The sequence below is a fragment of the Eschscholzia californica genome, unplaced genomic scaffold (genome assembly GCF_041429995.1).
Source record: "Eschscholzia californica isolate CP2 unplaced genomic scaffold, dmEscCali1.0.p SCAF_1, whole genome shotgun sequence".
In the NCBI taxonomy this organism is placed as follows: Eukaryota; Viridiplantae; Streptophyta; class Magnoliopsida; order Ranunculales; family Papaveraceae; genus Eschscholzia; species Eschscholzia californica.
This window is the reverse complement of record NW_028238198.1, coordinates 36043335-36114823: the sequence shown is the minus strand read 5'-3', so window position 1 is coordinate 36114823 and position 71489 is coordinate 36043335. Positions and strand designations below refer to the sequence as shown.

General features: G+C 37.2%; 6 protein-coding genes across 12 annotated transcripts in view; 1 reads left to right on the top strand and 5 right to left on the bottom strand.

The window, feature by feature from the left end:
- LOC147566447 (S-adenosyl-L-methionine-dependent methyltransferases superfamily protein) overlaps positions 1-1211 on the bottom strand; it is a 6035-nt gene extending 4824 nt beyond the window's left edge. The window contains exons 1-3 of one of the 3 annotated variants that reach the window (XM_086652952.1): positions 1102-1211; positions 363-492; positions 158-272 (exon numbers count right to left, since the gene is read on the bottom strand). In XM_086652952.1, the coding sequence (XP_086509078.1) occupies positions 158-272; positions 363-470 (223 nt within the window). In that variant the 5' untranslated portion in view covers positions 471-492; positions 1102-1211. Of the gene's footprint in view, positions 1-157; positions 273-362; positions 523-1085 lie in introns of all 3 variants that reach the window. The other 2 variants (XM_086652951.1, XM_086652953.1) reach the window with 2 other exon arrangements.
- A 1473-nt stretch (positions 1212-2684) lies between these two features.
- LOC147566446 (pre-mRNA-splicing factor ATP-dependent RNA helicase DEAH1-like) lies at positions 2685-7136 on the bottom strand. Of its 5 annotated transcripts, none has more exons than XM_086652947.1 (4): positions 4302-7130; positions 4047-4227; positions 3780-3852; positions 2685-3397 (listed from the first exon to the last, which is right to left on the bottom strand). In XM_086652947.1, exons 1-2 carry the CDS (start codon positions 7021-7023, stop codon positions 4166-4168), a joined length of 2784 nt encoding a protein of 927 aa, XP_086509073.1. In that variant the 5' UTR covers positions 7024-7130; the 3' UTR covers positions 2685-3397; positions 3780-3852; positions 4047-4165. The 5 variants fall into 5 exon arrangements, with proteins under 5 accessions (XP_086509073.1, XP_086509074.1, XP_086509072.1 ...); XM_086652948.1 differs by having other exon boundaries at positions 4047-4814; positions 5037-7130; XM_086652946.1 differs by having other exon boundaries at positions 4047-7130.
- Positions 7137-13470: 6334 nt separating this feature from the next.
- LOC147566445 (uncharacterized) lies at positions 13471-17237 on the top strand. Its single transcript, XM_086652944.1, has 3 exons — positions 13471-14067; positions 14181-14311; positions 16104-17237. Exons 1-3 carry the CDS (start codon positions 13855-13857, stop codon positions 16858-16860), a joined length of 1101 nt encoding a protein of 366 aa, XP_086509070.1. The 5' UTR covers positions 13471-13854; the 3' UTR covers positions 16861-17237.
- Positions 17238-18770: 1533 nt separating this feature from the next.
- LOC147566444 (succinate--CoA ligase [ADP-forming] subunit alpha-2, mitochondrial) lies at positions 18771-25003 on the bottom strand. Its single transcript, XM_086652943.1, has 7 exons — positions 24602-25003; positions 23124-23333; positions 21401-21571; positions 21051-21174; positions 20181-20242; positions 19666-19747; positions 18771-19175 (listed from the first exon to the last, which is right to left on the bottom strand). The coding sequence occupies exons 1-7, from the start codon at positions 24824-24826 to the stop codon at positions 19036-19038; spliced, it is 1014 nt and encodes a 337-aa protein (XP_086509069.1). The 5' UTR covers positions 24827-25003; the 3' UTR covers positions 18771-19035.
- A 1906-nt stretch (positions 25004-26909) lies between these two features.
- LOC147566443 (lysine-specific demethylase JMJ27-like) lies at positions 26910-41940 on the bottom strand. Its single transcript, XM_086652942.1, has 13 exons — positions 40764-41940; positions 40545-40651; positions 39124-39223; positions 38882-39020; positions 38164-38227; positions 37321-38080; positions 36291-36620; positions 31017-32375; positions 29964-30036; positions 29769-29854; positions 29144-29263; positions 28495-28556; positions 26910-27213 (listed from the first exon to the last, which is right to left on the bottom strand). Exons 1-13 carry the CDS (start codon positions 41517-41519, stop codon positions 27141-27143), a joined length of 4029 nt encoding a protein of 1342 aa, XP_086509068.1. The 5' UTR covers positions 41520-41940; the 3' UTR covers positions 26910-27140.
- A 28298-nt stretch (positions 41941-70238) lies between these two features.
- LOC147566442 (uncharacterized) overlaps positions 70239-71489 on the bottom strand; it is a 1909-nt gene continuing 658 nt past the window's right edge. The window contains exons 2-3 of the mRNA XM_086654585.1: positions 70813-70963; positions 70239-70738 (exon numbers count right to left, since the gene is read on the bottom strand). Coding sequence (XP_086510711.1) covers positions 70239-70738; positions 70813-70963 — 651 coding nt within the window. The remainder of the gene's footprint in view (positions 70739-70812; positions 70964-71489) is intronic.

The following is a 71489-nucleotide window of genomic DNA, read 5'->3' as shown; positions in this document are numbered from 1 at the left end:
TCTGAACTTTATTGTGTTCTAGTTCTATTAGTGAAATTCTCGCAGTTTAGCTTGCGCAAATTAACCGATAATCAAAGATAAGAGTATCCATTCTAAATTCTGTACGTAAACATCACAAAGTCAAAGAGAAAGAAAAAAAAACAAAGACTAAAGTTACCTATTTCGATTGTAATGTGACCTTGATTGCAACCAATATCAAGACAATCCTTGCCTTCAAACCATTCTTTCTTGAAAAATAGTAATCGAGGATCAACCTCAATATGTCGACCAATCTGGGACATCATTTAAATAATAGCACCAATTATATTTCTAACATCTCCCCAAACAAGAGAACGGGAAAAAAGTGAGGAAAGATAACTTACACGATAACCATAGTATTTGTGGTAGTTGCCGTAGATAGCAACCTTTTTATCTTCATATTTTCTCTTCTTTGTTTGGTTCACGACTTCTCCCGTTTCTTTCTCCGTCATCTCTCAAGTTCCCCACTGTCACCTATGGATTTTAAGGATAAAAAGGTGGGGGCTATTATGAATGCCACAGTAAGAAAGCAAAACATAATTCGACAATATTTCCAAGTACAATTTGACCTAAATATCATGTGCTTGACAAAAGATTCAACCTTAGCAGATCTAGGATACACCTATATTGTATTAGACGTAAAGCAAGAATACAAGATTGACTCCTCGCCTAGGCAAACGAAAAGGCGACAAGAAGCTGCCTATTCCTTTGTACCACAACTCATATATACTACATTCTCAACAAAAATCATCATATATACTACAATAAATGGAATGTAACCCTAATTTCACAAGTATCAATTAACTTATTGAAGTAAACAAAAGATAAGGAGGAAACAAATCAAAGAAGAAGAAGAAAACACAAAGACTAGAGCTGGCAGAGTGAGCCGGGAGGTGTAGTTTAAGTGTTCAGTTCGACTGAACAGTGAGGTTGCTCACTGTTCAGTCAAACATGAACAGTGAAGAAGAAAAAAACAGAGGGCAAAAGGGAAACTGAGTTCTATCTTTATAAGGGAAGAGAGGAAGCAGTCAGTAATCATAAAAGAAGAAGTAGATGATGAAGAAAACGAAAAACTAGAATTACCTCCGAATTTGGAGAACTGATTTGGGAGCTTGGAGAAGAAGTAGAAGATGACCGTTAAGAGAAAGAAAGAATCTCTCTCTATATATATTCTGATTAGGGCAGAATGGAATAGAGGGAGGAGACTGAGTCTACTTTTAGTCAAGCGGGCTTGGACCCTAACTTTTCAATTTTTACAAAAGGCACCCCCTCGTAGCTTAACAACTCCTCCATTGCTGGTGTCATGGACTTAAAAATCTTTAGCCTCCACATATGATATGAAATGAAAAAAAAAGCGAGACAGCCAGCCCAATTGGTCAGGCCGTGAGGAGAGAGAAACGACCTGACCAATTGAGGCCGGCCATATCACTTTTCGGGAGCGCTCTACCTCAAAATTCGGGTGTTTAGCACTTCTCTATGAAATGAAAGCCTTTTTTGTTTTCGAGTAAAAACACTGTGAAGATGTTGTGTATTATGTCATGTGATTACTGAATTTAGTAAGCTTTTGTCTTGGTTTAACTTGGACTTGCTCTACCTAACTCCAAGCATCCCTCGTGTAGGATAGTCCGATAAAAATACGTAAGAATTGCTTAGATTCAGAATTTGTTCTTTACATTTAGATACTAATATTAGTTTAAAATTGGACCAAATAAGATTTAAGTTACTATAATCACACCAATATGAAGTTTGATCTTAAAGGGTGCATATCAGTGAGCATGTAGCTTAGCCTGCTAGTAAATTACCTTACTCATATCACTAGATTCTTATACAAGTGTCTAATTGTATGTCGTTGATCTGCTAGTTTTAGACTCGGTTTGTAAAATAGATATCCCCGCATGGGTCCTGGAATGCAATATTGATTGCAGTGTATCTTACTTGTCTAGGGAGCTCAATGCACACCTTAAGGCAGTTTGGTTACTTTCCGCTCTTGCAATATGTTTCGAGGTTTATTCAGAAACAGCTAACCAGAAGAAATCAACCCAAATAAACACTAACTCTGGCTTCCTGCCTTACCTCGAGGCTTAAGCCTTGCAGGTCGCGAAACTAGATTTCTGAAAGTCGACATCAACATTAGATTACAGAGTTAAGTAATCAATCTAGACTATATTACCTTGTTGTGATAATGCTGAGCTGGCCTTTTTTTGGTCAAGTTCCCTGCTCCAGCTTTCTAGCTCTCTTAGGATATATGTTTTAAAGCTCTTGGTCTACTCGAACGTATAGGATAAATCAAGTTAGGTTAGTAAGAGGTAAGTGGCTATTTTAGTTTTTTACTCTAGTTTGTTAAGCCACTATTGCTATCTGCGGAGTGCGGTTGATCAAGGTTTTCCTTCATCTTTCTGCCAAGGAATCAGCTGTGGATTCAGTATGATTGCTTCTTGATGTTAAGCTCCCTTATGTATAAGGTATATATTAGAATTTAGACGTAAACTATCACATTACTGGACGACAAATGATCATTTATAATTATGGTTATTGCCTGAACATATTGTACTGAATACATTTTTTTTTTCTTCTTTCCTTTCCTCCCATCTGTTCTATTCAGTTTTAGATTTCAGTGGTAAGTAGTATATCTATTTATCGCATATTTGCTTAGATGCATTTTGATCTTTCATGGGAATGAGTAACTTCCATTGAGGACTGAATTTCTCCTTTTGTCCCTTAGATGCATGTCGTATACTCCTATGTCAGGCTCGGGAGAGAGTGCCTTAACGATGCTCTGTTATTTAAATGTAATTCAGGCAACACAAATGAGACTGCCAAGAAGGAAAATGATGTACCACAAACTTAAGCTGGAGGAGCAGGTCAGTAGTCCTAATGTGCATCTAAGAGCTCCCTCTCTTCAGTTTGTCATTGCGTTTCTTCTACTTATGTTGCAGATCGAAGTGGGCATCGACCGTGATAATTTTATGAATCCATGGGACGCTATGAAATATGGGCTGGTGGATGCAGTTATAGTTGATGGCAAGCCTAGGTTGGTTGCACCAACTGAAGATGCAGTACCTCCGGGTTTGGGACCAATGGAAAGTCGAATGGAATAGAAAAGTGAGCAGAGTACAAGATGAAACCGCTGTAGGCATCACAGTTGCGCAATGTGGGATTTCAAGCTGCACAAACACAACTAACCCATCCCATAGCTGCCCGTTGTTCAGAGAAAATGTTCTCTTCTCTATGAATATTCAAATGGAAACAATTTGCTCTGGCGTTGCTGTCTTTCTTGCTTGCAGGGTCCTTTCTTGATTCTAAGATTCTACTCCAAAAACCAGAGGTCCAAAAACCAGAGGAAATGAAGTCCTTTTTTCCTGCATTCTTTTTCCTGATTCTGCACATCTCAGTTTTAAGATCAAATCTACTTCATGTAAGTTTAATATAATTATAAACGAACAAAAGGAAAAAAGAAAAGGAAAAGAAAAAGCAAGAGTAGACACTATCCTGATCACAGAAAGACCAAATATGATGTTCAACGAAGCGTATTAGTATATTCACAATTGCTATCTACATCTTCAAATATCCAACAACAAGAAAGTAGAAAGTTCACCAATTGTTGCATGTTTCAAACATATTTGGAGAAAACATAAGTTAGTGGTGTCATTCAAATGTACTTATCAAAGCGTGAGACTAAATATGAATACAATCAAGATTTCAGATCATGGAAGTTAGGAAATCCGAGCAAAAAAATCGAACACAAATGACAATATATATACCTCTGGACAATCAACAACCAGATGTAACCTTTTCTCCTTCCTTTCCCTTTGGGCATCTCAATTAGATGAAACACTGTAATAGTAAGAAAACTACCAAATAAAACGCTTTTACAAAAAGGTAAACAGTACAAAGAGCTAAGGTATAAAAAGAGACCATAAAAGAATCAATCGAAGTTCGGAATAAGAAAATGTCACATGAAGAATCAATTATACAATGGTAAAGAAAATATAACTCCATTGAAGCTAGTAATTATAGTTTTAACTCACTAAGTAGCGTATTCCCATGATCGAGTTATGACTACGCCTCGCAACTTTGGCCTAGTTCGGGTTCCTTGTTGCACGACCCCTTCCCTCGAAGCTTCTTCCTTGTTCCACCGTTTTTAACATCATTCAGCTGGTAATAATGCGGGGCAATTTCCTCCAACCACTCGGGTTTCACCTCCGTAACCTGTCTCATGTATTCCATCGTCGTCAGCACCAATTCATGGTAGATAATCCATTCTGGAAACTCACGTGCCATACCAGAACTTGGATGTATATAGACTGTTTGGGGATTTTTCACTTTCCGATAAGACCTATCTTTTTGTAGCCTTGCTGAATTGTAGAAAAATCCTGATGTTATAGCCTTCTTTACTGCGTCCATATCATTCAGGTTTGACGTTCGTTCAATTTCAACCCTCTCCAGTAACCCCTCCAATTGATCTCTTATATCTCTTGCACGTTTCATACTTCTAACCTGAATATAATTTTCATAACACCATTGAGATGAAAAGTTGTTCTCCTTCCATGAATTATAAACGTTCAGCAATGCAACATGATCACCAACATTTCCAACATGAAAATTCATCCTTGCTTCATCGGCATGAACTTGTTTGTCCTTGGGACGATAAAAGATTGAATTCCCAACAGAGAGCATTGCAGCAATAGAAATAATCTCTTCAGAACATTTATACCTATCTGATGCAACTATCATTTTAGCTAGCATAGGATCAACAGGAAACTCCGCCATTCTTCTCCCCACCTTAGTCAGCTCTCCTACACTATTGACAGCATTAAGGGCAAAAAGCAATTCTAAAGCTTTAAGTAATGCTTCTACTGGTGGTGGGTCCATGAAATCAAAATTCAACATATCATCAATGCCGAGGCTCTTAAGAGTAAGCACAACATGGGCAAGATTTGTCCTTTGCATCTCGGGTATTGTATTATCTTCTAAATCATTAAGATAATTAAAAGCTGTATATAAGCGAAAACACTTACCAGGGCCTGTTCGTCCCGCTCTACCCATCCTTTGATTTGCAGATGCTTTAGATATGGGAGTGACAAGTAAAGACTCCATACCGGTCCTTGGATTATCAGACTTCAGCTTAACGAATCCGGGATCAATCACGTACTTTATCCCATCGATTGTCAATGACGTTTCGGCTATATTTGTCGCTAAAACTACTTTTCTTGCACCTTTAGGAGTTGGCTCAAAGATTTTAGTTTGTAGCTCAGTTGGAAGGTTTGCATATATGGGACATATTATTAGTTCAGCAAGCTTAGACCCAAATACTCGCGTTCTGTGTCTCAAAATCTCTTCCATGGTTTCAATCTCCTCCTGTCCTGTGAGAAACACGAGAACGTCGCCTGGTGGTTCAGTTACATGGATTTGAAGTGTAGTGATAACTGCAGCATCTAAATAATCAGGTTCGGGTGCTTTAGTATAATGTATCTCTACAGGATATCGCCTTCCTGGAAATCGATAAATTGGAGCACCATCAAAGAAATCACTAAACTTAACAGCATCAAGAGTGGCACTTGAAATAATCAACTTTAAATCACTTCGATAACGAGAAATGTCCTTAACAAGACCAAATAAAATATCAGTTGAGATAGTTCTTTCATGAGCTTCATCCACCATTATCACACTATAGCTACCTAAATCAGGTTCATTAAGAAATTCTCTTAGTAACATACCATCTGTCATATATTTTAAAACAGTTTTTTCAGAGGTACAATCTTCAAACCTGATCGAATATCCAACTTCGTGACCAAGCTTTACTCCCATTTCTTCGGAAACTCGCGCAGCAACACTCATGGCAGCAACACGCCGTGGCTGAGTACATCCAATCTTTCCGCGTTTCGTGTATCCAGCCTCATGAAGGTATTGAGGTATCTGGGTAGTTTTCCCAGAACCAGTTTCCCCAACAATTATAAGAACATTGTATTCATCAATGGCTTTGAGAAGCCCTTCTCTATGACTATAAATAGGTAAACATTTTCTGTCATCTTCATGTCTCTGTAACATTGTTGTTGAACTTAAGGGTAATTCATCTTCTTCATACTTATCATCATTAGAAACTAAAGCTTTAACAAACTCAATTTGATCCTCAAACACATACTGATAATCATCTGATATTTGTTCTTTATTTTTTGATCCGAATTTCAAGGTTGCTTTCTCAATTTGAAGATCTTCCCATGCCTCTTGTTCTGCAAAAGGTTTCATCTTTCCACTAGAATCATAACCCTTAACCTGATTAAGAAACTTTTGATTAGGATCATAAGCTTCAGGAATCTTGTACTCATCAAGATTATCCATTTTTTCTGATCGATTCTGCACTAACTCGTAAATGTCTTGTTTATATCTTCGGTCACTATACTCTTTTTCTGTCAGTTTAATATCCTCAAATAGATATTTATCATCTTCTATATCATCCCTAACTTCCTCCAATTTCTTTTTCACCCTTTTCTTTAAATACTCTTGCCTGGAAACTTCTCTTAGGGCTGAAGTACGTCGGCAAACTCGTCGTCTCCCCTTTTCTGGTTCAGCAATTCTTTCATCATCATCATCTTCTTGATTCACAATCTTCTTTCTAAACCTTTTTTTGCAGGAATTCACTTTCACAGTAGGAGAAGAAATCTGATCATTACAACAAACCCCATTACCCCCATCGTCATCACATTGATCATCATCTAAAAGAGCATAATTTTTGTGCTTTTTAACCAACATTGCTGCTTCTTTTTGATAATTACTCAAACCAGATGGTTTATGTGAAACCCTAGAAAAAATCTCTTTAGCGAAAGTAAGCGTTTGATTTGACGAAGACCATCCGAATTCAACAAGATTGGCAACAATATTAACAGGAGATGATGATTGTTTAGCTAATCCAATTACAAATTGAACAAGAGTTGGTTGAGAGTATCCTAATATTGAAATTAAATTGTCTGAAACCCATGTTTTTAGATTACTATCATCACCTGACATTTTTCCAAGATAGATAGAGAGAGAAATATGGAGCGAGGGAGAAAGATGGATTCTTCTTATACAAGTAACAGAGAGATACCGGCTGCTCTAAATATGGAAACCCGAGTTTATTACTCCTAAGAATTAGAATTGGGTTAATTCCATTTTAGCCCCCTAAAGATGACCAGTTCACCAAAATGGCCCCCTAAAGATGACCAGCTTCCAAATTGGCCCCCTAAACTCTATTACCGTTAACTTTTCCATCCACATTAATGACTTTACAATGTAAATCCCAGCTTTTCCCTTTTCCTTTTCCTAGTTTCCCCCACCTATTAATTTCTCTTCTCTATCTTATTAATTTATTCTCTCTCTTCATCATCTTCATCATTTTGTACAACTACTTTCATTTTCATCACCATCTTATTATCTCTTCTGGGTTTTATTTGAATGTTTTGGTTGTTTGCTTATCTAGGTTTTCATTAATTTGGACCAAATTGAAACATCGAGTTTAGAAATAATGAAGACTTTAGTTTCAACTCAGATCCGTATTTTACTCATTGAAGGGTCTTCGATATGTTTACTAAGCAACTCTTTGTCAAGCAGAAATTGTTCCTTTATGTGAGAGAGAAAAAGCTTTAACCTTTCTCATCATAAAACGGGGCTTCGCTTGGTTTTAATGAGAAATCCCAAAGATTTGATCTTGCTAGCTCAAAGTTATTGACTATTCATGGTTTGAAGTTAGGGTTCTTTCCATCTTCTTGATCTTTGTTTATTGGACAGTTTGAGATCTCATGAGTTCTTAAACTCTAAATACCTGAATTATTGACGAATCACATAGTATTACCTAAAAATTGATTCTTGGATGACAACAAAGAGGTTTATAATTTCGATCTTGGATATTTCCTTTCTCTGATCTTTATTGATGTCTCCTTGAATTCTTCGATTAGGCTGTAAATTTGCAACATTGTCTGGCCTTGGAGTTTCATTTGGTAGTAGTCGTAGTGGAGATCGATTTTACAATACGACTACCATCAGCAAAAATTGATGGAGCAATAATTCAGGTTTAAGCAAGTATACACACTGAACATGTTAATGAAATAATTGAAAAAATTGAAAGTGATAGGTGTACCAATAAATAAGTTACTGAACTAGTTGGTAAGAGTTGAGAAACTCAAAAAATCTTCATTAATTGAGATTGAGAATTTTCCTTCAAGAGGTGGAAAAGAAGATAATCTTGATTTTGCGGAAATTGACATCTGAAACTCAAGAAAATGGCTCCACCTAATGGTTTTGATTTTTAGGGCTAAATATGGGTGCCACAATCAATTGAGGATTCATCCAAAGCAAGAAACCTCTCCCGGATCCAGATGAGGTTTCCATTGATTAAATTTATCGATTGAATCTCTAGTCGAAGTAAAAAAACGCTCCCGTCGATCGAGTGAGGATCTCAATTAATTGAAAAGAAGAAAAGAGAATATGAATGAGTTTAATTTATTTATTGTTTTTTTGTTGAATTAGGGTTTTATAGGACCTTCTGTAGATGGGGATATGAAGAACTTGATTGAGGAACTTAGGACTGTTAGTAGATTAATTATGAGAATTATATAATATTAGTTTAATGGAGGTTTTGGAGTTAAAATGGATGTTTTGGGGTTTTAATGGAGAGTGGTTGGAAGTGAAGGGAAAGAAAATAATAATGAGCCTTTGGGACTAAAAGCATTAGCTGACAAGACATGATTTAGGGGCAATTTTGGTAGAAAAAGACAACCCAGTAACGTCTAACAGAATAGATGACGGAAAGATGAAAAAGGGGGCCAAATTAGAAGCTGGTCATCTTTAGGGGGCCATTTTGGTGAGTTGGTCATCTTTAGGGGGCCAAAATGGAATTAACCCATTAGAATTTCATTGGACCGGGAGTCAGTAAAAACGGCTCTTCTAAGCTCTTTATCAATATTTTCAACTTTCAAGGGCGCTCCCGTCCCGTGGGAATAAAGAAACAGGACATGAGATTGCTATTTGCACCCAAGAAAAGGGATTGGCTCTAGTTGTGATTGACCTCCGACATTGTCTTTGTCAGACTGACCAGTCTGAGAGCTAAAGCAAGGCCTGGGGGGGCAGCGAGAGTGTGTGTGTGAGACGGTGGTTGAAAACGGTAATGATCGAAAGTTGTGGTGGTGGAAGAAAGATGGAGATTAGAGGGTTAAAAACAATCAACTGAATTTTGGGACTATACCCCCTAAATCAATCTTGAATGATAAAACTCTATTCTCAAAATCATTTTAGGATGCCCCGAGGAATCCCTTGTTTTCAGTAGGATTTTACCGATTTGAGTAAAAAATAATATATAAAATAGTCTTAAAATTTGGCAATGAGGGTGTGTGTGTGTGTGTGAGACGGTGGTTGAAAACGGTGATGATCGAAAGTTGTGGTGGTGGAAGAGAGATGTAGATTAGAGGGTTAAAAACAATCAACTGAATTTTGGGATTACACCCCCTAAATCAATCTTGAAAATTTATCAAGGTGCACTGGGCCTTACCGTTGGCCGTTGGTACTCCGCATCTTCATGAAAAGTTCAATTTACCGGGTCCATGTTGGAGACAATGGGGCAGTCGTTACACCATTCATGCACGTTACTACTTATGCGATAAGGAATTTCGCCATCTTAGGACAGTCAGAGTATCTGTCGTCGTTTAGCGGGGCTCCCATTCAAAGCTTGTAACACTTATCCTTCTGACCTTCAAGCATCGGGCATGTGTCGAACTCTACACATCGCGTCACCACTTAGCAGAGTTATGTGTTCTTAGCAGTTAATACCTCCTGGTATATGTCGTTTCCTAAACACGCGACACTTCTCCTGACGTTACGAGGTTATTTTGTTGAATTCCTTTAACATGGTTCTCTCAAGCGCCTTATATACTTTACTTGTTCACTTGGGTCGGTTTGGCGTAAGGTCAGTTCACCGGGAGGATTGCTCTCCCATTTCAAAGTTTTTTTTTTTTAGAAGTTTCAACCTTGTTGACTATGACAACAATCGTGACTAAAACAGATCCACAGAGTTAAAAGCCTTTGCACAATTTGCTTATGATTTGGATAAACTACTCAAAATCAATTAGCAAAAGGTCAACGATTACGTGATTTGCTCAGACAATCCCAATCAACCCCTTCTGGCAGTGAAAAGCAGATAGTGTCAATTTATACCAGAATGAATGGATATCTCAATTCGTTAGAAATTTGGCAGGTAAAGAAATTCCTCGCTTAATTAAAGTTACTTATAAACGCTATGCCTTTTTGACACGATGTACTAGAAAAACGACGTATGAGAAAATGACGTATTACGAACAACTATTTAGGTAGTATAACAGTCCATAGTGTGTGTTATGAAAAATACAAGATTGATAGAGAAATAAAACTCGAAAAACGAAGATGATCGTTTTGGTCAGGAGAAAAACAATTTCTTTGTAAAACTATATACTATAAAAAAAAGCCTTCAAAAGATGGTATATGTAATACTATAACTAGTTTTGATACATATATGGAGAAAACTTAGATCCAATGAATTATCATCTACTCGTCACCATGCTCATGTAGTATTAGTTGTGTTAGTCGACTGCAACAAATATGTTGGCGCTCCTCATATTCATAATTCTAAGGAGTTACGCAAAAGGTCTACTGCACACGTAGGACGTTGTAGGAATCTATATAATAAAACAGAAGGGAAAACGATGACTAGGACATACATCATTTTTTAATAAAGGATTTGTCTAGAAAACCTTCTCAAAATTTAAAACATAGTTCTTCTTAGAAATAAAATAACTTATTTGAAGAAGAAAAATAACCATGTCCTTAAAAAAAGTTATTAATTTAAAAAAATATATATATATATTTCAAACGTTACAAAAAAAAGAACAAAATCTCTCTCAATAAAATACTAATTAATTTGAGAAAAAGAAATAAAAGTAAATAATACAAAAAAAGTAGGGTATTCAAAATATAGTAATATTAAATATGAGAAATCGGGTGACATGTTTGGAGAGAGCGCCTAAAACAATATTATAAGGTGACTCTAGAAGCACTGGGTTAGAATTTCGTCACATTTGATTAATACAACTGTTTGTGTCATAGGACACGAAATATACCCTAATACATATATAAAAGGAGACATTTTTTATGTGCATCCGAGTTTTTACGGGAAAATTAGAAGTATTGATTGAGGGGATAAAAGTAGCATGACTTTGGCAGTTTAATCAAACATCTAAATAATCTAGAATAAAATGAATCCTAGGAAAAAAAAAATGAAATTTGCAACTTATATCTAGAAATTCTGGTTCAAACTCAAAATCTGAAAAGATTATTTAAATACTATTGTGCCTCTTTCAAAAAATGTGTCGTATAAAACAGTATGAAATTTAATTAATACCAATTCTATATGTAATAAGAAGCTCGCGACTCCGGAACATAATGACCTAGTCAACCATGATTGATTTAGGGGACATATTTATTTTTTGATCCAAAAATTTATTAACTTGTTTCTTACCCTCTGATCTTCATCTTCTTCACACCTCATTCCACCACAAATTCTGGCCAGCATCTTCATCTTTTCGCCTCCTTTCTCTTTGAGTTGAAGAAGATAGTCTTTGCAGAGAGAAAACAAAAGGAGGAAGAGAGGAGGAGGAGGAGGAGGAGGAGGAGGGAGAGAGAGAGAAAAAAAAGGCGGTGAAAGATGAAGATTAGGGGGGCAAGAGACATATTAGTAATTTTTGGGGCAAAAAAAAAAAAGTTAACTCCTAAGTCAATCAAGGTTGGCTAGGTCTTTATTTCCTAGAGATTTTTCTTTATGCCCTAAAGTCCCCACCATAAAGAATCCAAGTTTTTTAAGTACATGACCACGACAAAGGAAAATAATTTAATTTCTTTTCTGTAGCGATAGAACAAGGTAGACGTAGATCTCATAAAGATTTGGAAAAGAATTCTAAATCAACGGTTGTGATTTTTTATTGATATAGAACAAATCAAAAACTTGACAATCAATCCACCTATTGATTTGTGATTTCCTCCCAAGTCTGTGTAAGATCTCGCTTGCTAGATCATTTTTAAATTTTTTGCTACCCATTCGATATATTGACATTTTGGATTAGAATAGATGAATGACAACTCACATTGGAGTCAATACAGTAAAGTGCAAACTAGATATGACTCGATATTATAGTTTTGTAAGGTAACTTTGCTGTTTGTTGTAATTTATAAGGTCATGAATTTGATTTTGTTCATACCACTAACAGTTACATTCAAGCTTCAATCGACATGTTAATAGTATTTGTATGCAAACCACCCAAAATTACGCCAACTTAGAATAAAATATTATGTCGTTATGGACTTTACTATCTAGGGTCCTGGTGGTATTTTGAAAGAAATTATATCACTAGAGCCCTTAGTAGAAACTTTTAAATACTCGAAAAAAGATTAAAAATTCAATGCTTCCTATATTGCTAACTATACACAATCTATATATTTATTTATTTCTCTATGAAGCCCAAAATGAGATCAAACTAAACAGGAACTTTAGTATGAAAGAGGAATTACTAGAACTGTGTTATCAAGGAAGTTCAAATTATAGATTTCAATATATCAATGTTTAAATATTTAGATGTCTATATTATTATTCTGTCGTAAAAAAAGAAAACAGATTTGTTCTTATGAAAAATTCAATTTCTAATTTTGGTAGGGTTGTGGAAATTTTAACTTTCTTCTAGTCTTTTCAAAAACTTTAACTTAGGATTTTGATTTTTTTTTTTTTTTTAAAACGTTCTTCGTTAGTCGTTACAAAGCATTGATACATCACGAAGATGTGATAAGCACGATAATCGCATGAGAAACTATAAAAGAGGCCTAAAGCTCAACAAGATAAAAGAGGTCTAAAACCCGACAAATTTGTTACATTATTTATACTAATAATAATCCAAGTTCAATTTTTCTTGGATTTGCACTTCTAGTGGATTGAACTTGAGACCTCTACCTTGTAGAGTAATGCACTAACCAACTGTGCTACCAGTTGTTGGCGGATTTTGAATACTTGAGATACTTCGAATGGGGTTTGGGACATCCCATTATGGGGGGTTTGACACCCTTCAATTTACACCATGAGAAAATGGTTTTTCCGCTTTTTGATTCAATCAAATAGTGTCAAATTGATTTCCCCACCAAATTTCCGTGCAGACCAAACGCGCCCTTAAAAAAAATCTAAATTATCTTAATCTGACGGTCCGACACTTCCACCGAAATCGACCAACCTAATTGCCAACTGGCTCGTGCCTATGTGATTGTTCCATAGTTTATAACCATTGGATTTCCATGACAAATCTAGCCTTGGACGGCTCAGATTCTACCAAAAGTCAAAACTGACAAAATTAACTCACACACGTGCCATGCATGGAGAAAACCGCGTACTAATTCACACATAAAAAAATTACAAAACCCCCGTACACAGACAGTCTCTCTCTCTCTAAAAATAGTTTTTTTTTTTTTTTCTTGAGAGAGGTTTTGGGATAGAGAGGAAAAATGAACCTTCAATCCTTCTATTACGTAAAACTCGATCAAAGTTAGAGGTCTTGTAAAATCGAAGCGTCTAGGGTTTCTGGCGTACAAAATTTTGTTCGTTTTTTTATGAGATTTTCAGTCGTTAGAAGATTTTTTCGTGAAGTGTGATTGAATTTTTTTTGGTGCAGAATTGACGGATCTATTGAATAAATTGAGATTCTTTTTTGTTTATTTCTGATTTAGAGTCAACGAGTGAGAGAAATGAGAATAGGTTTCTTTTTTGGGAAATTTTTTTAGGGAAAGTTTGATAATAACAATATGCAGATTGATAGAATTAGGCGAAATGTAAGTTATGATTTCTCGACGGATCATCATCTAGTAGATCGAATGCGTAGAGATAGAGAGAATAATTCGATAATGTCATCTGATTTGTTGTTAATGCCATCATCGCCGCCGGCGGTTAATTTCATTGAACATCAGGTTTCTAAACTGGATACTCTTGCCGGTGTCGCCATTAAGTACGGTGTTGAGGTATTTGATTTCTCTCTCTCTCTCTCTCTCTCTCTCTCTCTCTCTCTCTCTCTATCTCTAGCTCTTTCTCTCTCTCTATGTGAAATTGATGAATTTGTTTTGTATATTTGCAGGTGGCTGACATAAAAAGGATGAATAATTTGGTAACAGATCTTCAAATGTTTGCTCTCAAATCACTTCAAATTCCATTACCTGGAAGACACCCCCCATCTGCTACTCTATCAAATGGTTCTCCTACTTCAGGGTATATCTTTTTTTTTTTTCCTATTGCTGGAATTGTTTCTTTAAGGTTAGATTTTGTTGTTATATTGGGTGTATGGGTTAGAGTAGTTAGGTACTTAGGTACAGAAGAAAAGACAGAGAATAATCACCTTATATACACCCTTTGCTCCTTTCTGGAACCCACATTGAGATGGTTAGTAGTTTGGCAATGGTGGCATGGTCTATAAAAAAACACCCTTTTGATCTTGAAAGTGTAAATAGAAAGAAATATGATAGACGAGGCTACGAAAGTAGACCTACCCCAGACCTAACTAGGAATCAACCGTTCATCAAGAGTGAAAAGTCCATCAAGAGAGAGAGACAGTTGAGTCGAAAATGGAAACCATTGATTTCGTGCAGGTCTAGAGTAGGCTTTGACTTGTAGCCTCTTTTAGCATTGCTCAAAATGGAGACCATTGATATCGTGTAGGTGTTGAGTAGGCTTTGACTTGGGCCTCTTCTATCATTTTCCGATTCCTATTTAGGTCTGGGGTAAGTCTACTTTTTTATCTCAATGCTAGAAGAGGCTACAAGTCAGGCCTACTCCATACCTACACGGTATCAATAATCTCCGTTTTCGAGTCAACTGTTTCTCTCTTGGACTTTTTCACTCTTGATGGAGGGTTGATTCCTATTTAGGTCTGTGTTGATTCCTATTTAGGTCTGGGGTAAGTCTACTTTTTTAGTCTCTTCTAACATTGTATCTCAATGCTAGAAGAGGCTACAAGTCAAGCCTACTCCATACCTATACGGTATCAATAATCTCCGTTTTCGAGTCAACTGTCTCTCTCTTGGACTTTTTCACTCTTGATGGAGGGTTGATTCCTATTTTGGTTTGGGGTAGGTTTACTTTTGTAGCCTCTTATATCATTTTTCTAAAAAAAATAACTAGGCTAAATGGCTAAATATGGAGCGGATAATATACCTCATTGAAAAGAGTTGAGATTGTGCTTGTATAGTTGTATCTCAAACCATCATTCTCGCTTCTCTTCTAAGTCTTCATGAATTTGGGAAATTCATTGTCATCGTTTATTGGTAACCAATTGAAGTTTGTGGAGATTTCTGTTCACTAATCATGCTGAAATTTAGGTACTAGATTATACCACTTTTCAAAGCTTGATATTTTTCTGTGTCATCTTGCTTATTTCTTTTGTATACCTTTAATTGTAGATAGTCATTTAAAAACTGTAACATGAATTGGTTGACACTGTAACTGACGGGTATAGATATGTCTATATTTTAATCTTTGTCTGCAAATGAAATAATTTTTGTGTTTAGCCGACTTATAACTATTGTGATAGTTGAAAACGATCGAAACAGTTATCCTGCTATATGAGATGCTTGGACGTTAGATAGGTTTTAAAATTCAGCCAGTCTTGTAACTCCTACCGACATCCCATGCCTTTAGCCGATGCTTTATGCTTTTTTGAAGGACGTCAGAGTGTTGGACCTTTCCCCAAGGGAATAAATTTAGATATCTTCTAATAAATGCCTTAAGAATGCAGTGTGGAACAATAAGTTTCTTAACCATCAAGAGTTCCCATACCATATAGACCCTGTTTACCCATCTATTAATGGGACGAAGAAGTACAGATAGGAAAAATTTCAGAACATGGAGGACCTTGATTTCTGTTCTTACTTATCTCTTTTTATTTTGTTTCAGCAATTGCTACTTCATCATCAGAAAGTTATTTGAATATGATATTAGAAGTAAGTTCTTTAGTTAACTCTTGATGGTTAAACAAGATCTTATATGTTATTTGAACTTATTACAGAGACAGAAGTAGTCAGGAAACTCCATCTCGTCCTGCTCATGTGGACATATTTGAATCTTTTCAGTCCCTCAGACTGAAACCAGATCCACCAAGAATTTCTTCAGCTATGAGCAGTTTACAGGGCTTCTACGGCTTAAAACCACTGAATCTCAAGGAGGACAGCAATGGGACAGAGATGTCTCTATACAGAACAGGCAAATCTCACTACTTGGAAGATCAACCGCCCGGCAGATCTTCTTCAAGTCAGCACCGGAAAACTAGAAGCTTAGTTAGTAGTATATTAAACGAGAACACTAACTTGGCGGAGGATGTTCCAACTTCAGAAACAAGAAACGGCGATTCTCAGAAATCAAACGAGAAATTTATCCGATGGCGTCAAAAAAGTGATGCTGATAATAGTCCTCATACCCCAGAGACATTGTTGAAGGTAGATAATGGTGGCAGTGGGTTTTCAGCAACAGCAGGAAAAGGACTAGCTTTGAGACCGAAATCGTATAATCGATTGGCTCAAGCAATGGATTCTGATTCAAGTTGGTTAAACCCTGTATCGGCAGGAGATTCCGTACTGGCAAATGGGTTTAGTGGGGTTCGAAAATCATCAAGCACGTCATGTTTGCAGGAACAAGACAGTAATGGTTCCTCCTTTATGTGGACAACTTCTAAGAGAACCTCCCAAACAACAACAAGCAATAGACTGATCTTCGATGGCTTGCCGAAACCAGTAACTGGTAGACGAAACAAAGCAGCTCTTGATTAATTATGCCCCTTTTCAGTCTCGAAGATTAAACTATTTTTTATTCTTATTCTCCATTATAGAACATCAAAATCAAGCTGATAGAGTACATAGTTCCTGAAAGTAAGAGATAAAGAAACAGCAGAAATTTAGCTAATAAGAGAAGAATTCTTCCTTGTGAACTTCCTCTTTCTCTGGTATCACATTGTGTATGTTTAGCAAAAAGTTGGTTTTTTTTCTTCAACTCTGAGTATTTTCACTGGAAATCTTGGTTATAAAGATACAAAGAAATACAAAATTGGTTCTTATTTCCCGTTGTTTTCTATTAGAATTGAGGAGAGAATAGAATATTATGAGCAGATATTGACACAATTTCTACATCTATTACTTCATTATGTTTCTTACTTTTTTCTTCCTTCTTTTTTTGTTAATATTTCTTTTTTGGTGTTTGGTGAATCTGAGTTATTACAGTTTCTTGATCTCACTGGACTAGTGTATAGCTTGAAACCTCACACTTTTGTATGACTAGTGTATAGTTTGAAACCTCACACTTTTGTATTTTAAGTTTATGCTGTAAATGTACAAAACTATAAATAAAGTGAAGTTGGCCATTTTATACAACTCAGTTGAGGAGCCTTTTTAAAGGATGAGGAGCAGCAGCAGCAGTTATACGTGATGGGGGAGCCTTTTTTGAAAGAGGGGGAGCGGCAGTAGTACCGCGTGATGGGAGAGGCAATAAGGTGGCAGCAATGGTGGAAATGTTTAGCTCGTCTAATGGAATCAACCGTTGTATAGGGTCTTAAGATGGATAAATGAAGGCTCAACCGTTGTATAGGGTCTTAAGATGGATGAATGAAGGCACGAAAGTATCATTACTATCGAGGGAGATGTGAACAAGATAATAAAGGAAGCATGTGGGTCCGAATTAGCAAGCACAACATGAAAGATAAGAAATGTAATGGCAAGAATTCATGAAGAAGAATTAGCAAGCACAACATGAAAGATAAGAAATGTAATGGCAAGAATTCATGAAGAAACGAGATCGTTCGAGAACATCTATCTTAAACTCATTGTTCGTAAAAGCAACTTGTGGCTCATCAAATAGCCAAATTTCATTTTTCGAATAATGTAACTCAAGGGTGCTCATGGGCACTTCTAGTATTGGGTCCTGGCGCTTCGAATATCATATATCAAAGACTTCGAATATCATATGTCATGGGTACCAACCTACGATGGGCATATCGCCGGGCGTGTATTGGGTACATCCATGTTTTTTTTTTTTGCTGAAACGAATTTTGCTAAAAAATAGGGACTACTGGTGAAGTGGTGAACCCTAATCCTAAAATGATTGTTAATTATATTCACAAATTGTAAAAATGGATGACTTGCAAGTTTTTTTCTTCTGTTGATCTACATTAATTAGAATTTAACAAGTCTACATGCAGTATAAAAGTCAAATCGAGCTTAACGTGACTAATAACCTTTTTAAAAGGTTTAAAATTGAGCTGGGAAAGGAAAAAGAGTTGCAACAGAGCATAATGCGTTTTCAAACCTATCATAAACGACTCCGCGGGTAATGTACAAAAACCCTAGTTTGGCCTAAGAGAAGAAAAGTTTTCGAATGTTGCCAGACAGCCAGGTGAACCATTCCGAAAACCCTTCAATCGTGTGGCCATTGGATTCCCTAATTGGACGGATTGGCCATTGGATTCCCTAATTGGACGGATTCAGGCTGCCATGGGATTCTTTTAATATTTTTCTCTTTCTTTAAGCTTTTACATCACTACGTTGTCACTTCTGTCTGAACCTCTATCTCCTTCCTCTCCTCTTCTTACCCGATCTACTTCTTTCTCTTCTTGTGGGTTGATCTACAAGGCCTTACAGAGGGATACTTTTAAGAGCTTTCGAAGAAAAATATATTCTGCCACAAAACAAAGAACAAATTTATGTTGCATTGATTTTAAAGATATTATCCTCGATGCTCCACAATCTCTCAAAGAAATGAAGATTTCATATTAACTCTGAATCTTTTGCATCAATTGAAGCAAAAACCTTGTTACTGCTTGTTGCTACAAACAACCCGCAATTATTAACAATCAAAACCAGTATAATCAGATTCGCTCTCAGATTCCGTATTTTCATTGTAATTCCGTATGTCCCCCCACAAACACGGGTCTAATATGAAGGTTGCTGCATAAATTAATTTACAAGGCCTCGTTGTTTGAAGATCTCGAGCATGGCAGTACCAATCTTTGCTGGAGATTCGACCACTGTCACTCCTGCTTCTCTCAGTGTCTTAATTTTGTCTTGGGCTGTACCCTTGCCTCCCGAAACAATAGCTGCACAAAGTACAAAGTAGTTCTAATCATCGATATGGCGTTTTGGAATTGAATTAATAAGCCATCATCATAACACTCGGATAGGACTCTGTTCAACTGGTATCGACAATGCTCGGATGATAAATTTCAAACACCAGCAAATTCTTTTTCTTACTATAATTGTGTATTCCACTGGGATTTGTACATAGGATGCTCTTTTGCATCCGAGAATAAATTATGATGACACAAAGATAGTTTAACCCATAAATATGGCTACTATGATCAAAGCCTAGAATCAAGTATGCTAAGATTGTACTTGGATGATGCGCAGGGACGGGCACTATTGGGTCACCTGGATTCCCTAGCTGACTTTGATAATATCTACAGTTTCTAAATGTTTATCTTTGTTCAAAAAATTAAACAAACCTCAGTGAGGCTTATGCCACGAAGTTACATGATCTTTTTTGAAACTTCATATATGGCAATGCAGTTTATTGTACTATAAGCATACCTCCAGCGTGACCCATACGGCGACCAGGTGGAGCTGTAAGACCGGCAATGAATGCAACAATAGGCTTCTCAGTTCCGCTTTCCTGTTTCACATAAGATTGCAAAAATCAGTTCCGCCCAAGAGAGGTCATGTCGTAGCAACAAAAGTAAATTGATAATCCTCATTACAAATTATTAGAAGAGGCAATCCATTTTAAGCCTCTTTTTAGATTTCTAAACTAACAAGGTTTACTTCGTTCAACAAAAAAAAAAAAACAAGGTTTACTTCACTAGAGAAGTACTCAATCCACCTACTTTAGATATACCCTGCATTAGCAGAAGGACTTGACACAAGATCATTTATCATAAAAAAACCTGGAAAGATCAGATATCTAGAGAGATAAATGGGCTAGCAAATATGCTAGATTTGGTGATCCTCATAAATAAAAGAGCCGATTAAAGATCGGACTCTCAGAGTTTCATCTTTTCCCCATTTCTAAATTAAAAATATAATCGATCTCAACCATCAATCAATACCTTGATCAAGGCTGCGGCATCCTCTTCTGCAGTCCCTCCTATCTCTCCTATAAGAACAATACCTGGAACACAGATGTCGTGAAAGTGAGATATCTTTTCATTCATTCACTGCAAGACAAGAAAGCTGTTCTAAAAGACAAAAATAGAGTTAGCATACAAATAGAGTGAGAACAAAAATAGAGCTGAACGTGAGAGAGCTCTGAGAACTATTCATTGAAGTAAAATATTTGGCGAAGGAAGAGACAAACTTAAGATAGAAGACTGGATTGGACAAACATTGCACGAGAAGAACTTCTCTCCCAACCATGAACTAAAGAGAAAATGGTGATTCTAAGACACTTCCAGAACATTGGCCAAGTAAGGAACAAACAGAAATTCTAGAAGATATAAAAGAATGTGTTTCAGGACTTGAAAAAGATAATAGTATAATGGCAATAGGGTGACGATGAGAACATAGAGATCGTTTAATAAACATCTTTGACAAAGTTCAACTGCTTGAATTATATCATCACAAAGGGAAATGCTAAATGTACTTTAGATCTCGACTTAATTTATGACTTAACGACTCACCCGGGTAAAACAACGGTCTAGATTGTAGTCAAACTTTGATTTTTTTTTTGTCTTTTAGTGAAGGTGAGTCATAAATTAAGTCAATTTTTTTTTGTCATTCTATCACAAAACTCCATTCTTTTAAAAAAGAATAAAACCCTCACAGGAGCAGCTCATGCACTCTTTTGAGTTTCAAGATATGTAAACACGAGAAAAACGCACAATTCACACCCTCTCAGATTTGTATATAAACCAACAAACACATGTAAGATGAAAACGTAATATATAAATTGTATACAAGACTCATCTTTAATGGTTTACCTTCTGTCTGAGGATCAGTGATAAACTTCCTCATACAATCAACGAAATTTGTCCCATTAAAAGGATCCCCACCTATACCTACACAAGTTGATTGTCCCAAGCCAACTGCAGTTGTTTGGAAAACCTATCGAACATACAACAAAAGCAATTATTATTTATACACAACAAATTCTAAAACTGAAATAGATGTGATCAACACAAACATCCGCCATGCATTATTTGAATGGTCGAGATTGGATGATTTAGTATCATGAAATAAATACTGAGATTTCTCTTGTTGGTTCCATTGGTGAATCAAAACATTAACATGGAGGCAGTCAAGTGCACTCCGAATCTGAATGCAATCTCACCGCTTCATAAGTCAAGGTACCAGATCGAGAAACAATTCCAATGCGCCCCGGCTTGTGGATGTACCCAGGCATAATTCCAATTTTACATTCTCCTGGCTTGATTATACCAGGGCAGTTTGGTCCAATCAGCCTTGTTTTGGATTGCCTGTTGAGGGCAGCCTTCACCTTAACCTAAATTTATAAATATTGCTTCAAGGTCATTAGAAGTGCAAAAAAGTTCAAAACTAATCCAAGAAGCTGCGGTAAAAGGAAAATAAGAATAACATCTGGTGACTGATGTTACCCGACATAGCTCTTAAAAAAAATATGCAGATGAAGACTTAATGAAATAATGGTTGTACATATAAATTAAATGAATAAACCTCTGACAATATACATATGAATAATCATCCAGAGTATGTCCCAGTAAAAAGGAAACACAAAATGATAAAACTTGTTCGCTGCTAAATACACTGAAACATCATATACTATGAAAGGAGGATTCATAAATCAATTGTTTTGTATTAGGGACCGTTCCAAGTGGCAAAAAATTAATTTGCAACAATTCCAAATCTTAATTAAAATTTTGATTAAAGCCATGGATCATATAGACAACCCTTTCTCTTTTCAGCACTTGACCACTTCACCAACCAGGCACAAGTGCCAACCCAACTCAGCAAACCCAATTTAAGCAATCATGAATATGAGAATCTTCATTTTATTTGTAGAAGTTATACAGAAGTATAAAATGTACTATCATGATATGAAAGCCTTGAGAGTCAATATCCCATGAAGCTTACGAGTCACTATATTACCCAACATCTCTAACCTATTAATGGCTACATACATGCTTAAAACGGAAATTTCCAAGTTTTTTTATCTAGAAAGATGGTCAAATAGGACTATAGGTGTGCCATGTGCATGTCCAAACGAATGGTATAGTCGCCAACTTATATGCTACAACTTAAAATAAATGATATGTATTAGGAATAAAGCCCCACTGCATGATAACTGTCATTAGCCCAGGTTAGTGCTCAGTCATTACAGGAGAAAAATATTCAAATAAGCAAATGATCAATTTGATTCTATCTTTCCAACTTACACAGGAAACTACTCTCCTCAATCATCAATGTAAAACAAAAAAACCCACACTCATAGGAGAAGGTAAGCTCTAAAATTCCAGATTCCATTTAAAAAATTACCAAGATCTACGAATAAAAACAAAGTGGCAATATTCCATGTGGACAAAACCCTAAACACATGTGGTTCAAACATTTATGGCAGAAATTGGTATGCACCTCTGGCAAACTGATTTGAAACATATAGACATTATCTCGCCCAAAGGTTAAATGAAACACAAAGCTGGGCACTCGTAGTATATTAGTATTCTCTCCTTTGTAAGAACCTCCATGTGATGTGTCCATGGATTTATTCAGATATCAATTTATAACAAGCATAAACAATATATCATATATGAAATTTGTTTATGATCCAAGTTATAATTAACAAGTTGTAAGTAATCATCTTATTTGGGACTAACCATAAACATCCATTCCGTTCATAAGTTTTAATGTATCATCGTGAACTAACTATATTTTCAACATATCCAACCTCGCAAAAATGCAATAAATAGAGAAGAGCCAATGGGCCAACTATGTGAAAATAACTCAACATAAAATTATTGTGCATTTCATAAAATGAACAAAAACAAGGAAAGCAGAACAAGTAAGTTCATATACTTCACCATATCATGTTGAGGAATTCCCTCAGTGATGCACACCACAAGATCCAACTCAGCTTCCATGGCCTCCATTATAGCTGCTGCTGCAAATGGTGGGGGTACATAAATGACTGAAGCATTTGCCTTTGTTTCTGCCTTTGCTTCTGCAACTGTGTTAAAAACAGGAAGACCCAAGTGCTCGGTTCCACCCTTTTTTGGTGTCACCCCACCTACCTATTTAAATGAATACGAAAGGTAAATTTTAGGTGGATTAACTTACAGAAATTCCAGAAAACCTTACATTGTAGTATCAGGACAATATCATACAACGTCAAACCACGACATTGTAATAAATAATCCATCCAAACAATTTATAAATGGGGTAGATACATTAAAGGTCGTACTTGTATTGAAGAACATCAGCTTATTGCAAGCTGACATCCTGCAAACAGGATAAAGCATTTATACATGCAATCAAAATACTCTACTGATAGGACACGGGAAACAGCAGCAGACAGCGGAGGCGTCGATGTATCGTAATGTTAGTCACCTTACTCCAAAATTAACGCAGTCCTGTGCAACCTGAATAGCTAAAAGTTTTACTCTACTTCTTTTCTAGTAACTGCAGATATTCATCAAAAGAAGATGTAGGAATAAATGGGCTCTCGTGCCTCATAAGATTCCCTTAAGGGTCTTTATATGGCCCTTAGGGCCCAAAATGTCTTTGAGATGGTGGTTATTGAGCTTACTTAATTCTTGATGTATCAATGTCATGTAATGATGTAATGACTCTTGAGTTTATATAGAAAATGTCATTGCTTTGGGCATCCATCAATGTCTCATGTAGTTATGTTGATTCCACCGGAATTTATACTAACTACAAAATACAAATGTGATGCACTTACTATGTCGTTGTATATTTATTTATTTGAAAAAAAGAACTTTATTTCATCCATACAACATCGTTTTGGATACAAGTTACAGTACAATTCGGAACATTAACCCTATCCCAAACACCAAAGACATTGTTATTTACTGCTAATGCTGCTAACTCATTTGATGCCTTATTGTAAACCCTTGGGCAATAGTAAAAAAGCACGAAATTTCAAAAAAGATAGCAGAAAAGAACTGATTCGAAAGTAGTTTCCAGATGTCAGATATCACTGAATATTGTATACATGAAGATTATAGAAGAACACTCAGATCAACCAAAGCAGGAAGATCGAGAGTGAAACAACAGACCTAATTCACCCCAAATTAAACAGACACTGATTCATGGAGAGGTATGTGGAAACAAGATAGATACAGAAAATGATGACATATCAATCAGACAAAGTATTCTCGATTACAAGTTAAAACTAAATAATAAATTGACCTAAAACAATTGAAATATAGATAGTTCTATTAAAAGAAGAGAAGACCCATTTTCAGATCTTCAAAAGAGATCAACAGAGAAAATGAATAGAAATGAACAAAATAACATAAGTATTTTTTTTTTTTACCATTTTGGTGCCGTATTCAATGGCTTGTTCGGTGTGGAAGGTACCATTCTTTCCGGTGATACCTTGACAGATAACCCTAGTGTTCTTGTCGACGAAGACGGCAGGAGGTGGAGGAGCAGTACCAAAATGGCGAGATTGAGATGATGAAGTAGAAGACAGGGAAGATTTGCTAGGGTTTAATCTTGAAGCTAGAGATCCAAGAAGTTTTGAAGCTTGTCGAGACATTTTTGCAGCGTTTTTTCGCTTCTGCGCCCTCGCTCTCTCCCCTTTTTCTTTCAAAAAAGAAGACCGTATCAAGTGGGAAAACACTCAAACACAGTCAGAGAAGGGACACGGGAAGTTCTATAAGCACCGTTGCAACTTTTTCTTTTTTTTTTTAAACTCAGTTCCACCTTCGCTCTTTTAACAAAAAAAAAAAAAAAAAGTTCCACCTTCGCTCTTGGCATTTCTCGTGGGCTTCAGACCTGAGGGCCATTCGGACTGGCCTCAGTCCTTGGTGTTCAAGCCTAGCATAGATTAGACCGAGTATGTGTACCCTCGGAATTGCCTAGTAAATGTAAAGACTACCATTGAAGCAAACCAAACAAGACTTGCTATATCCATGTGAATTGTGTCTCGTATCTCTACAAAGGGCGTGGCATGCGAAGAGAGGAAGCAGACCTAAGTAAAAAAACATAGACGCTCTAACCCCCAGCTAAAAGTAAAGGCTCCACCCCAGTTAGGGGTGAATTTAACCTGAAAACACGCTACTACTCACCTTCTCACATGGGAAGTACAAAAAGGTAATGACAACTTTATATTATCTTTTTTTTTGTTAAAACAATATTATCTTTTTTTGTTGAAGCAATAAACACAGTTTCATGGATCATAATTTTTTGCTATCAAATATAACTTTTACTATATGTTGAATCATTGTAAAAATAAAGAAATTCGTGTGTACATGGTTTAAAGGATGAGACTGTCTCTCTCCCTCCTTCCCTCTTTTATCCAGGGATAGGTAAAATATAAATTACCAACACAATCGATAATACTTTGCAATAAAAAAAAACACAGTCGATTATATCAACAAAAGAGAAGACCAACCAGGTTTTATCTTAAATTTCTCAGCACCAACAAAAAGAAAAACACTAAGGTGGTGTTTGTTTTTTTATATGCTTCTGAATCTGAATTGGCTGAATCTGAATTGGCTGAACTGAATTGGCTGAATCTGAATTAGCTTAACCATTTTGTGGATTAGATGTTTGTTTTTTATGTCTGAATAGTTGGGGCTGAATTAAGAATTTGTCAATTATACCCCTCATTACATATATGGCCAAACAAACCCTAAGGTTGGTTGGGAATAAAAATATTAGAAACCCTAGGTAGGGTTTCATTATTCTCCTCTTCCACAAGTCTGCCTCTCCTCTCTCTCTCCCCCCGACGGAAACCTCTCGCCGGAACTCCAACCTCTCGCCTACTCTCTCACTTTCTGGATGCCTCTCGCCGACTCTCCTTCTCTCTCTCTTGAAACATGTCGCCATCTCTCTCTCTAACCGATTGTAAGTCGTCGGATCTCTTTCACCTTCTCTGGTTCTCTCTCTATCTTTCTCTCAACAATAAGCCAGATCCGGCGAGGGCTTGGAAAGCAATGGGTAGGTTACCCTCGACAGATTGTGATGGTGGTTGTAGTGTACCACGGTGATGTTGTTTGTGGTGGTTGTGGCGTCCGACTGTTTGTGATGGTGGTGGTGGTCCGACTGTTTGTGATGGTGGTGAGATGGTGTGCTGGTTTGTGTTGATGGTGTGCCGGTGGTGCTTTGTTGTTGTTTGGTTTGGTGGTGTTGCCGGTGGTGGTTTTGGTGGTGTTGACGGTGGTGGTTTTGGTGGTGTTTTTGGTGGTGGTTTTGGTGGTGGTTTTGGTGGTATTTTTGGTGGTGTTGCCGGTGGTGGTTTTGGTGGTGTTGACGGCGGTGGTTTTGGTGGTGTTGCCGGTGGTGGTTTTGGTGGTGTTGCCAGTGGTGGTTTTGGTGGTGTTGCCGGTGGGAGAAAAAAATCTAAAATACAGGGACAGAAACGTCATTTGTCGAATTTCAGATGTTGGACTTATTTTTCAGACTTGTTTTAAAGTCTGAAACATATGGACTCTTTTTCAGCCCATTCAGACCATCACCCAATTCTGCAAAAATTTCAGATTTCTTTAAATCCAAAAACAAACATCTGAAATCTGAATGGTGTCCAATTCAGATTTCAGATCTGAACAAAACAAAAAACAAACACAACCTAACAATTATAAAAACTATAATAGAAGAAAATTCAGTGGAGAATGCTATAAAATAAAGGAGTTATCTGATATAAATATTTCCAATATCTCAAGAAAAAGTCGTTTTTACAACATCCAGAATGAAAATGGAGGAAATAAATCCGTGGCAGAAAGCTAATAGTCAACTGCCTAATATCCAAAACAAAATAACCCACCAATATCTCGCTATCTAGACGATATTATAACAATGTCAAAAGTACACAAGAAATTGTTCACCAGTCAACCAAAATACTCTTTAGGTCACTCTTCGGAATCAGTTCCCGCAGCAGCTCCAGCTGCAGGTGAATTTTCGTTGTCTTCAACATCTTCAGACCTGACCCAACCCAATAAAAATAGACTTAGTAGTTGAACCTTAACTGTAATTTCATTCCCTGTCAATCAACCATGTTTTTGCATTTCAACAAAAAAAAACCATGTTTTTGCAGAAACTTAATCTAGATAAAAATAAGACTCATGCCAAATTAACTTGCCTCAACTATTATGGTGACTTATAGTTTAGAGTCAAAAAACAACATTTTACATTGTATATCTGTTTATTTACATTTTACCTGTTAATCTTCATTTTCAACAGCACCGCCAACTACCACCACCACCACTACCATCTCTCTCTGTGCTCGCTCTCTGTATTCTCTCTCGCTCACTCTAAGCAGCAAGAAACCCTAATGGGGGTTCCTTCCTGAACCGCCATTAGGGTTTCTTTCTGCTTAAGAGAGAGGGAGAGAGAAATAGTGGTGGTGGTGGTAAAGAATATGAAGATCAGGAGGTAACATAACAAAAATTAAGTTGTCCCCTAAGCCAATTGGGGTCAATTCTGATAGACCAAGGTCTACACACCTCGGAACCATAGTGGAGGCTCAAAGCACGTAACTACAAAATCTACCGGTCTTAACTATTTTTAGGTGAGTCGAACTTAATTAGAATAATACAATTAGAATACAGTCAACATTACGAGACATTATGTCATCCAAATTAAAAACTGGATCACCTGTACAACTATACAAGTAGTTGAAATTCTTATCGACTTTTTTCTGTTCTATTTTACTTCGTATTTTTCTAGATTATATTTTTGACCCCGCAAAAATCTGCGTAAACCTCTTATCATTATTATTTAGCTTTGCCCTATAATCTATGTAACATGAAGTCATGATCAACTGAACAAGTACAAAACACTTCAGTGGACTTTTGTTTTATCGACACTAAAGCTTTAGTGAGTAGTGCAAGGCATAACATAAGGTGTTAATCTTATGTACTCTATATGCAATTTCAGATCTTGATATACAAATTATTAACAAGAATAAGAATACAAGTTAACATTATGAGCTTAGAAAGGAGCATTGGGATGTGTAGCATACCGATTAAGTTTTTTCAGTTCAGCGTATCTAACACCACCTACCTGTTTCAGACACTAACACATGAAGGTGTATGGACTTGACAGTTACTCATATAATTGTTATATAAAATTTTATTAACCTCAGATCTTCTCTTTTCAACTTTAGAGTTTAGACATTATGATTAGGAAAGAGAATGGGATTAAGAATACAAGTAAAACAAGCGATGCGTCACCTTATCAGATAGTTGGTATAATTTAACTTACTTGGTATGCTTTTCCAGCTCCTGCAAAATATCCTTGATGGCGTAAAGAGTGATTTTCTTCACCTGTTTAAACGTCAAGATTGACAAAGAAACCGTACATTAAACAGAAAGCACCATGAGAAAAAAGTTTCTCAGAATAGAAAATCTTACAAAACACATGTCATAGCTTCATAATTTATAACTTATACACTTGAACTTGATTAAAGAACCTCAAGCGTGAATGAGCGATCTAAACCATCATTATGAGAGGTTAATAACTCTAACACAAACATCTTTATCCTCCACAGACATGTCGTCGCCTCACAGTCTACGATTAATAGTGTAGCCAACTTCTAAAGACTAAAAGGATTCAAGAAATGCAATATGATATTACATAAGTAATTGCATTACGTAATTAATAATATGTTTAAGTAGTAGGGCAGGTGTAGTTATTACTAAAAAGCTAGAGTTCGGAACTACACATCAGCATGAGAACCACTAAATCACAACTAAATAAAAGGGCTGGTTTTGAACGAGAAACTGAATATCCCCAGATGTTAAAATATGATTCAGTAAATCGCTAAATGTATTTATAAGTTATACAGTTGTAACAGTAGAATATAAATTTATCGGGAATTGGGAAAAATCAAGAGCAATTTAACAATATGTACCTCCAGTTTATCTTCTTTTGCCCAATGATTCCGGGGAAGTAAACGAAATTCCTTAGTCAACCGGAGGCACTCTTGAACATTTTCGGGTGAGACAAAGTCAATCGCAACCTTTATGCATGACTGCAGAAATTGGCACTGAATCTCAGAATAAAATAAACCAAACAAGGAAAATTCAAGTGTAGAGGGTCCACATGAATTGAACTAGCAAAAGCAAACTAACACAATCCACTCAGTTCATGTCAAGCATAAAAGTGAAGAAAAGTTTTGTTGAAGAGAATGGCAAGCTTGTAAAAGAAGAAAATCAAATACTAACATTACATCAGCAATTACATGGCATCTCCTCCAGGCTATCCAATTTCTACGATTTTCTCTTTTCAGCTATGACATAGGAAGGAGAAGACGATGTAATTATCTGGTGAACATTGTGGATGCAGATGACGAAATTAATGAGGTGCTGATGATGAGGATGCAAGTAGTTTCTTCTAGTAAGATGTGCACTTCACACACTTTGCATATTTACTGATCCAGGGAGACTAAGTAACTAATGTACTCATAACTGCAGAACTGCTTACCATATTTATAGGCAAGTTCTTAGAGAAACCTAAGGGGAAGCAGCAACAAATACCTTGAGGTTTCTAACTTGATGTGGACAGCCGGCGGGAATAAATACTGCGTCTCCAAGTTCTTGGACAAATGTCCAAGGTTCAATCCCTGCATAACCCAGTACGTAATTAGATTGCAATTTACCACAAAACAACTAACAAAATTTACAAACAAAAGAATTTTGCACCATACAAGCTCCAGTGATCTATAAACTTACCAAATTCCTCCTTGAGCTTTCTCTTGTGCTCCAAAGTTAAGTAGAAACTCTGATCATGAATTGGGTGAGCAACCTGTAACAGTAAGAAAAACTTCAATATTATATAGACAATGTGAATAACAAGAAGTCAACAAATAATAATAAACTTAACAGTAAACATTTGTAGCAGTGATAGAAGTCAATTCGTATGATGTGTTATCTTACTTAATGAAAATAAAGGAATGACCCAATAGCATTTGTTTGATAAAAGTAAAAGAACTGGCAGAACACAAGTTGTCATGCTCTGGCATTACTATGACGAGCCCGAAATAAAGATCAGAGGCAGTCATCAGGCACATGTATAAACATCTGAGCGGTTAAATTGTTAATCAAATAGCACAAAACAGAGGAAAAAAAACATAATTCAATCCTACAGTTAGAAGTATCTCCCTTAAATACAGAATATGGATATAAAGTAATTTAGAAATGTTGAAGCATACAGCTAAGTATCTATGACACTTTGATGGAATTGTCTTAATCCTAATCATAAGGAAATATTCACCAATTGTAATGGCAACTAAATAAAAGGGGGAGAATAAGAGGGATTAGTAACTTAAGGTTGGTGGTACTGATGTACTTAAAATTTAGTAACATTATACATAGTTGTATGTGCCAGATAAGCCTTTTTAGTAACATTATACATAGTTGTGTACATAAGTTGTAACTTTGAATTGTTAAAGGAAGACTAATAAAATAGATAACAACATAGTGATTGATACCGTCAGTTGCAGGCTTTGTCCAGTATAACAATGCAGATTTAGGTAAGACTGTTGCAGTGACGCATGTATGTTAGCCTTATACCTTAAGTATGTCAATGGGCAAACTTAGTAACACTAATGGTACATCGAAACATAAATGACAGATGAAAAGAACATGTGAAAGAAAGGAATCCGTAAGCAATATAGCAGCTCCTGCTAATCAAAATAAAAGAGTGACTCGGCTCAGCTCTGGTGTAGCAGATCCCGAGCCAAATTACTTAGCACATAAAAGAGCTTGCACCACATCTGTTGTTACCTGCTTCACTGGATTACAATAGATGTGTCTGAATTCTCTCGAATGTTTTTTAAGATATTCCTCAAGCTTTGGAACATCTTCTCTACGGAATATGTCCCAGAGCGCACCAGCTTCACTCTTCACTGAGTCATTATCAGATAAAGCAACACTACTCCCCTTCTCCTTTCCGTTGTTAACATATTTTTCGTTGCTTACAGGTTCCCCCTCAAATTTAATTTCTGTAGGACTCTCCTGATTAGTAGGTCTCACTGACTTTTTTCCAACTTTTGCAGATACTACACCCCTTTTCTTTCTACCCCTGCTGACACCGTTGCTCTTTCCGACTTGCTTTCTGCGTTCTTCAGCAGAACTATCTTCCATCTTGTCTGATGCCGAACCAGAAGCATCATTGAGCTCATTAGTCAAATTTTCAAAACTTTCACTGGCTTTTGATTTTCCTTCTTGATGTAGCAAAATAGAGTTAGCTACATCAGTGTTTTTAGTATCTCCGACAGATACACAAGTTACTTCTTTGGCCTCATTTTCAACTCTAGCTAGTTCATATGTTTTACCTTCCACACTATGAGAACTACCTTCTTTCTGGAGTCCAGCGTCCATTGTATTACTTTTGGATGTGGAAACAAACCCTATTGCTACTTTCTCCTTTTCTTCAAAGTTATCATCTTTAGCTTTGTCATTCACACTGCACCTGCTACCTTGCTGGTTTGGTAGATCAGCAAATAAGTCCTGATCTTCCTTCTTCATTGCTCCAACAACTTCACCCATTTTAGGTTGCATACCATGCATACAATCCAAGTCCCCAGTTGGTGGGTCATCTATTGCAGGAGTCATACCAGAATTCCCAGCACCCACTGTGGATCGTTCCACAGTAGTTTCTTTTCTTCCATCCTCCTTGTAAACCAGATGGTCACTTAAGGTAGCAAACTCATGTTTTATGTCCATCTGATCAATTAGCTCCACAGTTCCAGTTTCTTGGTTGTGAACAATAGCATCCCCCACATCAGCGTCTTCACCTTTATTATCATGAACAGGAACATCATAATTCCCCTTTTGATCATAAACTTCAACATTTGGCAGTACACCATTTCCAGGATCAGCGGAGGGTCCCCCATTCTTAGAAATAGGTGCTTCTACTAACTTCTTACGAGTAGTTGACACAAGTGAGTCAGTAGCAACTGCCTCGGAAAAGCATTCCCCTTTAGATGGTGACGACTGCTTATTTGCATCTTCATGGTGCTGCTGACCAGTACCAAAAAGTTCTTCTTGGTCTTGCATTTCCTGTTGCTTTTTCAATTTCTCCATAGCAACAAGCTGTGCAGCATCCAGGGTTACTTCCTGAATATGTGTTAATACATTTACCTGAGTGCAAAGAAGCAGGAATAACCAATTACTGAGATTTTTCCAATTATACACAATAATAGTCATAGCTATGCATGTATAAATTATTTGAATAGAACAATTGAGAAAAGTAAAGCACTACATAATGTCAGCAATTCAGCATGAATGTAAAAGTTTAGCTAATGTAAAATTCATCCTTGGACGCATTGATGCATATATGTGCAGCAAATAGGGCCTCAGAGAGTAATATGTTGGCATACATGGCACAACCATAACCATTACAAGTTGCTCTCATAGTCTCATGTTCATTCAATGAAAATTTCACTCCAGATAGAAAAACCTAATGATTTTGCTATCATTTTTTTGGATGTCATTTAATTATAAAGCATGACTTGCGGTAAGATAGAAAGGCACACAATACATGGTGTTAAGAGAAAACTTACCTAGTTTCACATACTACACAGTAAGAAATTTAATTCAGGAATTGCTAAAGACAGTTCAGTTATACAGAAGAAGCTACTGTGTACCTGAATGGTTTATTTGGATTGGGGGAGGCATTAGAGTGGGTGAACTTCACCCCTGTGATTCATAAATTTTATAAGATCCCTAAAGTGATGGATGTGGATCAAGTGTTTCTACCAGAGTGTCTACTAGATTGAATACACGTTTCCCAACTTTCTGGTTCCTTTGTGGAGAAAAAGTTGACTAGAATTCATGACCAAGTAAGAAGGCGAAACTGCCTATATCTTCACTTTATATAGAAGTATGAAGTTAAAATTTTCCTTTGTTCTACCTCTGATTGTTGATTAGAGTTTCAAGCTCATTCTAATCAGCGCTTCAGCAGAGAGGGTGATGTAGCACTTACTAAAAACTTAAAGCTAGATTAGACTCGTCCAGACAATAATAAAATAAAGCATAAAAATACATAAAATACTTTGAGCAGAGTCAGTTTCAAACGACTAAAAACTACTAAAACAATAACAGGAATGTACGGATGGCCTAAGGACCCATGCTGCTGACAACTATTGGCCCACTTGCTGATTAGATTAGGGAGTTTTCTGTGGTTCTGGTTTTTTAAGTTTTATGGTTAGCTGCTTTTCATGTGTGAGGTAAACAAGGGTAGTTACATGTGGTTATGTTATGTGTGAATGATGTGTAAGGTAGCGTAGTTCCATGTAGTTATTCTCTAATCTATAAATAGTTGTATTCTGAGAAAACAAAAAGCATTAAATATATAGATTATAAGTGGAAGTTCGAGAGTTTTGGTGTGAAGCCTGATATAGATGAAGGGCAGCAACTGTTTAATGCATATGGGAGACGTCAAAAGAAGGACTGCAAGGCCCAAATTCTAATTTGGAGTGTCTTACATGAATGGCCCACTTAGAACCTTGAATAATGTGGGGTTGGTCCACATATCTTTGTGGAAATTCTACTAGTTTCTAAGTATTAATTAGGATGGTTAAGTGTCTCTTTAATGTGTTAAATGTCCTTTATAATGTCTTTTAGTGCCCTATGAGTTTAGAAGTTCAAAAGTCCAGAAGTAAAGATGTCAAGGGTGGGTTTTATGCCTATATAAGGCATGTACTCATGTTGTTTGAGGACAGACAAACAGAGATTTTCCAGCAGCCATTCAAGCTATATGTATTTGTGTGATGCAAACATCCCAAAGGTGTGATGCCTAAGGGCTCTAGAGTGATTCCTAGCTTTTACTAGTTTGATGCTAGTGCTTATCTATAATATAATCAAGTTATTTTCTTCTTCAATTCCATTTTCCCATTTTTGTCTTACATCAAAGCCACTCTGAGTAATTCCAAGAAACTATTCTTGGTGTGAAGCCAATAGTATCACTATGTATTTTGATATTTGGTTATAATCAATGAAGGTGATTGTTGATGTCCAAATTATTTCTACCTTTTCTTTCTCTTATCTACTAAGTAAGCAAGGTTTTCAATGTTCTTTTTTTCTTATGATTTGGATCGTATATAATAACTCGGTGATACTCTGAATGTTTATGTATGAGCTCAGTACTTTTTTATTTTAATAGTTTATGTTAATGCGTTATTTGATCTTGGATATGCATGACATGGTCATTTACAATGTCCTACATCAGTTTTTGAGAGCACATCATATGTAGTTAATACAGTTAAACGATCTTTCAAAGAGGTTGTTTATCTCCATGATGTAGTGTTGGATAGAGATGTTAGGTTCATAAGTTATTTCTTAAAAGAACGATGGCACATGATGGGCTCTAGACTAAACTTTTCATCTGCATGCGGATCACAAAATTATAGGCATATTGAAGTTGTCAATACAAGTCCAGGAAACTTTTTGTTGTGTCTTGCATGTAGAGTAGGGACTAGGGAGTTCGTATTGCATCTGAATGCAAATCAGATTCATGAATTGCATTTTTTGATCAAAAAGCGCATTACCACGAATAACGAAAATTAAAAGCAACTGTTGATTTACATCATAAGTGTGAGTTTTTAGTGGAAGATTATGTATCGATTCAATAAGGCCTGAACAATTCCCACAAGGAGATGTGACGAAGTTAGAAGCCCGTTATGTTTTTCCTTCACAATCGTTGCCACTTTCAACTTTCATCCCTTCGAGCGGAGATGAGGGTTGCAACTTATAAGATATATGGGGTGTAGATGTTGTGCTACCAGACATGGGGGATACCAAAAGGATGCTATCAAGTGGAAGCCCCGACCTATTTCAGAGTGCACATGAATAACAAAAACCATAACCAGAGAAAGTCAAGTCCAACTTGTTGGAGCTATATTGCAAGTTTATTTGTTGGAGGCATAATTTTCTCAGGCACAGAGAATGATGCGGACAACTTTAGACCCACTTGCTGATTAGATTAGGCAGTTATTCGTTGTTCTGGTTTTTTTGTTTAATGGTTAGTTGCTTGCTTTACATGTGTAAGAGAAATGTGTAAACGAGGTATTTATATGCAGTTATGTTAAGTGGGGATGGCATGCGAAAGGTAGGGTAGTTCTAAGTACTTATTTTCTCATCTATAAATAGTTTTATTTTGCAGAAAACCAAAAAAAAAATATAGACTATAACTAGAAGTTTGAGAGTTTTGGAGTGATTCCTAGAAACTGTTCTTCGTGTGAAAGTATTATTATGTATTTTGATGCTTGGTTGTAATAACTTGGTGATACTCTAAATGTTTATGGATGAGTTCACTGTTTCAGTTTTAGTAGTTTATGTTAATGCATTATTTGATCTCAGATATGATGACATGGCCATTCAAAATGTCCAACACCACCTATCTAGCATATTCCCATTCAACTAAGACTCTTAACCCTTATCTAATTTGGACTCTAACAAGACTCTAATACCATCCATCCCATTCTAAGTGGACCATTACTTAAGATAATCCAAATATGAAATAAGAATAAGGAAAAAAACCAACAGACGGGCTTAATGCAAATCTGGAGTTCATTCTATGAAAGAGAAGGGTCTTATGAGCTCTAGGCTTGGCCGGTATCTCTTGCGGATTCCATAGAATTGGGACCCATGGTGATTCACACTGGTTTTTCTTCAAAAATGTGATTTGCTTCACAAAATTCACAACTCACCTTTGCATCGCATATCAAACAATCAAAGGATCGCTGGTGTTAGCGAATCTCATATTTAAATGGCTGGATGGACCAACAGATCCAAACCGGCAACACAGTTCCGATTTCAAGAACCATGACATGAAAGCATATTTTGACTTGGCAACATCTAATGCCACATAGATACCAGCAACTATTCCAGTCTATCGTGAACCAAGTCCCGACACAGTTAATGATACATAGATTTCCAACTAATTACTTTGTTCCCCTGTCCTCCAAAATGAGAATCAGAAAAATAGAAGAACTCCGCAAGTTAAAAGCATCTAATATAGAAATTGTCATGAATTGCATAAATAACTAAACATACCGCATCAGACATATCGCAGTGAAGCTTGGTTACAGAATCACCACGACCGAGCTCTTGGGCGATCCCATAAGCAATATATGTCTTTGGCCCCAGGTCGGGCTTAATAATTTCCTTTGGCAGCTTTGTAGCAAGATTAAGAAACCCACACTTCGGATGAGTGTACTCTTGAAATGGTAAAGCACTAACAAACTCGGCACCATGGCGTGGCAAACGCTCCTCAAACAAATTAGATGGTGGCCAGTCCTTTAGTTTGAGCATCTCAGGCCACATTGTAACGTCTTTCCGACCTTCTGAATAGCCTTTGAAAAATTGGTGGATATTAATATCGACCTGCATATCATGAAGGGGTCATATGAGCATTTAGCAACACATTTCAGAGCGAAAGATCGTTGACTGTCAAATTTAAGAAGGGACGAGATGTAACCAACCATCCACTGAATAATATCTTGTGAGTCGCAACATGCACACCAAAAGACTGAAGCAACAACTACTCCACACAGAGCAAGAGTTTTACCCCGATATAAAAATGTAAAACTACTTCTGTGATGCTAAAATTACTTGTTCAATGATGTAGAGAATAAGCTAACAGTTACACCACACAGAAGAGTCCTGAACAAGTAAGAAGAAAACTATACAGAAGCTCTATCCGTTCACTCTTGTGTTATTCATATATAGTAGAACTTAGGTAGACGCAGATTAGCATAATTACATAACAATTAAAAAGCACAGCATTCCATGACAGAACACAACGAGAAATGCAGACCAATTAGCATAGACAACGGAACCACAACGCATTTCTCTTATGAGAATGCGTTTTAGTCCTTGTGCTCCTGATACATACTCACTTACAGTCAGGTAGTGCTTTAGTGGGCTTTCTTATCTGACCTACTCAATTTTGGGTCGATAGAATACAGGACCCTAGAATATCTAATAGAATACAGATCAGTGAGTCAAAGCCTCAATAGTGGTATGCAAAATTTGAAACATTAAACTGTTAGAAGGTGCCAAAGGGATCTGGTAAGAAACAAACCTCACACCAGTCCAAGCAATGAATAGCTGTCACGTCCAAGTGAGCCACGCCCTTTGAGGTCCTAGAGTCCGTTTTCTCACGCAATGCGCGCCACATAACCATCGGCTCCCAGCTCAAGCCAGTTGTGAGTTCAAGCACATTTCGTACTATGACCGGCTCACCTTTGATCCAATGTCTCTGGAAGTGCTTCAGGTCCCCATGTTGGAGTTCTACAGATTTTGGGCAGTAGAGATAGTTATCGTTAGAGCCTTCACGAGATGATGCTCTTAGCAAGCTATTGTTTCTCAAGTCAATCTTGCCAAACTCGTCAAAACAGGAGCAACCCTGTGTTGTCGTGGGAACGTCATAAAGTTTGTATCTTTTTGCTATCGCTTCTGCTCTTTTTTCCAACTTTGACACCCAACTATCTTCAAGAATGCTCTTCAGCGCTAGAATACCAGAACCACAACCACCAATCTCTTCAGACGGGCAAGGAATGCTACCATCATCCTTCATTTTCCACTCAGATTTTAGCCTGACATGATTTTCATGGCTTCTTTCTCGCAATAATTCGGGGCATGGTCTTGACCTCGATAATCTTTCTGAAGATTTTCCGCCGTACAGATACGATTTCCCTCTGTCAATGTACTCCACGATTACTTCCTCTGCACCTCCTTGTAGCAAACCATCACGAATTTCCCGGCAACAGGCAAGGCAGAGATCATAAGAACAGTTTGAGCAGCTTCTATGAAAGTCAATTATCGAAGTTTTGCAGTTGTCGCTGTCCATAAGTCAAGTGGTAAAGTAAGACCTTTAATGATTTAATAGAAGAGGATGGAGATGAATTACTTGAGAAGTTCCTACCAGTACACACGCTCCTTGCTAGCACATTTTTCATGTTCTACTTTTACCTCTGAAAGTGATAACCCTGTCCAAAAAAATACCATATAATTAAGTAGGGTTAAATTATGGCGAATTTTTAAAAAAACTTCGCAATGAGTGTCTAACACCAATGGGTGAAAAGGTGACTGTGTCTTATCTTTTTCTAGAAGGTTGCGGATTCGCGTATACACATTTTTTTTTGAAAAGTTTGAGCGTATACACATGTTTAATGGCAGATCTGATATCGGAGTGTCGTGGTCCCAATAACGTTGTTAGAAAAACTAACTGGCCAACCTACCAATTTAAACATGGTCTACTGTTGAAGTTGAACTATTGTTTAAATAATTATCTCGATATCGCTAAGAAATGAAGAGAATAGAAACACTTCGGTATCATTAGGAGAACTTGTACTCTAGTCCACTTCTTATAATGTAGCATGGATTCATTGAATCTGGGATCATATGTCCTTATATGATTTAACCAATCGAAATGCCAAATTTAGCCACAGAGAAGCACCAGAATGTTCGACAAAAAACACGTCTCATAGTGGCATCTTACTAGAAAAAGTCATTTTAACGTCTATTACTTGTGGTGCTTTTTAATTGTCAAAAGTATCTAAAATTTACGGTTTATGGAATTCGGGAAAAGATTGCTGTGTTCGTTAGCAGTCTTAGAAGTTCCCAAGGGTCATGCAGAGTACCTTGAATCCTAGCCTCCATTTCTTTTTCCGTGAGTTGTTCTTGATTAATTTGTCTCAGGATAGGAAGAAGAGATCTTAATAAATATTTAGAGCGCTTAACCTTTTCTTTTGCCTCCATTTCAATTTCTGAAGCTTCATTCTACAAATGAGACAGGAGAAATGGATAAGAAATCATTAGCAATGTAATAAAACCAAGCGGGTGAAACCGACAAAGATTAAATGAGAAGTAATAATAATACAACCTTATATCCGAAGTCCAACCGCAAGCATGCTTTACAATTACAGGTTTGACAACAAACTGGGCAAGCCTTTGATATTGACTCTTTCGATAACCGAGGATACCTATTCCATAAAAGTCAAAAGAACAAATGTAACGGTTACCTGCTCCGAACTGTCCAATAAATTCACAACAGAAGGAACTTAACAGAAAGTTGACCTCAGAACATCTAGCACACTAGACTCATATTCTATGTACTACTTGAGATGTAAATTTTGCTACCAAATGTAAGGGGTAGAGGTTGACTGCTCATAGCCTCACCCATCCCTATAAAAAACTAACCTAACTCCAGTTGTCAAAACACTAAGTACAGACATGATACCCACTCTTTCAACCATAAAGGGAGAGTTGAACACCAATCACCCCAACAAAATTGAATTTGGTTTGGACCAGCTACAACACAATATGAGCGTCGATAAAGCTAAAACAAGTCCATTACAGATAGTATTATCTGACAGAAAGTTATTGGGTTCCATTCTCTTTGCATCTAAACCATAGAAATTTTTCTTTCTAATATGTTACATTCCGTCACAGTAACATCCTGACAGCTAATCTTGAATAGCTGTATTGAATGGTTGATGTCTCTTAAACATCTCTATATTACCAAGTGCACTATACTAGAAGCGCACTTTGGAACATTTCTTCCACTTTATTATATGGTCAACGGCAATACGAATGCCTCCCATCTTCTATTTAGAAATCAGAGCACATGCAACCAACAAATAAACCAGGGCCTCATTCGGGCGATCATTCAATCTATTTTCTCCCATACAAATGTGAAAAGCTTTTCTGAACATAGAAATTGTTTTGCTACTGAACATTGGACAATTCATTAGCCACACAGTAAAAATACAAATTAAAAAATTGAAATTTTGTAAACTAACCACGACAAAAATATTAGTTCGATCAGGCATGACGACAAAGAGCGGAGTGTACTAAGGATCCATGGACCCTATTTACGAACCTGAGCTTTCAATGAGCAAAGGGTATCAAATAAATCTCAATGCAGAAAGCCAAGATTTTGGTAGTTCTGAAACACTACGTCAGTTTCTAATTTCTATTGAATCATCAAACGAAAACTAGGCCAATAAAATTGTAGAGAAAAAAACCGATATAGCATATCCACCCAATAGGCCACAATTTGCATATTGGTCCTTTATTTCCACTCAATGACTTCAATAAACTTGCACTTCAAACTGATTTCGGACTGATTAAAAAGTCGGACACACTGAAATTCATCATACAAGCTAGTTTGGTAGTGAAATGCAAAAATGATTGTCTACTGTTGGAGACACACTTTTATTCTGCTACAAACCCGACCTAGAAAGTTATACGGATAAAATAACAAATCATTGTGGAAGAGAAAGGAAGGTGTTGAAAATTTACCAACGCTCAATGCACGGCTCACAGTATCGTTTTCTCTTACAATTTTCACATCGAACAACTACCCCGACTCTATCATTCCTTTGACATTGATGACACATATTGGAATCCTGATCATAGTCAAAATATAAATGAAAACAAGATAAACAAATCATATAACTTAAAGTATTTTCCTCTAATAAAGTTTGAAGTAAATAAATATTAGTAAGATGGTTTGCTTACTTCATTACTTTTCTTCCCTTTCGAAGTACTAGCTTCGGAATATGATACAGGTGCTCGTTGACGCCTTAAAGAAGTCTTCCTTCCGCTCTCTTCTGTATCCTCTTTTTGATCCATTGTTGCTTCCCCCTTAACCTTATTAGTCTCCTTTTCAGCAGACTTCTCACCCAAACCCTCACGGCTCCTTTTAGTATACTTCCTTCCTTTTCTAATGACAACCTCTCCTTCCAAGATACCATCTTTTGAAACATTATCTTCAGCATAAGATACTTGATGCCGAGGCCGTAAAGAAACCCTCCTTAACCTATCTTCTTTTCCCTCAGTTGAATCACCCAGAGCTACGTTTTCTTGAACTTTCTCACTAGACTTCTCACCCAAACCCTCCATGCTCTTTTCCCCAGAATTTAATTCTTTATTAACCTCTTCGTCTTCCTCCCCTTCCTCACCTTGTTCCCGTTTTCTCTTCTTCGTCTCAAAATCACCACTTTCCAGCTTAACACCTTCATGATCAGAACCAACCGAACCAATAACTTCCTTTCCTTTACCCTCAAAATCTTCCTCTCTCTCCATCTTAATACTAGATTTCCGATTGAACCCCCCACGAACCCTAGAATGTTTACCTCTTTTAAGAATATGACTCGCACAATAACTATTACCTTCAACCTTTAAATTCTCACATCGCCATCTTCCATTGTTTCGAATACAACGTTGTTCATCTGAGGGAACACCGTTACCATCACCGCTTCCTTCTTCTTTCATGACTGGTAATCGGAAAACCACTTCTTTCTCTTTCTTTGTCTCTCTCTCTCTCTATTTAGGTTTTAAGAGCTGCTGGTATTTCTTTGAAAACAGAGGGAAATTATCCCGCCAAATTGAAAAGGGCGCACTTTGAATTGAAACCCTCGAACTCCGAATCGTTGAATTAAAATATGTGTTTGTTAGTACATTTCTACTGCTTCTGCCGGTTTCTGACTGACAACTGACCGAAACTAAACCATCGACCATGCTATTGTCTATGATACGCTTATGTGCGCACGATAACAGTACTTGTCCATCTTCGTGGTGTACCTATTAACCCACTCATGAAAACTGACAAGAAGTGATTTGCCTTGCTATTAGATTTGTTTCAGTAAATGACAGGTTTCACTCTTTACTGATATGGAAATTTAATGTTCTCTTTGGAGTATTTTTGTACCGAGGGTTTTTTTTACTGTTTGTGTACATGGGCAGATACACAAGAGTAAGGTGCTGTTTGTTTTTTTATAAGGGTGCTTCTAAAGGCATCGGGCTAAAAGGCTGTTAGCATCCATCTCTGTTAGCACCAGGTCCAACCGCTCCTTTCTCTATTAGCACCAACCAACTATGTAGGCACCCGTCCTATCTCAGTTAACCCTAACCCCTCCATCCATGAAAGAAAATAACACTAACTTATTTGACCCAAAATCAATCATGGAATCCCAATTTTCAGTTAATTGTAGTTGTGCTTATTCTTCTGAAGATTGGGATTTTGGATTTACTTTTGATGAAAGTAAGTTTTCTGATAGAGTACTCAAAATCGAAATCACCTCTGGTTTATCCTAAATCTGATGGTGAAGGTTGTAATAGAAACAGGAAGAGAAAGAGGTATGATACTACAAGGGAAAATGGTTAGTTCATCTTATCTTCTTATTTAATTTTTTTTCTTGTTTAATCTCTTTTTCTTTTCAATCTAATTAGCTATTCTTGAGTTCATGTAATGAGAGTTATGACAAAGGCTTAGTTACCTACATGCCACAATCTCTTATAATGAATTTGCTACTCAGAATACTTCCCTAGGGTTCTTCGAATATTGATTTTTATTATCTTTGTGTTTCAGCTTCAACAAAGTTCCAGCTTCAATGTTCTTCGCCGAAAATAGTCGCCGCCCTCCCTTCCCGATTTCTTAATCTCGATTGAACCCATGTATCCAGCTAGTAAAATGAATTGAATTGTGACTCCTTTTAGTTTGGAAGAAGAAGATGAAAGAAGCAAACGAAGGTGAACGTCACCCACATTAAAAATCGGTACTTATAGAGAACTCGGTCAATGACCATTGACCCGAATCGATAAAATTTCTGGATGCTAACAGCCTTTTGACCCGGTGCCTTTAGAAGCATCCTTTTTATAATTTTCAGACCTGAACATTCTAAATTCAGATTTCAGATGTTTGTTTTTTTTATTTTAATAAAATCTGAAATGTGGGTTGAATGACTATATGTCTGAATTGGCTGAATAAGAGCCCTATAATTTCAGACTTTAAAACAAGTTTGAAATGGGCTTCCACCATCTGAAAACATCCAAAAGACATATGTATCCATGAAAAAATTAGGGAAATTCTTCCCTATCCCCATCTTCATCTTTGTCACCACCACCCACTACCACAAACACCTCCACCACCAACCACCGACCATCACCGGCCACCACCGACCACCAACCACCACCACTACCACCACGAAATCAGCAACACCAAACAACCACCACCGACCACCACCATCACTACCACCACAAATGAAGGAGTTGAAGGAGATGTCCTTCGACCAAGGTGACAATGCGAACGATTTGTCGGATAGGACAATTGATGTGGAAGATCATCAAGTCCGATTGATTTAGGGATCGTAGAGTTGTAGCTAGAGACCAACTACGATCGTCGAATTACGAAGTAATTCGCGGCTAACTTCGATCGGATCCTACAACGGGTTACACATAAGAGTGACAAATTGATCTAGGATATGACTAGTGGGAGTGAGATATAATCATGGGAGTGTCCCATAAACATATCTCATAGGCCTAAAAAGGAATTAGGCAAAGATAGTACAAAAAGGCCAAAAACAGGGTTTTTGGGCCTAGACCGGTTCGGGTACTTCTAGGACTCGGATTGGGCTGAATTTTGGAGGGTTAGTTGCTGATATAATAAACATTATATCTGCCAATTTTAGTGGTGTTTGGGCACTTACTCCTTAGGGAATTGAGAAAATATCAATAGTTGTTATTTTCGACTATTTCCCTAAATCTTATTCTAAAGGGTGTTTTGGGAAACCTAAAAGGAGGTGGATTCTTATTAGGGTTCTATATAAACACTCTTAGGGCAGAGAATAAGGTGTGGAATTTCTCTCTAAGCTTTCTTACTCTACCACATCAAGTAGAGAGGAGAAAGTGAGCTAATTCCCATTAACTATCTAGTCAAGAAGAAAGGAGTTCTTCTTTTCAACCACCATTGGTGTGCTAGCTATACAACAAGGTGGGAGATCAAATTGTTTGCTCGTGTCCCAAGTAGAGGAGCTACACTTGAAGCTCTTGATCTTCTCATAAGCAATTGGAAAGGTTCGAGGGAAAACTAGCGAACAAGGTATTTATCTTTCTAGTTTTAATTAATGATTATCATAGGTTTATGCATGTGATCCTGGGAATACTAGTGTAGACATTAGATGTCTTAATTCCGCTATAAACACTAGTAGAAGGGTGTAAAACCCAACAGTGGCGTCAGAGCCTCTTGCAATTAGCCTATCTTATCTAAGTTTTGGACCAATTCCATGCTTTTCTAGATAGATTATTGTGTTTAAAAGTGTTTAAAACACAAAATTTTTGATTAATTTTGAATAAGATTCAAGTATTTGTCAAAAGATTTCAAAATTTGTTCTTGAAAAGAATTTCAAAACCTAAAATTTTGATCCAAATTGGTTTGATTAAAAGAGTTGTTTTAAGTTTTTTGGAAACTTGTGAAAAACAAAATTTGGAAATTTAGAATAGTTCTAAAAAGAATTTGAAATATTTTAGAAGTGTTTCAAATTTTGGAAAAAAAAAAAAAAAAAAAAAAAAAGGGGAAACTATTGAGTTTTTTAGAAACTCAATAGGTCCGGCCAGGAAGCTTCCTGGCCGGACCAGTAGCCTGGAGGACGCGTCTGGTAGGCGCGTCCCAGATTACTGTTGGATGCGTCTGAGGACGCGTCCAGCTGCTCCAGGTCGCGTCTTCCAAACGCGACCAGTAGCTTAACCAGGACGCGTCTTCCAGACGCGTCCAATAGCTACTACCAGACGCGTCTTGAAGACGCGTCTGGGGTCCTGGGTGTCTCGGACTAAGTCCGAGACACCTAGTGCTGGTCCGGTCCAGCACCAGATGCGTCTAGGACGCGTCTGGTGCTTGGACTAGCGTCCTGGCTCCGGCCAGGACGAGATCAGGCCTATTGGCCTCGGCTCGGACATGCCGGCCCTATGGGCCGTGCCATATCCGGACCTTGTCCAAGCCCTTTTGTGGGCTTGGGCCGGGACTTGTCTAGGACTTGTCCCGGGTCTTTTCAAGGCTTTTCGGACCACGAAAAGGGACCACTATTCGAGTGGGAGTTTTATCCAAATTTTCTCCCAAAATTCCAATCCAAATATTTCTGAAATTAACCCGGGCCATTCAAGGCCCAAACGGAATTTCTCTTTAAAATCAAACCAAGACACACCATTAGTCTAATCTTTTGATGTAGACTTAAGGTGCGTACATGACATACGGATGTCGACAAAAGTATCTCCCGGATATACATGCATATATAATTGATAGCCTTGAAATATATTATATGATTGCATGTGATGTGAATGCGGAAACTAGTATGGCCATAGAATTTATTTCTTATTCTTGTTTTGAGCACGGATGGGTGCATGTTTTGTAATAATTTTAATTTCAAGTTTACACGATCTGCGAATCGTTTGAGTCTTGTAATTAGAGTTTAGGGTTTATGAGTCCATTGATGAAACTCAAGGAAGAAATTCAAATGCGAGTGGGAGAAATCAATGGAGGTTCAAAGACGGAGATCTAGACGAACTAAAAAGGCGAAACAAGAAGCAAACCAAAGGAGATTAGATCTTCTAGGTTAGGGGCCATACTAGGATCCATATGTGCTTGATTTACTTTCTCGCGTGCATTTACTTACTTATTTACGCTTTATGTCGTGGATGTTAGTTAGGCTAATTAGTTCACTAAAACGAACGCCAGACTAGCGTAAAAGTCCCTAAAAGTAATTTTGAGTACAGTGCCTATCCAAATTAAGACACTCCTTGCGCCCTTGTTCGAGGAAGGTGGGTCGGCCTTCGCAGAGTACCTCCTCTACCTTGGGACATTGCGGGTAGGCCTATAGAAGAGGCCTACATGTCTAAATGGTTCTACTCAACGAGATCAGCAAGAGAGTCTTGGATACTCGAGGCAAAAGGATGGATTTTACACTAAACATGTAATCCATCAACCGAGAATCATATGGTATGATCAGTGAAAGTATTCACTCACCTAAATCAATGGGAATTAAGGGCAGGGCCCTAGTCCGCTTAATCCTTGAGAGATGGGATCTCGGAATCGCATTATTCATTTAGGGACACGTTTTATCTTGAATAATGTGGCAAAAACTTAGGACTTTTTGCAAAAATTATCGAATGTAATACTTAGCAAAATCCTTTTTTCTGTTTCATGTAGTTTTACTATGGCAAAAATCAATCTTTTCAAACTATGTTCAATCCTTGATGAGGACAAATTGAACATGGATAACTTCCTTGATTGGGAAAAGAGATCGAGAAGTGTTCTCAAATCTACAAACAAAGAAAGCGTACTGGATACCCCTATTCCAAGAATAACTGCGAACTCAAAGATTGAGGAACAAAAGCAGGCCAAAAGTATCCGGATGAAATCAATTTCAGTAACTTGCCTTGTGTTGGCAACCATGGAGCCTAATCTTCAAAAGAGATTCAGGAAAATGGATGCGCACACAATCATCCGTCGATTAAGGGACATGTCCCGAAACAAATCACGGTTGAGGAAGTACGGAACTTCTAAGGCAATCCGGAGAGGCATTGGAATGTCTGAATCAAAGAAAGAACTTCAACTGATTCAGAAGAACAAAAGGAAAAAGGAAGGAACTCACGATTCCGACCAAGGTATCTATGTTATCGAAGTTAACTTAGCAAATACATTTGATTCTCAATCCTGGGTATTCGATACCGGATGTGGTGCTCATATCATTTATGATGTGCAGGGCCTTAAGGGAATCAAGTATTTATCTGGAAGGGAGCTTGTCCTACGAGTAGCAAATAGAGCAACGGTTGCTGCGAAAGCTGTAGGAACTTTCAGTCTACCTTTGGAAACTGGTCTAGTTTTAGAACTTCATAATTGCTATTATGTACCCTCTATTTCTAGAAACATTATCTCAGTCTCAGAATTAGACAAAGAGGGATATCACCTATTAATAAAAAACCAGCGTTGTTCTTTATACAAAGGTGAAATGTTTTATACCAGTGCTAAGCTATACAACGGTCTCTATATTACGAATATTGAGAACGAAGTCTTCAACATAGAAACCAATAGGCTACGGTCAGATGATTCAAATCCAAGTTACCTTTGGCATTGTCGTTTGGGTCACATTAACATGACACGCATGAAGAAGCTCCATGAACATGGACTTCTAGGTTCGTATAATTTAGAATCATATGACACATGCGAATCATGTTTAATGGGTAAAATGACGAGGTCTTCTTTTAAAGGAAAAGGAGACCGAGCCAAAGAACCCTTGGAACTCATACATACGGATGTATGCGGACCAATGAGTACTCCGGCGAGAGGTAACTATGGCTACTTCATCACGTTCACGGATGACTTCACTCGTTATGGTTACATATACTTGATGAGGCATAAGTCCGAATCGTTTGACATGTTCAAACAATTTCAGAACGAAGTAGAGAATCAACTTGGCAAGAAAATAAAAGCCATTCGATCCGATCGAGGTGGTGAATATTTGAGTCAAGAATTTGACGATCATCTTAGGAGTTGTGGTATAGTATCTCAACTCACTCCGCCAGGAACACCCCAGATGAATGGTGTTTCTGAAAGGAGAAATCGCACCTTGTTAGACATGGTTCGATCTATGATGAGCTTAGCAAATCTTCCAAACACGTTCTGGGGGTATGCTCTAGAAACGGCTGCTTTCACTCTTAACCGAGCTCCGTCAAAAGCTGTAGAAAAGACGCCATATGAGTTATGGTTTGGAAAGATTCCAAAGCTGTCTTTTCTCAAAGTCTGGGGATGCGAAGTTTATGTAAAACGCTTACAAGGAGACAAACTCGCACCTAAATCAGACAAATGTCTCTTTGTGGGCTATCCAAAAGAGACAAGGGGTTACTACTTCTACCACGAATCTGAGAACAAAGTGTTTGTTGCTCGAGATGGTGTCTTCCTTGAAAAGGAATTCCTTTCCAAACAGACAAGTGGGAGAAATGTAGATATCGATGAAATTCGATATGAGCAACAAATAAACACAGATATAGAAATATCAAGAGGTTTAGCGGCGCCTATCTATACACAAAGTATGGAAGAGGAAAATGAGGTCGAGAGAGTACCTCCCGCTCAAGTCGAATAAAATTCGCAGGAGACATCTCAACTAGTTGAGAACACTCCAAAAGTTGCTCAGGCCCCTCGTAGATCTCAAAGGCTCCAGGAATTATCTCAGAAAACAGATATCCTACTGTTAGAAGACGAGTACCTACAACCAAGCTATGACGAGCCCCGACTCCGAAAAATGGCTAAAAGCCATGAGATCGGAAATGGATTCCATGTCAGAAAATCAAGTATGGAACTTGATCGATTTGCCCGATGGAGCAAAACCAATCGGATGCAAATGGGTTTTCAAAGTAAAAACTGACAAGGATGGAAACGTTAGCGTTTTCAAAGCTAGACTCGTGGCAAAAGGATACAAACAGATTCATGGCATAGACTATGATGAAACCTTTTCACCTGTCGCAATGCTTAAATCCATTCGGATCATTCTAGCAATTGCAGCTCATTATGATTATGAGATTTGGCAAATGGATGTCAAAACCGCCTTCCTGAACGGACACTTGGAAGAGGATGTGTACATGACACAACCCGAAGGTTTTGTAGATTCCAAAAATGCTGGAAAAGTTTGCAAGCTTAAGAAATCCATTTATGGACTCAAGCAAGCAAGCCGGAGTTGGAATCTTCGATTCGACGAGAAAATCAAAGAATTTGGATTTCTCAAGAATGCAGAAGAATCTTGTGTTTACAAGAAGGTTAGTGGGAGCGACCTAGTTTTCTTAGTCCTTTATGTCGATGACATATTAATCATAGGAAACAATATTCCGATGTTGGAATCAGTTAAAGACTGGCTTCGGAAATGCTTCTTTATGAAGGACTTAGGGGAAGCAGAATACATATTGGGAATCAAGATCTATAGAGATAGATCAAGGAGGATGATCGGACTTAGTCAAGAAACTTATATAGATAAGATTCTTCAACGGTTCGAGATGACAAACTCCAAAAGAGGATTCCTTCCCATGTCACATGGTATGGTGCTTAGCAAAGATCAGTGTCCTAAGAGTCCTGATGAGCTAGCACACATGATGAAAGTACCCTATGCTTCGGCAATAGGATCAATCATGTACGCCATGATCTGCACTCGCCCAGACGTCTCATATGCTTTGAGCATGTGTAGCCGTTACCAATCAAATCCAGGCCAAGCGCACTGGCACGCCGCCAAGAATATCCTAAAGTATCTGAAAAGGACTAAGGATCATTTCCTGGTATATGGCGGGGAAGATACACTAAAAGTTGTAGGCCATGTGGATGCAAGCTTTCAAACGGATAGAGACGACTTCAAATCACAATCTGGGTTCGTCTACTGTCTGAATGGAGGAGTGGTATGTTGGAAAAGTTCCAAGCAGAGCACAGTTGCAGACTCTACCACTGAAGCAGAATACCTAGCGGCCTCGGAAGCTGCAAAGGAAGGAGTCTGGATCAAGAAGTTCATGATAGAACTTGGTGTCGTACCTGGCATGGAAGAGAGCGTGACTCTCTATTGTGACAACAACGGAGCTATAGCTCAAGCCAAGGAACCAAGAGCACACCAAAAATCCAAACATATCCAAAGGAAGTACCACTTGATTAGAGAAATCATAGAGAGAAAAGATGTGGTAATTTGCAAGGTTCATACGGATGATAACGTTGCAGATCCGTTAACCAAACCGTTACCTCAGCCCAAACATGATTCACACATGAGGGACATTGGTATAAAGCGCATTGGGGAATGGCAACAAATGTAATTTGGATTCATAATAGAGTTTATGTGCCTAATTACTTACATTCGATAAATAAAATAAAAGAAATTTTATTTTGTCCTTAAAATTTGGTTTGGTATTTTAAGAGACAGTCCACACGATAAAGAAAACGCTCCGAGTAGGCTTGTCAGATACGTGATCTGATGAATGAAACCCTACTAAGTGAACTTGGAGTGATTCATTATCAATTCCCTAGTCCAGGTCATTGCATGGACAACAATGACTCACGAAGACTAGTACGGGAGTCGATGGGATAGCGCAGTTTCATGGGCTATAGAAATAGTGTATTCGATTCGACTACGTGAGTGCATAATAGGGATTATACACTGGAATAACCCTCAACGTGAGAAGTTCATCCAAAGAATGATGAAATCGTCAAACTTCTCACAAAGACAAGATTGAAGAGATTCCTCAAAACATGAGTGCTCAGCTCATCTTATGTAAGGAATGTCTGACTTTGGTTCCGTTAAACGCCGCGCCGTAAAAGGAGGTTATAAAGGCGGATACTGGGAAGGACAGGATAGACATGAAGTTGAGTGGGAGCGCAAGAATGGATTATGTCCTCCTAACCATGTTAGGGTACAGTGTCCTCGGGCCACTTGACGAGCAACAACTGAAAATGCATGGCCGTGCTCAAATGGATTAAAAGTTAATCATTTGTTTTGACAGTTGTACTCGAGATCAAGAAAGTCTGAATGACGTGACGTATCAGATGGGATACTAAGTGACATGGGAATCGAGCATTGTACTTGTTCTAAGTCCAAGTGGGAGTCTGAAGGAGTTGAAGGAGATGTCCTTCGACCAAGGTGACAATGCGAACGATTTGTCGGATAGGACAATTGATGTGGAAGATCATCAAGTCCGATTGATTTAGGGATCGTAGAGTTGTAGCTAGAGACCAACTACGATCGTCGAATTACGAAGTAATTCGCGGCTAACTTCGATCGGATCCTACAACGGGTTACACATAAGAGTGACAAATTGATCTAGGATATGACTAGTGGGAGTGAGATATAATCATGGGAGTGTCCCATAAACATATCTCATAGGCCTAAAAAGGAATTAGGCAAAGATAGTACAAAAAGGCCAAAAACAGGGTTTTTGGGCCTAGACCGGTTCGGGTACTTCTAGGACTCGGATTGGGCTGAATTTTGGAGGGTTAGTTTCTGATATAATAAACATTATATCTGCCAATTTTCGTGGTGTTTGGGCACCTCCTCCTTAGGGAATTGAGAAAATATCAATAGTTGCTATTTTCGACTATTTCCCTAAATCTTATTCTAAAGGGTGTTTTGGGAAACCTAAAAGGAGGTGGATTCTTATTAGGGTTCTATATAAACACTCTTAGGGCAGAGAATAAGGTGTGGAATTTCTCTCTAAGCTTTCTTACTCTACCACATCAAGTAGAGATGAGAAAGTGAGCTAATTCCCATTAACTATCTATCTAGTCAAGAAGAAAGGAGTTCTTCTTTTCAACCACCATTGGTGTGCTAGCTATACAACAAGGTGGGAGATCAAATTGTTTGCTCGTGTCCCAAGTAGAGGAGCTACACTTGAAGCTCTTGATCTTCTCATAAGCAATTGGAAAGGTTCGAGGGAAAACTAGCGAACAAGGTATTTATCTTTCTAGTTTTAATTAATGATTATCATAGGTTTATGCATGTGATCCTGGGAATACTAGTGTAGACATTAGATGTCTTAATTCCGCTATAAACACTAGTAGAAGGGTGTAAAACCCAACAACAAATACACCACCACATACCACAACCCACAATTTTCTCCCATTTTCAAGTTAAGAACCACCACCACCTCCACCAAAAAACCGAGAACCACCACCACCTCCACCAAAACCTAAGAACCACCACCACCTCCACCAAAAACTAAAAACCACCTCCACCTCCACCAAAAACCGAGAACCACCACCACCAAAAATCGAAAACCACCACCACCTCCACCAAAAACTGAAAACCACCACCACTTCCACTTCCACCAAAAAACCGAGAACCACCACCACTTCCACCAAAAACCGAGAACCAAAGAGAGAGGAACTAAGAGAAATGGGAACAAAGAGAGATCTTGTCGAGGAGAGAGAGATCTGGCCGAGAGAGACGGGTTATCTGGTCGAGAGAGATAGATTTCGTCGGAGAAAGATCTGGCCGACAGAGAGAGGGAGGCTGAGAAATGGAGAAAGAGAAATGGAGTGGTTTAGGGTTTTGCCTTTCTATTTATTAGAGAGAGAAAAAATATAGGGTTTTTGTAAAGTTAGGTTTGTTTGAGAAAAAATAGGGGTATAAATGTAATTCAGTTAATTCAGACTTAAGAATTCAGATTCAAGAAACAAACATCTAACTTACAAAATAATTTAGCAAATTCAGATTCTTTAAATTCAGCTCAGCCAATTCAGATTCAGACGTAAGAAAAAAAACAAACAACACCTAACTCCATTGATACTTCTAAAGGCGCCTCATTAGTTTGCCAATAAGTTATTTCTCTCTTGGTACTCTTTGTATGTCTACGACTGTTCAATCTGAAGTCTATAGACAATCCTAAGACTCTCTTGGGGCTCTTCTGGACCTCGGACTGAGCAGTTTAGTCCACAAATCGAACAGTCTGAATGTCTTTGTACTGCCCCAATATGTGACCATGTGGGGAACGAAGAGACAAGGACTTTAAAGAAAAAAAAGGGGGGCGCCTATAGACGCTTCCTAATTCTATTGATTACAGGTAAATTGTTAGAGCATCTTCGACCATCGTGCAATGCAACGTGTACTCGGCAAAATTACTCTTACGGGCACAATTTTTGTTTTGATTCTGGTCAATTTTGTTCACTTATACTCTTTGTTGGCATCCGGACTTAGTGGCGGTTTTCTTCACCCTCGTTTTCTTGAGGTTTAGCTTAAAAGACTATGATTTTTTTTTCAAACAACGTTAACGCATAATTTTTTTTGACGAGCAACGCGTTTAGTGAAAATCCAAATTAAACTAAGTTAGAATATTTTTTTATATTTGAGATGAATTTAAGTTGTGCATTTTTTTTCTCTAATATATTTTAAAGCAAGAACCAGAAACATTGAGCTACACTTATTAAGTAAAAAATAAATAAAACCATGCGTATTAAATTTCGTAACTAGTCTTTAAGGCTTAAGCGTACACATATACTAACTGATGATACATAAAATAGTCACCCTTTGACTGTCATCAATAAGTCAAGAAAAGACCGTAAGCTCAACGGGTCAACCCGTCTCAAGGCAACAGGATTGCTGAGCTCGAAAAAGTCTGCCACCTAAGCCCATAACCGGGAGGTCGGCAAGATCATCTAAGGAGCTCCAGCCCTGCCCTGCCTCAAATACAACCAGGTGTACCATGGGATTCGCGAGAAGGATGGAGGGTCCACGTAAGCAAGGTCGATGTCATACACTCTGACCATGGGAAGGCAGAAGTGTGCCGCACGCTTACTGACTTAATCTTGAATCTCGTCAAAGATCTCAGTCGGGCAAGATCTTAAGTGTTTGATTAACGTGGGCGTCGAGAGTTTCAAAGGAGGAAACATTCCTAGAAAATCTCACATCTCAACAAGATATCTATGAAGGATCCTTCAACATATGAACTTCTGAATATCCAAGATACGAGATAAACTCAAAAGAAAATCCTAAAGACGAAATAATTTTTTGATACAACACGGTGGATCTCAACCGCCTCAATCTCACTATTTTTCACATTCGGTCCAAAGAAGTCGATAAAATGGCACCTCATCACCTTCAACAAGGTACGCTCCCCAAGGATCGATCAATACTCAATGTTTAGCTAAAAGAACAATATCACCATTCAGACGTCATCAAGAATCAAGTCTCGTGTTGATCTGACAACTCTCCAGAATTTTGTTGTGACGAAGCCCAAGTAACTAAAAAAAGTAGTAAAGAAACAATCAATCACACATAATACAAAGAGATTTACGTGGTTTGGTTAGTGAGACATACTTCATGATGAACAATTACGCGATGATTCCATTACGATAAGATGAACAAGTTACAATGATTACCAGATTTCTCTAGGGTTTCAATCCGTATAGCCCAGTGAAAGCCCTAATCCCACCGCCTCACCGTCGTTCTTCCAAATTCTGAGATATAGTGTATACGATCATCTCTACTTATACGGCAGAACTGCTATACCAATCCAAAATATTTGTATCAAACCGGGTTAATTATAAACCCATATTTAAGAAACTTTTAACAAACTTTTGGTTTGGACAATTTAGGAGTCCACTAGTGTTCTCTGATCAAACCATTTAAAAGAGAAATTGTGAGGTTGTCGCTCATTTTATGGGATTTTTTTAATTGATTTTCAAGTTTTGTTATCAATTAGTGTTGTGTGATTACACCTACTAATAATTATAACTGAATGGACATGATGGTTTTGTAATTGACAGAGAGATAGAGAAAGAGGATTTAATGTGGATGATGGTTTTGTAATTGGAATGTTTCTATGTAACTTCAATAGACAAACTACAAATACTAGCTCAAGTCAGACACATTAAGTTAATAAACTATAAATTGTAGGAGGAAAGGAAGCTAACCAAAATAAAGAAGTGATCAATGAACCATGCACTGAAAATGCTCCAAAGGAATCTAAAGAGAGAATTATCTCAAAATATTTCAAAGAGATGAGGAGCTAGTATATTCAGACAACCTTTCCTTCGATGAATCACCAATTTTGTTAAAGAGATGGATGGGAAATGATTTCGGCAGCATTTACTATGCTTTTATAAATGGCAAGAGAAGGGGAAGCAACATCACCATTACTAAAGTGCAACGCTGCTAGTAATTTGACCGGTAAACTTTGGAGGAGAAAAAAACTCACCCAATAAAAGGTGGGTCAACTTTTTCTCTCTTTTTGGAGAAAATGTGGAAAAAGTAGTCACGTGATGAGACTTTTCTTTTTCTCTAAGGGTCCGTTTGATATGCGAGAAAATATATAAGTAAGAAAATGACTTTCTTTCCCATTAGAAAGAAAATGGATTTCTTACTTCAAAGTCAAAATTTAAGTGTTTGATAAGAAGGTGAGAAAAAAATTGCCTTTAGATAAATGTTTATCAATTAGGTTTTATTTATTAGTTAAGACTTTAACCAATATATAAATGTTAGGCATTTAAGGAGTGCCTTTAGAATTTACGGGGTGCCTTTAAAATTTACGGGGTGCCTTTAAACAAGTGTTTATTAATTAGGTTTTATTTATTAATTGGGCCTTTAACCAATATAAATGTTAGGCATTTAAAGGGTGTCTTTAGAATTTAAGGGGGTGCCTTTAGAATTTCAACTTATTTATAATTGGACAGAGATGAAGAAAGAGAGTTACGGTAAGAGAGGAAGAGGAATAGAGAGAGAAAGTTACGGGAGGAGAGAGTTATGGGAGGAGGGAGAGAAAGAGAGAATGAGAAATCAACTTTCCCATCTAAAAGGTGGGAAAGAAATTAGACTATTTGCACATTTTTTTCCTTAGAAATCGATTTTTTTACCCAAAGTGGTCAACCAAACAACGAAAAACTGATATTCCTGGGAAAACGACTTTCTTACTCACATTTTTACACGTATCAAACGGACCCTAAGTCACTTTTCAAACACATGAAAAAGTTGGATTTAAGAGAAAATGTTTCTCTTTTCCCTAAGAAATTTCCTATCAAATCCAACCGTAAATGTTTTTTGTTTTCCCAAAGCGCATGCCTTACCAAAACAAATCTCCCTCTTTTGCAAATTTCCCTATAACGCTATACCAAAAGTCTTGTTTGTTTTCTTGAGCGAGGGGCCTTCCAGTTCCAGTGCCATCATTTTCCCTCTAATTCTCTTCTATTTATTCGTCGTTCCTTTCTAATACTTTTTCAATTCCTTGTTGCCCTTCAACAACCATGGGAGACAGTCAGTATTCCTTTTCTCTCACTACTTTCAAGTACGTAGACAGAAACCTTAACTCTCTATACCTTCTGCATATCCTCGTGGATTTGCTCTGATCAATGTATCTCTGCTTTACTTTGAATCAAACCAGTCCTTCTGGTAAGCTTGTTCAGATCGAATACGCTCTAATGGTTGTTGGTTCTTGACAAACATCATTCGGTATCAAAGGTATTTTATTTACAATTAGGTCATCTTGGAAGAAAAAAAGTTCACTTCGCCATAATTAGTGTCACGCGCTAGTCTTTCTAGCAACAATATAACCGCGTTCTTATTTACAATTGGGTCATGTTTTTGTTGATATGGAATACCCTTTTAGTTAGTCCAATTGATAGAGATGAATGGAAGCAACTGTTTTAAGGCATAGGGGAGATGCCAAAAGAAGGATTGCAAGGCCCAGATTTGGTGTGTCTTACATGAATGACCCAAGTAGAACCTTACATAATGCGGGTCTGATCCACATGTCTTCGTGGAAATTCTACTAGTTTTCAAGTATTAATTAGGATGGTTAAGTGTCTTTAATGTCTTTTAGTATCTCTTTAGGGTCTGTTATTCATTAAGACCTTTTCACTACATCTTTTTTGTTCCGTACCTCTAAAGATCTCATAATTTATAAGCGTTCTAACACATAAGTGTTTAAAACTTTAAAGGTTCAGAAGCTTTAAAGTTTTGAAACTTTTAAAGGTCTGGGACATTAAAAGTCTTAGATCATTAAGTTCTGAAATATTTTTATTAAAATTTTGAAGATCTTAAACTTTTTGTTAAAACTTTAAAGGATCCGTTTTAAATCTAAACCGTCCAAACTCATAGCTGAGACGAAAACGAAAGTTTTATTATTTTAAGAGGTAAACTTTAAATATTAATTGTTTATTTCTCTTCTTTATCTTCACCAAACACCACCATTATTTTAAGATTAAAAGTTTAAATAATTAAAACGAAAAGTAAATTTACTTAAAAACTTTAAATATTAAAACAAAAGTTACATACATTAAAACTTTAAATGTTAAAACTTTTAAGATCAAAATTTTAAACATATTAAAACTTAAGAATAAAACTTTAACCATTAAAACTTTTATGATTAAAACTTTAAATATTAAAACTTTTAGGATTAAAACTTTAAATTTTAAAACTTTTAAGATTAAAACTTTAAATAATATATTACCTTTCTCTCTTCAGTATGCCAGCATCGATCCTTAAAGTGATTGACAGCAAGATGTGTGATTTCTATGGCACGATAAAGAGAATACAAAGAGAATTCACTGGGTAGCTTGGAGGTTCATCTGTGAAGAGCTGGAATTTGGGGGGCTAGGCCTTAAGAATCTAAGAGTTATGAACGACGCTTTGCTATTGAAGTGGTTATGGAGGTTTGCTAATGAGAAGACTGCTCTTTTGAGAGGGATTATAACCAAGAAGTATGGTAGTAGCACAGGACGTTGGAACCACAGCAATATTAAATAAGGCTTTGGGTGTGGAGTGTGGAAAGGGATTATAGCTAGAGCTAAAGATTTTGAAGGAGTGACAAAGTGGAAGTTTGGAAATGATAGGCTAATCAGTTAATATGTTAAAATCGATTTCAAAGGTGATTTATTTGAATTTAAAAACAAAGGTTAAAAAAGTTGATTGGACGATAGTCCAGACTATATTAAAATATCGATCTCCGAAGTATTCATTTTGTGGATACCAAAATGCTGCAAGTAAAGAAAAAAAACACGATTTCAAAATTAAAACTTTAAACATTAAAACTTTTAAGACTTTAAATGTTAAACATTAAAACTTTAAGATTAAAAGTTTAAATGTTAAAACTTTAAATATTAAACACTAAAACTTTTAAGATTAATTTTATTAAAACTTTAAATATCAAACATTAAAACTTTAAATGTTAAAACTTTAAATATTAAACATTACAACTTTTAAGATTGAAATTTTAAACATTAAAATTTTTAAGATTGAAACTTTAAACATTAAAACTTTTAAGATTGAAACTTTAAACATTAAAACTTTAAATCATTAAAACGAAAGTTTATATTTACTTAAAAACTTTAAATATCAAAACGAAAATTATATTACTTTAAGATTAAAACTTTAAATAATTGTGGAGGTAGGGAGTACGTAAGTTGTTACTTGTTAGGAAGAAAGAAATTACCCCTTGTGGTGGAGACCAAGTACGGGCGTGTGTGTACACGTAGAGTAAGAATTTCAAAGATATACCTAAACAGTTGGATCTTTGAATTTGACTAATTTATGATGCGGAAAAGTTTCTGGGGCAGATCTTTTATTAAAAGTTCTTAATTTTCCATAAAAAACGAATAACGCGTTATTTCAAAGTTATTAAAAAAAGTTGGAAACCAATAACACTAAACTTTGAAGTTCTTAAAAAAGATTTAAACGAATAGCGCAAAATTTTAAAGTTCTTAAATAAAGGTCTGAACCAATAACACAAATTTTCGAAGTTCTTAAAAAAATGTCGAATCCAATAACGCTAAACTTCAAAGGTTTTAACAACTTTAAAGATCTGATAAAAGTTCTGAGTGAATAACCCTCACTTAATGTCTTACAGTGTCTCTATGTTGTCTTAAATGCCCTTTATAATGTCTTTTAGAGTCCTAGGAGTTTAGAAGATCAAAAGTCTAGAAGCAAAGATGGCCAATGTGGGTTTTATGCCTATATAAGACATGTATTCCTGTTGTTTGAGGACAGACAGAGAGTCTTCCAGCAGCTATTAAAGCTATATGTGTTTGTGTGATGCAAATATATCAAAAGTGTGATGACTAAGGGCTCTAGGAGTGATCCTAGCTTGTACTAGTGTGATTCCTAGCTTATACTAATGTGATGCTAGTGTCCATCTACTTCATAATACTATTATTTTTGTCTTTAGTTTTCTTTCCCATTTATGTCCTACATCACCAGTTTGAAGTATCTCTAGTTAAGTCAGAATTGTTCTTCTATTACTCTTGTTATTGGGACAAGATTGATTAGAGAATTACTTATGGATAATTAACTACTCTATTATATAAAACCATTACTTCATTTTTGGACTAAAATTTCTCGTAAGCTAAATTAATAGTAAGGAAGAGCCAAAGATACCATGTGAAAGTGACAGATCGGACCATAGTCTGTGGTAAATTTGACTTAAAATTATCCCATCTATTCCGTAATTTATCATGTTTTTTAAGTATGTATATGTCAAATGATAGTATTTTTTTTTGTTGAACTAGCTTTCATAGATTAAATAACAGCGTTATTACAATATTTATTAACTAACATACAAGGTACATTCTTCCACTCTTTGCTCGCGTTTTTCTTCCTTGCCCATTTAGCTAATCTGTCTGCGCTGGAATTGAGTTCTCTTTTCGTAGCCCAATCAGAGTCAGAGTAAGCTATTAGGGTTGATAGATCACTAGCAGTAATACAAATGCCTGACCCCATAGTTCCCTTGAGGTATCTTAATATCTTTTTGACTATAATCATATGAACTGATGTTGGCTTGTGCATAAATTGTGCTGCATAATTAACTGCATATGATATGTCTGGACGAGTTAGAGTAAGGTACTGGAGTGCTCCTACCAAACTTCTATACTCAGTTGGGCTAGAAAGCTCATCACCATCAGTTATAGAAACCCTCTGTCCACTTGAAACTGGTAGTTTTGAAGGCTTTGACTCCAATAAATTTGCCTTTTGGAGTAGTTGTAGAGTATATTTCTTCTGGGTTTAAGACCATATTATGTTTTAGAGGAGAAGCAGAAACCTCTATACCCAGGAAGTATGAAAGAGTACCCAAATCTTTCATTTTGAATGCTGCACTTAGATCAATTATAAGCTTATCTATCAGATTAGCAGAGCTGCCTGTGAGTATTATATCATCCACATAGAGCAATAGAACAATTATATCAGAGGTGAGATGATAAACAAACATGGAGTGGTCTGTTTTGCTCTTTTGAAAGCCATAAGTATGTAGAAATGATGCAAACTTGTTAAACCAGGCCCTAGGAGCCTGTTTAAGGCCATAAAGGGCTTTGTGAAGATGGCAAACATAGGATTCCTTACCTGATTCAGTAAACCCAGGTGGTTGAATCATATAAACTGCTTCATCTAGAGTTCCATGCAAGAAAGCATTTGAGACATCAAGTTGTTTAAGAATCCATGAATTGGTGACTGCTATTGTTAGAATTAGTCTAATAGTGGTTGCCTTGACCACAGGACTAAATGTCTCTTCATAGTCCACACCCTCTTGTTGATGGAAACCCTTTGCAACAAGCCTAGCCTTGTATCTTTCAATAGTGCCATCACTTTTCTGTTTGAGCTTAAAGACCCACTTGCAGCCTAAGATATTCATCTGATTTGTGGCTGGAACAAGTGACCATGTTTCATTTTGTTGAAGAGCTTGAAACTCTTCATTCATAGCCTTACACCATTCAACATGCTTAGATGCCTCTTTATAGGTAGTAGGCTCAGTTGGAAGTTGAAGAATGGACAGATAGGCAACATTAAGAGTGTGAGGTGATGAAAAATGTGCCACAAAATCAGTAGGCAATAGCTTATTTTTGATAATACCATTCTTCCTTCTTGTAACAATCTGATCAGTTGTTGGCAACTCTGGATTAGATGGTGTACTAGCTGCTAAGTTAGGTGTCCCTGATCCATGAGAGGGTAGACAACTAGGCACTGAGCTAGTAGGTGTGCTGGTAGTAATAATAGATGAACCTAGTTCAGAGTGATCAGATGTAGTGAAATCCAGAGAAGGGAAAGGTAGTGATATATGTGGTGTTGAATTCTGATCACACCCAGACTGTTTCTCAAGGATGGAAGCATATGGAAAGTTGCTTTCATCAAAGGAGACATGTCTGGAAATATATAACCTCTTGGTAAGAGGATCATAGCACCTATACCCTTTATGATCAGTGTTGTACCCCAAAAATACACACTGGATACTCTTAGGACTGAGCTTATCCTTCCTAAGTACTCCCAAATGAGGGTAACAAGCACAACCAAAGATCTTAAAGATTGAGTAATCAGGTGATATGTGAAACAGTACCTCAAAAGGAGAAACCCCATTTAGAGTCTTAGTTGGAACTCTATTTATGACATAGACTGCAGTGCTAAAGGCATCAAACCACAAATGTTTAGGTAAAGAACTGTGAAAAGATAATGTATTGCCTAACTCAGTGATATGCCTATGTTTTCTCTCAGTTTTCCCATTCTGCTGAGGTGTATATGGGCAAGAACTTCTGAAAATTATACCATTTGTGTTTAGAAAAGTTCTGAATTCACCCTTTTGAAGTTCAGGAGCACCATCAGACTGAAAATAAACTATCTTTTCTTTGAGTAAGTTTTCATTAGTAGCTTTGAAATGGGTGAAACATTTCACACTGTCTGATCTTAATTTCATAGCATACACCCAACTATATTTGCTGAAGTCATCCAAGAATAAAATGTAATATCTTGCCCCATTAGGTGTAGAAACAGGGGCTGGTCCCCAAATGTCACAATTTATTAGGTGCAAGGGTGTATTTGTAGTAGTAGTAGAAGCTTCAAAAGGTAAACATTTACTTTTACCCATCTCACAAGATTTACAAAAGGATTTATCATTTGGATTGGATAATAGAATTTTGTTTTCATGATGTAGTTGTTTTATGACACCACTATGAGAGTGACCTAGTCTGGCATGCCAAGTTGTATATGGTGATGCTACTTGAGCTGTATGAGCTGAGACTGTTATTGACTTAAGCAAGTCACTTTGAACTTCAATAGGGTATAAATTGTTTTTAATAGGACCTTCTGGCAAGATTTTTTTTGACCAAATATCCCTTATATTGTATCCCCATGGCATGAATTCCATTGACACAGAGTTATCCTTGGTAAACTTTGAAATGGATAACAAGTTTCTTTTAAGACTAGGAACACACAAGACCTTATAAAGATAAAAAACACAAGTAGAAGTAGATAGCTTAGATGTACCTGTACTGGCAATTGGTAAGAAATTCCCACTGCCAACCATTACTGCCTCAGTTCCATTATAAGCTTGAGATGATGATAAGTTTTCAACTGTATGGGTCATATGGCTGCTAGCTCCTGTATCAGCTAGCCAAGCCTTGTCTTTGTGATTTACAGAATCAGAAGTATGAGAAATAATATGACATTCCTCATGAGTAAAGAAAGAGTTACAGTCTTCAAAAATGTCATCAAGTGAGTGTTCAATAGCAGTATAACACTCCTCAAACACATCAGCATCTGTATTTGTAGAGATTTGTGCATAAGTAGAAACAATAGCATTGTTGCATTCAAAAAGAGATTCCTCTTCATAAGGATATGATTTTGGCATTTCATCATTACCAATATTATCATTTTGATCCTGTTTTTCAGTATAGTAACCTGACTGTGGTTTGTTTGGTTTGTATCTGAAATAGCAGTCAGTAGCAACATGACCCCATCTTTTACAGATTCCACATGGAACTGTGGTGAAATCAAAGTCATCAGCTCTTTGATTTTTTGATTTATTTCCTTGGGTTTGTGAAGTAGAGCCCTCTTTTCTTACATAGGATTGATTTCTATAGAAATTTGGGGATGGTTTGTTCCTTTGAACAGAAGAAGGAACAGTTCTTTTGACATAATAAACCTCATGATCACTTTCTTTTGCTAGTAACCATTGTTCATGTTGGAGAAGTCTGGATTTTAACTGTGCTAATGATAGGTGTTCATTATGAGCCCTAAGAGCAATGGTGAATTGATCATAGTCAGAGGATAGACCTTGAATAGCCAATCTGACTAACTCTGAATCATTTACCCTATCATGAACAGAAAGTAAAGCATCTGAAACTTGTTTTAATTCCCTTAAGTACTCAGAAATTGAAGAAGTACCCTTTTTTACACTCTGTAATTTCCTTCTTAGCTGATCTTTTTTTGATTCTAAGCCTTCATTGTTAGTGATTTCTAAGTAGTTCCAGATTTCTTGTGCAGATTTCAATCGATAAATGTCATAATAGATAGATTTAGAAAGTGTACTTTTAAGATATGATTTGACAAAACTTTCCTTACTTCTCCATAAGAGAAAGTCAGGATTCACCTGTTCTACTCCATGAATTATCTTGATTTGAGGGGGTTCTTCAAAAGAACCATTTACAAACCCAATGAGTTCATAAGTATTCAACATTGTTTCAACTTGGTCTCTCCACATCAAATAGTTGGAGTCATCAAGTGTCTCAGTAATGAAACTAGTTACAGAGGAAATAGGTGGGAGATTACCTAAATTTGCAGAAGCCATGATGAGAAAGAAAACCTTGTTGAAGAAGAGCACGAAAAAACAGTAAGTGAATGATCTAAATTGACTTTGATCTTGATATTACTTTGATGTTGATCTGATTTTACTTGATATTGATGATTTTACTTTGATGTTGATCTAATTTTACTTGATATTGATGATGATTTTAACTCAATTTTCATCTTCTTGATGTGATTTTACGAGATATTGAGGATGGATGAGAGATTGATGATGGAGTATTGCTGAGAAACCCTAATTTGATCTAACCAAGACTGCTGATACCATGTAAGTTTCTCTAATACTCAGATTTTATTCAATATTAAAACTCAAATGAGATTACAATTAGCTATTTAAAGAGAACTAATAGTTTGTTATTATTATAACAGAATGTAACTGAATTAACTAAAAGTAGTTACTAACTAATTCTTCTCTAATCCTGCAAGTGCCTTTAGAAGACTTCTTATAAGCTGATATAAGGGCTGGACCTTGACCAAGTCAGTCCATGACTACTTTGACTTTAGAAGACTAAAGAGGTCTCGGTCAGAAACCCTAGACTCATTTTCTCCTCTTCTGTTCGAGAGCTTTCTGAGAGAAACCCTAGAGTTATCAGCGGGTAACCAGTCTGAAGAAGGAGAAAAGGTGGTGACGGGCTTTCCGACATCCGGTGAAAGTAATCTTGTCGGATTTCGTCTGTTTCCAACAATTTTTCTTCTTCTCAGATAAGTTTACCCTCATCCAACGGTTCAACATGAAAGGATCAAGCACCCTAATTGCTTTTATCATTGATGCTTCTTCCACCATTGTTGCTACCTCTTCCGGTGATTGGGATGTTGCCGCTTATCCTTACTCTAATGTAGCGTTTTCTTCTTCAATGCCAAAAGACGGAGGTTCTAATGCGGACAGTTCATCTTCAAGGAGCTCGTCACCATCATTATTATCATCAGAGAAGGAGAAATTTACTCCAAGATTTGTTGGTTTGAGTTTCATTGACTCGTTGAGACTTGCTGAGTTGATTATTCCTTCCGGTGATGACGGCGGTTTTTTCTATGGTGGTAACGGTTCTTCGGTGATGACGGCGATTTTCCGGTGGTGGTTTTCCGGCGACAATGACAGTTTTCCGGCGAAAACAAAGGGGATGTAAATTTAGTATTTTCTTTATTTGTATTTTCAATTATTATTGTTGTAATTTGCTTTTAGTCGGACCTTTAGGGTCTCCTTTCACGGATCTTTAGGATCCTTTTTGTCAGGCCTTCAGGGTCTTTTTTCTCGGATCTTTAGGATCCCAATAGTGTCTGTGTCTAGTCCAATTTCTTTCTCTTCATGAGGCACTTTGCATTTAAAGGCATGTAACTCTCATGAAGTATTCAGAGGAGAGAAATAAGAATTCATCCATGTAAACATTGTGATTCAATCACTTATTAATGGAATTTGTTCCCTTGGTTTCAAAAAAAAAAAAAAAAAAACAAAGCTAGAGAGATAGAACAATGAGAGAGAGGTAATTCCGTCTCAATTGGATCCTTTATGAGATATATAATGAGATGATGTGAGTAATTTTTGGAGAATATGAAGATAATTACATTACCTGATTGACTAATTGTAATAGTGAATGTGTGAGAGTAAGGTGAAAGTGAGAGGGAGACGAGAAAGATAGATTGAGCAAGAGATTTAAGAAGTAAATAATAGGCACAAGTACAAGTATAGATTTAAGAGGTAATTCCGTCTCAATTGGATCTTTTCGTGAATTTGGAAGAAATTCGATTTAGTGTTTTTTAACAGTTTGTGGGGTTACCCTTCGCTCATGTTTCTTCATATTCCAATGGATGATCATCTTTTTGCCCTAGTTCACGTTTCTTCGTATTCCAAACCCTAACTGAGCAAAAAATTTGGGCAAAATTTTCGGTGAAGAAGAAGAGATTAATCCTAGACGGGAGAGAAGATTCAAGATGCTTCAAGATTTGACTCAATTAGATTGATCCTAGACAGGAGAGAGAGAGAGAGAGGTTTTGTCGTTTTGTCTTTGTTAGGGGCGAAATTTGGAGTCTAGATTTTTAGACTCCATATATATCATAGGGTAAACTTGGGAGAAGTTGATAAAAATCAGGTCATTTGAAAGGTAAAGTAAAATTAGGGTCGTTCCAACAATTTCTCCTTGGTCCATCATTTGACCCAATTTCCCGATTTCTTTCTTTTCTAAAACAATATTTCCGCATCATGATCCTCAATTGTGTTTAAGTTAGTTAATAAATCAGCTGAAATTCTCACCGGTTTACTCCCACTTCCAACAATTTTTACCCAATTAACTCCATTAAACCACCATTGCAGTTCCCAATTGCTCCGCTCTCTAGTCAACATTGCTTTTAAAATATTTGATAAACAGCTACAGTATTTGTTGTTCTAACCATCATTTTTATTAACATCTCATGTATTATTTTATTGCAAATGAAGCTGCCAATGGTGTTGTTATTGCAACTGAGAAGAAGTTGCCGTCCATATTGGTTGATGAAGCATCTGTAAGTGAACTACAATGTTGTACTAAAGTCTGTTGAAGAAGAAAAATTGTTCCTACATTCTTCTTTTTGTTTTGTCACCCGTGTATATGCTCCACACATAGTGGTTTACAAATATTAGCTGCAGAGGGCCATGTGATTTTAATTGTTTCCGTTCCATAAAATTGCAGTCACAATGCCTGGATTCACTATGTGTCAGGTACTGGAGCAGTTCTCTTAACCATGTGAAACCATTAATTGTTCTACTTCTGATATATAAATCAGAAATGTTCATGCAGTTCTTTATAAAATATCAATAGGTCACCAATCAACAAAATATTCTTTTCAACACTCTTTATGCCGGTGCAATTGTTGTGGAATGTGAAATTCTTATAACTAGCAATATAGTTCTAGTTGTGTTACCTTTTGTTTGCTGGATGTAACTAGATGCAAAGACATAAGTACACAACTTTGGTTTCAGATCTTGTGCTTCTTTTAGGGGTGAACATTGGTTGGATAATCGATTTTTTGGGCCAATCCAAAGTCCAAACCGAAGGGTTCGGTTTTTCCAAATCTAAATCTGAACCAATCCGAACTATGCATGAACGGTTTGGATCAGTTGGATAACCGAACCACCTGTGACATTTTACAATATATAAAATTTCGTACTTTCGACTTAAAAACGTGGAACTAACTTAACTATTGAATTAAGCTACAATTCTCCACGCCATTTACTTTTTGTTACATGCATTAAGCTGCAATATCAACAAATATAGAACTAACTTAACTATTAAATCTCAGCCGTCCATCATTCCCATCATATTTATTTATATATATAATATATAAAAAAACAATAAATGTTTGGTTCGGTTATCCGTCAAGCAAATCCATAAACCGATCCAAAACACTTGTTTTTGCCATTTTAACATCCGAACCAATCCAGAATACTATTGGATCGGTATCCAAACCGTCCAAATCCGTTTGGATCGGTCGGTTGGGATACTAAATGAGCACCCCTAGCTTCTTTCCTTGCCACCCTCTCTGCTGTATCTATTTCGTTTGAGCGATTAATTGTTTAATCTTTAACGTTTTAGATGACTGGAAATACTAGGCAATGCCGTTTTACGATTTACTGCTAGTGGTTTATTTTTGTGTTCCTACGTTCATGCTTTAAACTGAAAGTTGTTGAGCTCAAGATACCCTAATGAATAGGGTATGATTCTATTTATAATGAAAAGGAAGAATTACATATGACTGTTATACCCTTAACTATACAAGTAAATACAAACATATACAAATCATTCTAATACCCCCCCTCAAGCCGACCATCTACTAACAAGAGAGAGCTTGAGAGTTAGAAGTTGAAATTTATTTGAGGGCAGCCCCTTTGTAAACAAATCCGCAAGTTGATCTTCCCCTGGTAGAAACTGGACTTAATGTTTCCTTTAGCTACTTGCTCACGAACAAAGTGGAAGTCAATTGCCACATGCTTCGCGCGAGAGTGAAGAATCGGATTGATGGCAAGATAAGTTGCACTCACATTGTCACAGTGAATGATCGGAGGTTGATGTTGTTTAAAACCCAATTCAGCTAATAAGTTTTTGAGCCAAATGACCTCAGCTGTTGTTTGGGCCACAACCCTGTACTCGGCCTCTGTAGACGAGCGGGCCACTGTGAGTTGGGTCTTGGAGGCCCAAGCAATAAGATTCGGTCCAAGAAAGACACACGAGCCAGAGGTGGACCTTCGATCATCAGGCGAGCCATGCCAGTCAGCATCTGAAAACCCAATTATAGGAAGACAGGTGGCTCGCCTGAAACACAAACCTTTAGTGATCGTTCCTTTGAGGTAACGAAGGATTCTCTTCGCCGCAGTTTGATGAACAGTGGTCGGAGAACCTATAAACTTTGAAACTTGATTCACAGCGTAAGCAATGTCAGGACGAGTTAGGGTTAAGTATTGAAGTGCACCAATCATACTTCGATAAACAGTAAGATCTGATAATATGACTCCATCGACTTTAGATAATTTAGAACCAGAGATAACCGGGGTTGAAACTGGTTTAGAGTCCAAGAGACCAAATCGATGTAACAAATCAAGAGAGTACTTTTGTTGAGTAAGAATCAGTGACTCTGTAGATCTAGTAGCTTCCATCCCCAAAAAATAACTCAAGTTACCGAGATCAGTCATTTCAAAATTATTTTTCAGACTTTCAATTAGAGAATCAATAATCAAATTGGAAGATCCAGTGATCAAAATGTCGTCAACGTAAAGTAAGAGAATCACAAGACCTTTAGGAGAATGATGAGAGAACATGGATGGGTCACAAATCGATTGAGTAAAACCCATATGTGAAATACAAGAACTAAAACGAGAATGCCAGGCTCGTGGAGCTTGTTTTGAGCCATAGAGGGCTTTATGGAGTTTACACACATAAGAGGGAAAAGAGGGATTCTCAAAACCCTTTGGTTGAGTCATGAAAACAGCCTCATGGAGATTCCCATTGAGAAATGCATTTTTAACGTCAAGTTATTTGATTTTCCAATTACCTGTTACAGCGAGAGAGAGGACAGTTCCGATTGTTGCTGGACGAACCACCGGACTATATGTTTCGTCATAATCCACGCCATGTTGTTGTGTGAAACCCCGAGCAACTAATCGTGCCTTTTGTCGTTGAATTGAACCATCAGCCTTTCGTTTAACCTTAAAGATCCATTTGCAATCCACAATGTTTCCTGATGAAGGTGGGGGAGCAAGAGACCATGTGCCATTTTTATTAAGAGCTGAGATTTCATCAGCCATTGCTTGTTTCCAGTGATCATGCTTGCATGCCTGATTGAAGGTGGTCGGTTCGTCAAGAGTTGAAGAACGAACCATTGAGAGAAGAAATAGAAGAAGAGCATGGGAGGTGGTGAGCAAAATTCTTGGTTTTCTTGTGCCATCTCGACTGCAGGTTATCATTGGGTGAAGAGAGGTATTTGAAGTTTTAGATGGAATGTCAGAAGGTGGTGGATTAGAATTAGGGTTTTCGTTATTTTGGGAAGAAGAAGGGTTTTGGTGGAGAGTGGGAGACGAGGACTGGGTGTGAGCAGACACAGTTGGCAGAGAATCAGGAGACGTGGTGGAAGATAAGGACACGTCTCCTGAGGGACCACGTTGTAAAGGAGGGGAAACAGCTGTAGTATTAGAAACAAGTGGCAGAATTGGGTGGGACGCGTTGGGACCATGTGGTAGAGTTACCGTACCAGCTGTAGTGGTAGTACGAGCTGGCAGGTTAGAGCCAGAAGGAGGGAGAGGTGGGACAGATGGACGGCTAGATGTGTCGTTTAGATTGGAAAAGGGGAAGACCGTCCAATTTAGAAAAAGAGGGGAGAAATTAGGGTTTGGGGATTTAGGTGAGTAATTTTGAAAGGGAAAAACAGATTCATCGAAGAGAACATGGCGCGAAATGTAAATCCGAGAGGAGGAAAGATCTAGACAACGATAACCCTTGTTATTTGGACTGTAACCAATGAAGACACAGGGTTTGGATTTGAAATCAAGTTTAGAATTTCTGTAAGGAGTTAATAGAGGAAAGCATTGACAGCCAAAGCTTCGAAGATCATTGAAATTGGGTTTCTTAAGAAGAAGCTTTTCATAAGGGGATAATCCATCAAGGACGGGAGTTGGGAGGCGATTAATGGTGTAAATAGCAGTTTGAAAAGCTTCAGGCCAATAAGAAGAAGGGACAGAGGACTGATGTAAAAGACAGAGAGCTGTTTCGACTAAGTGTCGGATTTTACGCTCTGCTACCCCATTCTGTTGAGGGGTATGAGGGAATGAGCGTTGATGATGGATGCCATTTTTGGTTAAAAAGGCAGAGAAATCAGTACTGACATATTCCCCTCCTCCATCAGTGTGGAAAGTTTTAATGGGTTTGTCAAAATGTTTTTCAATAAAGACTTTGAATGTTTCAAAATGATTTTTAACCTCTGATTTTGATTTTAGAAAATAAATCCAGGTAAACCTGGTGTAATCATCTATTAGCAATAAAACGTAACGTTGGCCGGAAAGGGAGGTGACCGGAGATGGTCCCCAGAGGTCAGAGTGAATAAGTTCATTGGGTGAAGAAGAAGAGTGAATAACAGAGTTAAAAGGAAGAGAATGATGCTTTCCTGAAATACAACTAGTACATTTACTTGTTTGTATTACAGATTTTTGAAATTTTAAATCATTGTTCCTAACTACTAAATTAAAAATCTGCAGGTTGGGATGAGCCAATCGTCTGTGCCATACTTCAGAAGAGGCTCGAGAGGAAGAAGACAAGGAAGATGCAAAAAGCGATTGATGAAAAGACTCAACATTGTTGGAGGAGAGGCGAAACAGACCATCATCAAGTTTCCCTTTGAGGATTATCTTCCCTGATGGGATTTCCTGAACATAAAAGCCATGACGATGAAAAACAACAAAGCAATTAAGGTCACGAAGAAGATGAGAGACAGAGATGAGGTTCTTCTTGAAAGTAGGAACAATGAGGACATTCTTTAGAGTTAAAAAATTTGAGGGAAGAGGAATATTACCAGTACCAGAGACTGAAGCAACTTGACCAGTGCCCACCATCACATGATCAGGAACAGAGACATTGGGGCGAGAAGAAGTAGTAGCACCATCAGAGGAAATGTGCATAGTTGCACCTGAATCCATGTACTAATTTGGATCAGCAGAAACAGAGTCAATACCCATAGCAAAGAAGGATTGAGCTAGATCATTAAAATGGGGAAGACTATAGCATTGACGAGCAGAATGGCCATGTTTCCCACAGTATTGACATATTAATGGTGGAGAAGGAGGGGGACCAAGCACAGAGGAGGTAGGTCTTTGATAGCCATTTCTGTTGGAGTGAGAAATTCTTTTAGAACCACGATAACCTCCTCTGTTTTGACGTCCCCTGTTTCCTCTATTGGTAGAAAAATAAGGAGCTCGAGGAGGAGGAAAAGGTTGAGAAAGAAAAGCTGCTGGTTGAATACTTTGACCTCGAAGAAGTTCAATGCGAAATTCTTGAGCGAGTAAAAGAGAATGTAACTCAGAGTATGAGGGAGGGACTATTCGAGTTGTTATAGAGGTGACAAAGTTTTCGTACTCTGGTCCAAGGCCAGAGAGAACAATAAGAACAATTTCAGCATCAGCAATAGGATGGCCAATGGCAACTAATGAATCAGACAGAAATTTGATGCGAAGAAGAAAGTCTGAGATAGAGAGAGAGAGAGAGAGCCTTTCTTACAAGTTTGGAGCTGGAGTTTAAGATTCATCAACCTAGCAGAGTTGATGGAGGAGAAGTTTTTCTCAAGGGATTCCCAAAAAGCTCGAGAAGAAGATAAGCCAAGAACATGACTAAGAACAGGCTCTGTTAGAGTGGCATTTAGCCAAGAAAGCTACATTTGGTCGATCCTGTACCAGAAAACATAGTCAAGATTAGGAATAGGATTGGAAGATCCCTCAGAGGGGGGAGAAAGAAACTCAGGAGGGGGTGGGTAGGAGCCATTGACAAACTTATAGAGATCTTGAGAATGGAGGATAGGAAGGAGCTGACTTCTCCATAAGGTAGTTTGTATTGTCTAGTCTGATAGAAACGAGATTAGAAATGTTGGAAAGGTTGGGAAAAGAAGAGGTAGAGTAGGATGAAGTGGGAGTGGTGGTGATGATGGTTGGAGAAGAAGAAGGGTTGGGGGTTGTGTACTTGTGTCGGCCATTGAAAGACAGAGAAGAGACACAGAAAACCAAGAAGAATATTTTTAGAAGAATGCTCTTGATACCATGAAAGTTGTTGAGCTCAAGATACCCTAATGAATAGGGTATGATTCTATTTATAATGAAAAGGAAGAATTACATATGACTGTTATACCCTTAACTATACAAGTAAATACAAACATATACAAATCATTCTAATATAAACAACTA

Coding starts and splice junctions, on each gene's coding strand:
- LOC147566446 (XM_086652946.1), bottom strand. CDS start 7,023: ATGTCAGGTGATGATAGTAATCTAAAAACATGGGTTTCAGACAATTTA.
- LOC147566445 (XM_086652944.1), top strand. CDS start 13,855: ATGCAGATTGATAGAATTAGGCGAAATGTAAGTTATGATTTCTCGACG. Junction 14,068..14,180: donor CCATTAAGTACGGTGTTGAG/GTATTTGATTTC, acceptor GTATATTTGCAG/GTGGCTGACATAAAAAGGAT. Junction 14,312..16,103: donor AATGGTTCTCCTACTTCAGG/GTATATCTTTTT, acceptor AACTTATTACAG/AGACAGAAGTAGTCAGGAAA.
- LOC147566444 (XM_086652943.1), bottom strand. CDS start 24,826: ATGTCTCGACAAGCTTCAAAACTTCTTGGATCTCTAGCTTCAAGATTA. Junction 21,572..23,123: donor GAATTCCTCAACATGATATG/GTGAAGTATATG, acceptor TTATAAATTTAG/GTTAAGGTGAAGGCTGCCCT. Junction 21,175..21,400: donor GTACCTTGACTTATGAAGCG/GTGAGATTGCAT, acceptor TATGTTCGATAG/GTTTTCCAAACAACTGCAGT.
- LOC147566443 (XM_086652942.1), bottom strand. CDS start 41,519: ATGAAAGAAGAAGGAAGCGGTGATGGTAACGGTGTTCCCTCAGATGAA. Junction 38,228..38,881: donor AATGGAGGCTAGGATTCAAG/GTACTCTGCATG, acceptor TTTTTTGGACAG/GGTTATCACTTTCAGAGGTA. Junction 38,081..38,163: donor AGCAAGGAGCGTGTGTACTG/GTAGGAACTTCT, acceptor ACTTATGGACAG/CGACAACTGCAAAACTTCGA.